This window comes from Zootoca vivipara, chromosome 9 (assembly GCF_963506605.1).
Source record: "Zootoca vivipara chromosome 9, rZooViv1.1, whole genome shotgun sequence".
Lineage (NCBI taxonomy): Eukaryota > Metazoa > Chordata > Lepidosauria > Squamata > Lacertidae > Zootoca > Zootoca vivipara.
The window spans coordinates 801447-873535 of NC_083284.1; positions in this window are offsets into that span (position 1 = coordinate 801447).

A 72089-nucleotide genomic window follows, 5' to 3' on the forward strand; every position below is an offset into this window, starting at 1 on the left:
GTAAAGGCCATACAGTTTTATTAAGTTTATATGAACTACTATAAAAATCAGAGATAGTTGGTGAAGAAAAAGGTATAAGGGCACGAAAGATAGAAGTTGTTATAGTGACTCTACCTTTATCTTGTTTCTTCTCGCTCTTGGAGTCTTCTCCTCCCAGTACTTCCTCCAAAAAATTCTGGTCGTCTCCACCAATCTAAAAGTTATTCTCCTCTCTTTATGTGTAAAGGTAAGTCCTTCAGGAAATTCCCACTTAAACAAAATGTTATTCTTTTTCAGCGCTGTCGTTAAGAAGTTATAACTGTCTCTCTTCTTCAATCACCTAGTCGGGAGCTGCCTCACAATCTCAATTACTTTGCCCTCGATACACAAGGGGTCAGTTCTGCTCTTTAATAGGATTTTTTCTCTGAGTAGCCTCGAGTTCAGAAATACTAAACAGTCTCCTGGTCCCTTTTTGTTTCTTGACTTGTTCACCCTGATCCTAAATATTTTTTCAATATCCAAAGATAATTAAACCTCCTCGAATCCTAAGCAGTCCGCCAATTCTTTCAATAATTTCGTTGACATTTCTTTCTCCTGGTTATTATTTATTTATTTATTTATTTATTTATTTATAGCCCGCCCATCAGGCTGGGTTTCCCCCGCCACTCTGGGCGGCTTCCAACAAATAGCAAAATACTTTAAAATATCACAGATTAAAAACTTCCCTAAACAGGGCTGCCTTTAGGTGTTTTCTAAATGTCAGGTAGTTGTTTATCTCCTTGACCTCCGATAGGAGGGCGTTCCACAGGGCAGGTGCCACTACCGAGAAGACCCTCTGCCTGGTTCCCTGTAGCTTTGCTTCTCGCAGTGAGGGAACTGCCAGAAGGCCCTCGGCGCTGGACCTCAGTGTCCGGGCTGAACAATGGGAGTGGAGACACTCCTTCAGGTATATAGGACCGAGGCCGTTTAGGGCTTTAAAGGTCAGCACCAACACTTTGAATTGTGCTCAGAAACGTACAGGGAGCCAATGTAGGTCTCTTAGGACCGGCGTTATGTGGTCTCGGTGGCTGCTCCCAGTCACCAGTCTTGCTGCCACATTCTGGATTAGTTGTAGTTTCCGAGTCACCTTCAAAGGTAGCCCCATGGAGAGCGCATTGTAGTAGACAAACGGGAGATAACTAGAGCATGCACCACTTTGGCGAGACAGTCTGCAGGCAGGTAGGGTCTCAGCCTGTGTACCAGATGGAGCTGGTAGACAGGTGCCCTGGACACAGAATTGACCTGCGCCTCCATGGACAGCTGGGAGTCCAAAATGACTCCCAGACTGCACGCCTGGTCCTTCAAGGGCGCAGTTATCCCATTCAGGACCAGGAAGTCCTCCACACTCGCCCGCCCCCTGTCCCCCCAAAACAGTATTTCTGTCCTGTCAGGATTCAACCTCAATCTGTTAGCCACCATTCATCCTCCAATCGCTGGTACTCAGGATCCCCACCCGAGCTCAAGAAAACTCAACGCCTCATGTTCCCCGTCGGTTTTCTCAGCATAGCTGCCAAGTACCCTGTTTTCCCTGGGAAACCCCCGTATTTTCTTACCGTTTCCTGCAGGTGTCCCGAATGGCAAGATACCCCGTATTCCCCCGGATTACGGAGCTCCTGCCGGTGGCCATGTTCTTCTGGCGCTGCACCGGCACCAGAAGTCGCTTCTATGCACTTCCAGACATGCGTAGAAGCGACTTCTGATGCCGCTGTGCCGATTTCCAAAATGTCCGCAGTGCCAGAAGTCGCTGGCACTGTGGACATTTTGGAAATGGGCACGGCGGCATCGGAAGTTGCTTCTAGAAGCGACTTCTGGTGCCGCAGCGCTGCTGATCCCGGATTTTTCAATCCGGAACTTGGCACCTATGTTTCTCCGGCATCTTGCCTGCCTTGAGTTGCCAGGAGCACAATCCCTCACTCATACACCGAGTGCACTGCTCCGGAGGTCCTCAATAGTCTTCAATATTGTTTATGTTCTCTTTGCCGGCTCAATACAGTTCTGAATGATACTTTACAAATGGCTTTCTTATTTCTTTCGGATTATCTAAAACTTTCCCTTCTATATTTCATTTATTTATTAAGTTCATGTCTTGATTTTTCTTTAGCTGCCATACCAGCAGGTTGCCTGGCTGGCTGGCTGGCTGGCAAAAAAAAAAATCTGCCATAGCATTTTAATCTTCCATTCAATTTCTTTATTTACCAACATCAGGAAGATGTCAAAGAGAAAAACAGCTACCAGATTTTTAGAAGACATCTGAAGACAGCCCTGTTTAGGGAGGCTTTTAATGTTTAATAGATTATTTTATTTCATTTTTCTGTTGGAAGCCACCCAGAGTGGCTGGGGAAACCCAGCCAGATGGGCGGGGTATAAATTAATAATAATAATAATAATAATAATAATAATAATAATAATAATATACAGATATCATAATGAACCCATTTCTTCCACAAAGAAGATTGCCCCAAATTTGGTTTACCCCATAAAATAAATATACAGAGAACATATGGATCAAACCCATAACTGTTGTTTGCAAATGTACTGAAGTCCTATAAACTAGATATCCAGGAGCTTAGAGAAGAATAGAATGCAAATGAGAATGCTATAGCATCTAAAAAAATCTAAATACCTTTGAATCCATATGAAACATCTTTTTGGTTTAAGATGGAGATTGATCCAGTAAAAGAAAAAGAAAGACATTTAAGTTATATTGGACTCAACTATGTCTTTATGGGAAATGATTGTCTAATATTTACCAATATTTTAATTGTTTAATGTTGGAAATGCCTCATTGAGACATATTTTTGGCCAGAAGTTGTTGTCCATTTCACCTTTGTACCGATGAAATCCTTGACACTTGTATTTTTTAAAATCATTTATATTAAATTTCCCATTTTAACAATCCAATCAAATTACATGAAATATTCCACATTATACATATACATCTCAAATAATCCAAATATTGTGCCAAATTATAATTTTGGGGGGATTTCCCATGGTTCGGAACTTTGGAGGGGTCTAATCAACATCATAGTCCTACTGCATTTCAAATCTTCTGGTAATTCTTATTTCTCTTTCTGTTGTTATCCTTCCTTCATTCACAGCCTCTGAGTTATTCCCACAAGCGAGTTAAAACAAGCAATAATATGTTTCCATGTGGATTTTATGTCCATGGTTCCCTTAAATTAGTTTGCAGTATTTCATCACATGCTGGTATTCTGCCAAATCATTCCAAATGTATTTTTATAACAAGCAGATGCTACTGCCGGCTGACGCAATCTTCACACAGTTCCGATGAATTCAAATCTAAGCGTCCGCTCAGTAATTTTCCAAACTTGTTGCATCAATCATAGTCTTTCCGGGGGGCGGGGTGTTGCCAAATCAGACTGGAAGTACAAATATTAAAGCATATTAAGGGCTCACTGCCCCCCCCAATAACTATTTAATTTCTGCAACTCGGTTGGGTTCCAACATGGCGGATTTCCAATTTTCAACTGCACCACTGCTGATAAAGATGCTGGGAGCCCATCCAAGGTTTCTGTCTGATGTCAATAAAATAGGGAAACCTTTTATCCTCTTCCAAGCAAATCACAAATCAAAGTCTTAATTATATTGTATTTTCATTTCCACACAGGTTATGCTTTTAAAACCATATTATATCAACGGATACTAAAAATTCCAAACTTTTGATTATCACTTGCTATAAATGTTGTGAACGGTTCTTCAAGGAGGGTTTTGTTAGGTAAATAGTAAGGCACAATAATAAAGAAAGTCCCCCCCCTTCCGTTCCGTTCGACATACCATTCTGGCTCTGATGTAATCTTTCCTCAATTGTCTTTTATCTCCTCGGTGGCTGGGCTTTTTAGCAAAGTAATGCCTCCCTCCTCATCCAAAGCATGTCCAAAACTTAGATCTAATTTTTCATCTTAAGTAATGGAACTTGACGCACTCAAGGGGATAGCGTCTAGGGGATAGCGTCTAGGAGAGCCGGCTATCTTGGGGGCTTTCCATCCAGTGCCCCCCAGCCCCTCCTTCCTTCCTGGGAGCAGGTTGATGGGCACCTGCGGATGAGACTGCATCTTCCCTTCTCTGGGAAGATTTTGGGAGGCTGCTTACTCCCACAACAGCCTGAGAAAGTCCAGAAATGATGGAGCATCCAGAAAGTATTCAGCAACAGCAAAACAAACTGATGGTCTGTATACTGCCCAGTCATCTGGGATGAGGTTTCTCATAAAATAGAGGAATGCATGGGAAAGGGAAGTTGATGGAGAGACAGGCAGGAAGTGGAACCAGTCGTGTTGTGCCAGGAAGGAGTGCAGAGAAAAGCCCAAACAGCTCTTTGGGTGCCAGAGGTCCACTAAGCCCCGCAGAAATGCCAGAATTCAGCCCACTCTTTGCTGCTGGCTGTGGTGTTCCTTTACTGTGTGCAGCCAGGAATGGCTCTACCATTAGGCAGAATGAGGCAGTTGCCTCAGGTAGGTGCTGGGGTGGGTAGGGATGTGTAGACCACACAAGCTGCACTGCACCTTCTCACTTAGTCTGCTGCCCCATCAGCAGCATCGAAATCAGCCAATGGCCAGTCCAGCCCAGCTTCTGTATGTGGAATTATGTGTTTGGAGGGAGCATTTTGCCGTTTGCCTAGTGGGCAGAAAGTCCTTTAGTATCAAAGGCTACTGTATCCTGATCCAGACATTCCCCCCTTGCTGCCTCCACCTGCTTACCCACCCAGATTACCAGCCCTTGAACAGTTGACTGTCTCTGGCTGATGGCTGCCACAGCATAGGGAAACCCCTTTTCCTGGAGTGGCAATAGCATGTTGGCTTGTTGCTGTTTAGTCGTTTAGTCATGTCCGACTCTTTGGGACCCCATGGACCAGAGCACGCCAGGCACTCCTGTCTTCCACTGCCTCCCACAGTTTGGTCAATCTCTTGTTGGTAGCTTCGAGAACACTGTTGGCTACTGATGGCTAAATCAGAATTTTCTTTCTTCAAGCATCTCCTTTTCAGAACTTGGTTGCCTTCTTAACATCTCCAAAGGGAGAAAGATTTATCGTACTTGAGATTTTCATCTTTACTGCCCTGACACTGCTGATTTTCCTTCTATGTAAGTACATAATTAGCATACTTTGCAACTAATGTCACAGGCTTTCCTTCGAGGCCAATAGCATTTCCAAAAAGAGATGGCAGGATCCACCTTCCATTTACCCCTTTCATCTCTCTTTGATATCAGGGAGGGAGTTAATGGCAATGGCACTGTTTTGTTCTCCCTAATAAGTGAGTTCCAGCACTTGGAACAGAAGCACAGGCTAACACAAGTCCTTGGGACTCCCTGGGCAATTCCCTTTCCCAGCTTGCAATTCTCTCCTCCTTTCCAAACTAATCCCCATTTGCTGTGGGAGAGCCCCCATTCCTGATCCTCGCCACCCTGCCCTCTGCTAGGGCTCCAGTCCGTTGAAGGAAAGTGCTTGGGGGACACAGGCTGCAGAGGATAAGGCCATGGCCAAAGTGGCATAACTGCCAAGTTTTCCCTTTTCTCACGAGGAAGCCTATTCAGCATAAGGGAATTTCCCTTAAAAAAAAGGGATAACTTGGCAGCTATGCAAAGTGGGTGGGTCCACAGGCTACCTAACTATTGAGATATATGCAGGGCTTTTTTCAGCCGAAATTCATCAGGACTCTGTTCTGGCCCCTATCAGGTGGGCGCCAGTGCCATTGTAAGAGAACAAGGGAGGCATTCATGCTGAGTTCCAGCACCTCCTTTTCTAGAATAATAGCACTGGATAGATGACCTATTTGCCTAGCTAATTCGTTCTTAAAGGGCACTCCAAGGTAATCAAAGCTCAGGGGAGGGAACAAAATGATCCCAGAATTTGCATATTTTAAGCATACGGTAGGGCATGAGGCAGCTTGGCAAATGCAAGTCTGTAGGACAAAGAGGACAGTTGTATCTGGACACCCAAAAATTTACAGCTCTCTAAGGAAGGCCAAAAATGAAGGCCACCTGATGACAGAAGCAACAGGCCAAATGGAAACAGGGCAGCCAAAGTCAAGGCAAATATAAGGCCTGAGAGCAGGAAATATTAATAGTCATGTTTTTGTTGATTTGAATTTTTTTATTCACCCTTCTCCCTAAGGTCATGGGACATGTTACAAGTCAACATTTAAAATTCATTATTAACAGCAGTTTGAAACCAAGTATCCCCTCCCCCGGGTCATCAGACTAGTGTGCTAGAACACAATTTATTCATTTCTTTTCTACCTACCTCCTTCTTAGATCAGAAGGAAATGAAAAAAAGAGAAGAGTTTCAAAAGGGAGTAGATATGATTCGAAAAACTGTTGTTGGAATGGATCCAAGCTATAAGGACAAGGATGGTAAGCATTTTATATAGAAATCTTTACTTTTGCTAGAACATGTTTAATTTAAACAGACTTCAATTCCTGTAATTCAATTTGGGATTCATATTGAGTGAGCTGAATGAATGAATGAATGAAACTCATCACCCAGCAGAGTTTAGCATCTTTCCATTGCTCAGCAGACGATTCTCACATCTCCCCACTAGAAATGCTGTCCTCCCCCATCACACTGTAATTCACAATGCTTGTGCTAGTGCAAGATTCTAGCACTAGCACAAGGGAATGTTGGCCCCACTTCTCCCTGCATGCCATCACCAAAGCTGCTCTTCAGGGTGGGGGGAAACTTAGAATCATAGAGTTGGAAGAGACCACAAGGGCCATCCAGTTCAACCCCCTGCCAAGCAGGAAACACCATCAAAGCATTCTTGACATATGGCTGTCACCTTCCAGTATATCTGAAGGAGCGTCTCCACCTCCATCGCTCTGCCCGGACACTGAGGTCCGGCACCGAGGGCCTTCTGGCGGTTCCCTCATTGCGAGAATCCAAGTTCCAGGGAACTAGACAGAGGACCTTCTCCGTAGTGGTGCCCGCCCTGTGGAACGCCCTCCCATCAGATGTCAAAGAGAAAAACAGCTACCAGACTTTTAGAAGACATCTGAAGGCAGCCCTGTTTCGGGAGGCTTTTAATGTTTAATAGATCACTGTGTTTTATTGTTCTATTGGAAGCGGGGTATAAATACATTATTATTATTATTATTATTATTATTATTATTATTATTATTATTATTATTATTATTCCATGTTTCCGTCTCATTGGTATTGCCTGAAGTTGTGCTTTTAATATCTCCCTTTTAACAAACTCCCAACCATCATGAACAACCTTCTATTTTAGTATTAGTCCATGTGATTTCACCCAGCGTTTCCCTAAGTTTTCTGAAGTCAGCTTTCTTAAAGTCTAAGATTTGAGTCTTAGTATGCTTGGTTGCTCCTTTCCGCTGAATAATAAACTCCAGAAGAGCATGATCACTCCCACCTAATGATCCTGCCACTTTTATCCCACTAACCAGGTCATCACTATTGGTTAGGACCAGATCTAAACTGGCTGATCCTCATGTTGCTTCTTCCACTTTTTGGACAATGAAATTGTCTGCAAGGCCAGTGAGGAATCTGTTTGACCTTATGCTCTTGGCTGAGTTTGACATCCAACAAATATCAGGATAGTTGAAATCCCCCATTACTACTATCTCACCTCCTTTTGAATGCCTGTTCATCTGTTCCAGGAAGGCTTCATCTGTGTCCTTAGTTTGGCTTGGGGATCTATAGTAAACTCCCACAATTAGTCGTGTTGGTCTGAGTCAAAGCAAAATAAAAAAATTCCTTCAGTAGCACCTTAAATACCAACTAAGGTTTTATTTCGGTATGAGCTTTCGTGTGCATGCACACTTCTTCAGATACACTGAAACAGAAGAGCCAGACCCTTATGTATATTCAGAGGGTGGTGGGGGTGGGTTGGAAGGGGTGATGGGCTAATAGGAGTGGTAAACCTGTTGATGGCTGTTAACGACTGCTGATGACTGCAATTGGTCCTGCGGGGACCTTGCTTTTTTATAATTTACTGCAGGTAAGCCATCAGAGCCGGGTGTTTTCCTTAATTTAGCTTTTTTTATTGCTTGAGTAACTTCGAATATTGAGATCCGAGCATTCAATGCCTTAGCTTGTTCCATATTATTTTTCCCTAAATTATTTTGATCCAGATAGTCTTTAATTTATTCTGGTGTTTATTTTCCTTCTCTGTATAATTATTGGTAAAAGTCCAGGAAGATTTTTTTCAATTTCTTTTGGATTGCTTGTAATATTATCTCCAATTTTCATTTTATTAAGGATTCTTTCATTTTGTCGTTTTTTCAATTGCCAGGCAAGTCGTTTGCCCGGTTTATTGGCATGTTCAAAATTCTTTTGTCTCGCCAGTTTTAATTTCCACTGTATCTCCTCGTTTAGAATGATTGAACATTGTGATTGAAGTAGTTTAATGTTTTGGTTGATTTTTTCATTTTCTGGTTTTTTATAGAGTTCATTTTCATTCTTCCTGATCTCTTACCAATTTTTTGTTTCTTTTGCTAGAATTGCATTTTGTTTTATTAAAAAACCCTCTTATGACTGCCTTTGCGGCATCCCATACAGTTGTAATAGGTGTTCCTTTAGTGTTAGGTTAGAGCCGATAAGTGATGAGGCTCAGCTGTCGGACTTGGCTGATAGCCCGGAACTGGAAGGGAGGCTTGTTTTGACAAGGGCTGTGGAACTGGCTGGGAGGGTTGAGCAAATGGCAGAAATACATCAAACCTCAAAAGAGAGTTTGTCCAAGTCTGTTCCTAGGTCTTTAAGGTTACAGGAACGCAGGAGGGGAGGATTGCAGGATAAGAGGAAATTGCAATTACAGAGAGGCAGAGGGCGTTGTTCGAGTGTAGGGTTAAAAGGAGATGGAATCACGCTAGAGAGCTAGATGAGTCATCATCCAATTAACTAGTGACCTTGAGAGCAGGAAGCTGCAGTCTTACTTGTGGTTCATAGAATCATAGAATCGTAGAGTTGGAAGAGACCACAAGGCCCATCCAGTCCAACCCCCTACCAAGCAGGAAACACCATCAAAGCATTCTTGACATATGCCTGTCAAGCCTCTGCTTAAAGGCCTCCAAATAAGGAGACTCCACCACACTCCTTGGCAGCAAATTCCACTGCCGAACAGCTCTTACTGTCAGGAAGTTCTTCCTAATGTTGAGGTGGAATCTTCTTTCTTGTAGCTTGAATCCATTGCTCCGTGTCCGCTTCTCTGGAGCAGCAGAAAACAACCTTTCACCCTCTTCCATATGACATCCTTTTATATATTTGAACATGGCTATCATATCACCCCTTAACCTTCTATTCTCCAGGCTAAACATACCCAGCTCCCTAAGTTGTTCCTCATAAGGCATCGTTTCCAGGCCTTTGACCATTTTGGTTGCCCTCTTCTGGACACGTTCCAGCTTGTCAGTATCCTTCTTGAACTGTGGTGCCCAGAACTGGACACAGTACTCCAGGTGAGGTCTGACCAGAGCAGAATACAGTGGTACTATTACTTCCCTAGATCTAGATGCTATACTCCTATTGATGCAGCCCAGAATTGCATTGGCTTTTTTAGCTGCTGCATCACACTGCTGACTCATGTCAAGTCTGTGGTCTACCAAGACTCCTAGATCCTTTTCACATGTACTGCTCTCAAGCCAGGTGTCACCCATCCTGTATTTGTGCCTTTCATTTTTTTTGCCCAAGTGTAGTACCTTACATTTCTCCTTGTTAAAATTCATCTTGTTTGCTTTGGCCCAGTTGTCTAATCTGTTAAGGTCATTTTGAAGTATGATCCTGTTCTCTGGGGTGTTAGCCACCGCTCCCAATTTGGTGTCGTCTGCAAACTTGCTCAGGATGCTCACAGACTGTTTGCTTAATGATCTGCTCTAGAATCTTTCCTGGTATTGATGTCAGGCTGACCGGGCAGTAATTGTTTGGGTCCTCTCTTTTCCCCTTTTTGAAAATAGGGACAACATTTGCCCTCCTCCAGTCTGCTGGAATTTCGCCCGTTCTCCAGGAATTTTCAAAAATTATTGCCAGTGGTTCTGAAATCACCTCTGCCAGTTCTTTTAATACTCTTGGATGTAGTTCATCTGGCTGGAGACTTGAATACATCTAAACTAGCCAAGTATTCTTGTACTACCTCCTTACTTATTATGGGCTGTGTTTCCCCTGCTGAATCATCTGCTCCATATTTTTCAGGTTGGGCATTGTTGTTGTTGTTGTTGTTTTTTGGAGAAGACTGAGGCAACGAAGGCATTGAGGAGTCCTGCCCTTTCACTGTCCCCTGTTTGCATTTCACCATCTTCTCCTCTAAGTGACCCCACTGTTTCCTTGTTCTTCCTTTTGCTACGGACATACCCATAAAAGCCCTTTTTGTTGCTTTTAACCTCTCTGGCGAGCCTGAGTTCATTCTGTGCTTTAGCTTTTCTGACTTTGTCCCTACATGTGCTGGCTATATGTTTGAATTCCTCTCTGGTGATTTCCCCCCTTTTCCATTTTTTGTACATACCCCTTTTAAATTTTAACTCAGTTAAAAGTTCTTAAGATAGCCACCCTGGCTTCTTTAGGCACCTTCCATGTTTCCGTCTCATTGGTATTGCCTGAAGTTGTGCTTTTAATATCTCCCTTTTAACAAACTCCCAACCATCATGAACTCCCTTCCCTTTTAGTATTTCTGTCCATGGGATCTCACCCAGCGTTTCCCTAAGTTTTCTGAAGTCGGCTTTCTTAAAGTCTAGGATTTGAGTCTTACTATGCTTGGTTGTTCCTTTCCGCTGAACAATAAACTCCAGAACAGCATGATCACTCCCACCTAATGATCCTGCCACTTCTACCCCACTAACCAGGTCATCACTATTGGTTAGGACCAGATCTAAAATGGCTGATCCTCTTGTTGCTTCTCCCACTTTCCGGACAATGAAATTGTCTGCAAGGCCAGTGAGGAATCTGTTTGACCATATGCTCTTGGCTGAGTTTGACATCCAACAAATATCAGGATAGTTGAAATCCTCAATTACTACTATCTCACCTCCTTTTGAATGCCTGGTCATCTGTTCCAGGAAGGCTTCATCTGTGTCCTCAGTTTGGCTTGGGGATCTATAGTAAACTCCCACAATGAGATCACTGTTATTTTTCTCTCCCTTGATTTTGACCTAGATACTCTCAACTTGGCTTTGAAGTTTTAAATCCTGGATCTCTTCACAGGTATACACATCCCTGACATATAACGCTACTACTCCTCCTTTCCTGTTTGGTCTATTTCTCTGAAATAGATTGTATCCCTCTTTTTCTACATTCCAATCATGAGACTCATCCCACCAGGTTTCAGTGATGCCTATTATGTCGTATTTAGTTTGCTGTACCAAGAGCTCAAGTTCATCTTGTTTATTTCCCATGCTCTGTGCATTAGTATACAGACATTGAAGACCATTGATCATTCCCCCATGTCTCTTATTTAAGGATATTTTCCTCCCACCACTATGTCTGCGTGCTGTTTGCTCCATTTGGTCCTTGACATTTGGATAAACATCTTCAGCACTTGACAGACTCCTACCTTCAGGACCACTGTCTCCCTCCCCCACATAAGTCAGTTTAAAGCCCTCCTGATGAGGTTTTTGAGTTTCATAGCAAAGACATTCCTCCCAACCTTTGTGAGGTGCTTGCCTTTGTTTTCTATTTGGAATAAATCTCACTATTCACAAACAGACTGTGTGCCTGTCATTGCTGTTGCTTACAGCATGAGTCATCTAACTTGCTGCTGAAGAGGAAGCACGTAGATTTAAGCAAGAATGGAAGAAAAGGGGGAGCAGCAACCGGCTGAGGATTTATCAATTGGCCCAACAGCAACAGCAATGGAGATGAAGGTGGAAGATAATACTCAAGCTCTCTGGGCAGAGAACCAAGAGTTGAAGGCAAGATTAGCACGGCTGGAAGGAGTGACCTCAGAACAAGCAAGACAACTCTCTGCCTTATCTGGCAGGCAAGTGGCAAAGAATTTAGTTCCCCTTCCCCCAAGTTTTAGTGGGAGCAGTGCAGAGTACGATTCCTTTCAGGCTTCCTGTTTGTATTATTTAAGGCTGAAGGGAGAAGAATACAGAGATGATGATGCCAGAGTGGCCCTGGTGGTGGGGCTTTTGGAAGGGAAGGCGCGGCAGTGTATTGTCCCTTACCTAATGTCTAATGACCGAGTGCTCACCAACTTATCAGCCTTCTTGAAGCTTCTGGATAGCATGTTCAGGAATCCGGCACAAGAGGCAGAGTGGGAACAGGAGTTCTTGAGCCTTAAGCAAGGAAAGGGAACTGTAGCACAGTTCTGGTCCTCTTTTTGTGAGACTTGCTAGACAACTGGGCTGGGAAGGAAAGGCCTTGGTTGGATTGTTTAAGGCAGGACTCAGTGAAGAGATTCGGGTGGAGTTGGCAAAAAATCCTAGGGTGAATACCTTGGAAGAGGTAGCACAAGTCACCTTGCAACTAGACCTGAGGTTCCAATCGCTGGACAGGTTGCGTAGGGGCCAAGGAAGGTCAGAGAGCCGCAGGACATTTGTGCCCTTAGAGCCTCCGGATTCACAAAGGGTGGAGGAAGAAGTACCCATGCAATGTAGTTCTATCAGAAGGGGTACAGCACCTAGTATTACACACACTGAGAGAGAGAGAGAGAGAGAGAGAGAGAGAGAGAGAGAGAAGATGGAGAGAGCAGTTGTGTTTTAACTGAGACTCCCCCAATCACATGGCTCGTCAGTGTGCGGTGGGAAGAAACTGAGGTGTGCTGTCTGGCACAAATGTAACAACACCTGGAGAGGGCAGAGTGGAGCAGTCGGGAAACGAGATGACCCAGCCCGTTCTGGAGGCCTCAGGTTGGGAGGACAGAGACCTGAAGGGCTTCCACCTGGACTGATCTTACCAGTAATTACAGCATTCGCAACGCTACGACTCCCAGATGGAAGGGGTGAGCGTGTGGAAGTTCTTATTGATTCTGGAGCCTCGACTGATTTTATAGACGTGGACTTGGTGAGCAGGTTGGGAATAGAGACACAATAATTGGAAAAACCTTTAGAAGTTAGAACTATTAATAGTAGAGTGTTGCTGTCTGGCTGTGTGTCAGAGGCCACAATGCCAATTGGTCTAGAGCTGCCGGGACACCAAGAGGTAATTGCATTCCATATCACCAGGTTGAACTCCTACCCCATGGTTTTGGGGATGAGCTGGCTATCCCGTCATGATCCGATGATCTCCTGGGGCCAGAGATCGATGACCTTTTCATTGGTGTATTGCCGACTACATTGTTTGGGAATCAGGGCGGAGAGGAATGGTGAGGCCAATGGTACACCAGACTGTGGTCCTCTCACTGGGGAAGAGAGACAAATACCCCCGAAATATAAGTCTTGTAGAGACGTATTCTGCGAGAAGGAGGCAGATCGGTTACCACCGCATCACCAGTACGATTGCAAAATAGATCTGGTGCCAGGGGCCGAGATACCCGCCAGCCATATCTACTCAATGTCAGAAGCGGAGTTGGCAGAATTGAGGGAGTTCCTGCGAAAAAATTTGGAACGGGGTTTCATACGGCCTACCAAGACTCCGGGAGGAGCTCCAATTTTCTTTGTGGATAAGAAGAACACTTCTGAGAAAAGACTTGTAGTCGATTACAGGAAGATCAACCAGCGCATGATTCCCAGTCGTTACCCATTGCCACGAATTGGGGATTTACTGGAAAGATTACAGTCAGCTAAATTTTTTACAAAACTGGACTTGAGGGGGGCATATAATTTGATATGAGTAAGAGAGGGAGATGAATGGAAGACGGCCTTTAACACCAGGTACGGCACATTTGAATATCTTGTCATGCCGTTTGGACTACAGTCGGGCACGGCCACCTTTCAGGCATTAATTACGTGCTGTCCGACCTGTTGGATCGTTCTGTCCTCGCTTATTTAGACGAGCTATTAATCTACTCGGAGAGTCTGGAAGAACACGTACAACACGTGAAGGAAGTGTTAGAGCGTCTAAGAGAACATCGGTTGTACGCTAAGTTGGAGAAATGCCACTTTCACGTAACGGAAGTGGAGTTCTTAGGCTATAGAATCACCCCAGAGGGGGTGCACATGGATCCAGCAAAGGCACAGGCAGTAGTGTCATGGCAAAGACCCAAGACACGAAAGGATGTACAAAGCTTCTTGGGGTTTGCCAATTACTATTGGAAGTTTATACCAAGGTACTCAGGACTTACAGCACCGATAACAGATTGTTGAAAAGGCAAAAAGGCGTTTAAATGGACTGAGGAAGCCCAGAGGGCTTTTGAGAGGCTTAAGAACTTGTTTGTGGAGGAAAGGTACTTGGTTCACCCGGACCCGTACAAGCCGATGGTCGTGGAAACAGATGCATCGGACAAAGCGATTGGGGCGGTGCTTCTCCAGGAAGATGACAAAGGGGAACTGAGACCATGCGCCTTTCACTCAAGGAAATTAAACTCATCAGAACAAAATTATACTATATGGGAGAGAGAGTTGTTGGCAATAAAGGATGCTCTACAAACATGGTGGCATTTCTTGGAGGAGGTGCAGCATCAGGTGGAGGTACGCACTGATCATAAAAACCTGGAGTACTGGCAGACGGCTCGTCACTTGAACCAATGACAGATTAGGTGGGCGCAATTCTTCGCCAGGTTCAATTTCTGGATAAAGTATGTGTCTAGTGCTCAGAACCAGCGGGCGGATGCATTGTCCCGAAAACCGGAGTATTCCGGAATGGAGACTGGGTCAGAACGGAGATTGATCCTGAGCCCTGAACAACTGCAGCTAGCAACAATAACGGCACTAGAACGGTTGGACTTTCTGCAACAAACGCAGAAGGATGGGTTCGCTCGAGAGAAGAGGAAGGCAATACGAAAGGGGGAAGTCCAGGTGAAGGAGTTTACTGAGAGAGGAGGGCTGTTGTACAAGGGGGAAGCTTTCTATGTGCCAGAGGGAGAGCTTCGTGTGAGGGTGCTGAGACAATGCCATGACAGTCCAACAGCAGGACATTTTGGGCAGTGGAAGACGGAACGTCTTGTATCAAGGGATTTTTGGTGGCCATTGATGCAGGAGGAGGTCAAGGAGTATGTCCGGGCATGTGAAGTGTGCAAACGGGCCAAAAGACCTTGCGAAACACCAGCCAGCCTACTTCAACCCCTGCCCACACCACAAGCGCCGTGGGATGGCATTGCTATGGACTTTATCACTGATTTGCCCGAGTCGCAGAAACAGACAGTGGTTTGAGTGGTAGTAGATCTGTTCTCCAAGATGGCGCATTTTGTTCCTTGCAAGAAATTACCGTCGGCACAGAAGACCACTCAACTCTTCATAGAACATGTGTTCAAATTGCATGGATTGCCACATAATATTGTGTCAGATAGGGGAACGCAGTTTACCTCCCAGTTTTGGAGGCGACTGATGCAATTGCTGAAGGTGGAGGTGTGCCTCTCTTCGGCTCGGCACCCTCAGACAAACGGGGAGGCCGAACGGACGAATGCGACGTTGCAACAGTACCTACATTGTTACGTGAATTATCAACAGGATGACTGGGTTGGGAAACTAGCGTTGGCTGAGTTCGCTTATAATAATGCAGTGCACGCTTCTACACAGCAGACGCCATTTTTTGCCTGCCATGGGCGACATCCACGGATGTTTCCGGGTCAGGTGGACAGTCTGGCAGTGCCTGCAGCTGAACAGTTCGCAGAAGAAATGGAAGCGCTGCACAGTATTCTGCGAGAACATCTAGAAAAGGCGAAGGCTCAGTATAAGGCAGAAGCTGATAAACACCGGCAAGTGGGCAAGGAGATACAGGTAGGGGACAAAGTTTGGCTATCCACTAAAGCAGCGTTTCTCAACCGGTGTTCCGCGGCACACTACTGTGCCGCGAGATGCTGGCTGGTGTGCCGTGACGAGAAGGGTGATTTGCATTGTCACGTCGCTGACCCGCCGGAAAGGAAGCCGGCCGGGTCACGACGCGAGGCGAGCGCCCGCGTTGTGACCCGGCCGGCTTCCTTTCCGGTGGGTTAGTGGTGCATAGTGGCGGCCGCCAGGCACGTGACAATGCAAATCGCCCTTCTCGTCGCCGCACGTCAGTAAGTGTACAAGTCGGCATCCAGCCGGAGGAGGGGGAGGAGGAGGCAGGTGGGGAAGGCTGCGCAGGGCTTCCCTTCGCCGGGCCAGAGCGGTGGAGGCTGCCTGGGGCGGCTGGGAGGGAGGCGGCGGCAGCTGCGCGCCCGTGTCTGCCCGCCTGGGGTCTGTGCGTGCCGTTTAACGTGTCCCCGCTCGCTCCGCAGGCTCTGCGCCTGGTGGGTCCGCCTGGCTACCGTGCAGCAGTTCTTCAGTGGCATGCTTTACGTCTCCCCTCCAAACTAAACTAAATATAGGGCGGCACAGAGTTGGTGTACCGCGGGATTTTTTTTCATAGAACAAGTGTGCCGTGGCCCAAAAAAGGTTGAGAAACACTGCACTAAAGATTGGCCGAGCAAGGGACGTTGTAGGAAGTTACTGCCACAACGGGTAGGGCTATTCGAAGTGTTGGAACAAATTAATCCTGTTTCATATAAGTTACACTTACCGGCTTCAATGAAGATGTATCCAGTGTTCCATCGGTCACTCCTATCGCCAGTAACGCCAAGACACCGGTATCAGAAGAGGAAGGAGCCACCACCCTTGCCCATCTGGGTGGAGGGTGAACCGGAATATGAAGTGGTTGAGCTATTGACTCTCATAGAAGGGGCAGGGGGGGTACAGTATTTGGTGGCTTGGAAAGGCCAGAGGAGAACTCGTGGGTGAATGCGAGTGATATACATGCATCCAGGCTGCAGAGAGAGTTTCCCCATAGGTACCCTAATAAACCCAAACCCCAGGGTTGGGTAGAGGAGCAGGCAGAACAGGCAGACTGGGAAGCTGAAATGAATGGTGCATCTGAAGAGGAGGAAGAAGTAGAATAGCCGCAACCGGGTTGCAGTCATTGGGGAAGTGAAGAGGGAGAATGGTGGGAGGTATCTCATAACGCCCCAGGTAAGGAAGTGCGGAGGCGGGAGGAAGGAGAAGAGGCCCCTAGATTATGTTAGGTTAGAGCCGATAAGTGATGAGGCTCAGCTGTCGGACTTGGCTGATAGCCCGGAACTGGAAGGGAGGCTTGTTTTGACAAGGGCTGTGGAACTGGCTGGGAGGGTTGAGCAAATGGCAGAAATACATCAAACCTCAAAAGAGAGTTTGTCCAAGTCTGTTCCTAGGTCTTTAAGGTTACAGGAACGCAGGAGGGGAGAGTTACAGGATAAGAGGAAATCGCAGTTACAGAGAGAGAGGCAGAGGGTGTTGTTCGAGCGTAGGGTTAAAAGGAGATGGAATCACACTAGAGAGCTAGATGAGTCATCATCCGATTAACTAGTGGCCTTGAGAGCAGGAAGCTGCAGTCTTACTTGTGGTTGCTTGCCTTTGTTTTCTATTTGGAATAAATCTCTCTATTCACAAACAGACTGTGTGCCTGTCATTGCTGTTGCTTACATCTAGATTAAATTCAAAAAACTCTTGGAGGATCTGTTTTGCTTTATCCACTATCTCTTTATCATATAGTTGTTGTTGTTTAGTCGTTTAGTCGTGTCCGACTCTTTGTGACCCCATGGACCATAGCACGCCAGGCACTCCTGTCTTGCACTGCCTCCCGCAGTTTGGTCAAACTCATGTTCGTAGCTTCGAGAACACTGTCCAACCATCTTGTCCTCTGTCGTCCCCTTCTCCTAGTGCCCTCAATCTTTCCCAACATCAGGGTCTTTTCCAAGGATTCTTCTCTTCTCATGAGGTGGCCAAAGTATTGGAGCCTCAGCTTCACGATCTGTCCTTCCAGTGAGCACTCAGGGCTGATTTCCTTAAGAATGGATAGGTTTGATCTTCTTGCAGTCCATGGGACTCTCAAGAGTCTCCTCCAGCACCATAATTCAAAAGCATCAATTCTTCGGCGATCAGCCTTCTTTATGGTCCAGCTTTCACTTCCATACATCACTACTGGGAAAACCATAGCTTTAACTATACGGACCTTTGTCGGCAAGGTGATGTCTCTGCTTTTTAAGATGCTGTCTAGGTTTGTCATTGCTTTTCTCCCAAGAAGCAGGCGTCTTTTAATTTCGTGACTGCTGTCACCATCTGCAGTGATCAAGGAGCCCAAGAAAGTAAAATCTCTCTCTGCCTCCATTTCTTCCCCTTCTATTTGCCATGAGGTGATGGGACCAGTGGCCATGATCTTGGTTTTTTTGATGTTGAGCTTCAGACCATATTTTGCGCTCTCCTCTTTCACCCTCATTAAAAGGTTCTTTAATTCCTCCTCGCTTTCTGCCATCAAGGTTGTGTCATCTGCATATCTGAGGTTGTTGATATTTCTTCCGGCAATCTTAATTCCGGCTTGGATTCATCTAGTCCAGCCTTTCGCATGATGAATTCTGCATATAAGTTAAATAAGCAGGGAGACAATATACAACCTTGTCATACTCCTTTCCCAATTTTGAACCAATCAGTTGTGTCAGAGGGCCTGGTATGGCTACTCTAGAGTGACGACTCCAGCATGGTCTTTTAAGGCTTTTATTAAGTGCTGATTATTTACAGTGTTCAGAGCAGTAAAAATGCATCCTTAAGGTGAGGTGTCAGAACTCACGAATGGCGATTGGCGCGTTTTCTTCCAGCACCACAGCTTTGGCAGACCCAACCTCTTCCCCCTACGTTTGCGTCGCAATTCGGGAGTTGGGGGGATTGGCCTCCCCCCCGTGCGTCCAACTTCCTGTCCCACCTGCGGCCTGGGCTCCACAACCTTGCCTGAGCCTCGGACACCACTTCCTGACTCTCCGCTGGAGGCAGAGCTCTCCTTACTCTCTCCAGCGCTTGGGGATGGGCTGGAACTTAAGATGGGAGGGACTTCCCTGTATCCCTTGTCCCTCACATCCACCCCCCTCCCAGGCTCCTCTCCCCCCCTTCCTAGTGGCTCTCTGCTTGCTGGGGACGAGTGAAACCCCAAGAAGTCTGTGGCATCCGACCCTGTGGGTATAAAAATTTCCCCCCAATCCTGCGATCTTTCTCCTTCCCCCTGAGAAGACGGGAATCCCAAGAAGTCAGTGGCGTCAGAGCTGGTGGGAGTAAAAATGTTCTGCCAGTCCTCTCCTGCCTCTGACGTCGTCGACCTCGGTGAAACCCACACCTCTTCTTCCGTGTCCTCAAATTCCGCTTCCCATCTCCATGGAGAGCTGCTGCCTGCTATCCCTTCCTCCTGCCCCTCCCCCTCTCCCTCCCTTTCCATGTGCCAGGGCTTGGGCCTGTGGGTGAACAGGGCGTGGAACTCTTCCACTAAAAATTCCTCAGGTACTTCCGTGGCCGGTATCCACTCATTGCGGGACGGCGGAGTGTCCTCCCATGCTATCAGGTACTCCAGCCCTCTCACCCCTCTCCTTGAGTCTAAAATCTCAGTTGTCTCATTGAGCTGTCGGGCGTCTCCCGTCAAATGCTCTATGATAAAGGAGACTCTGTGCGCGTCATCTGGGAATTCTGCTGCATGCAATTCCAGCGCATAATTTATTTCTGTCTCGAATCCTAGGTACTCCCTCGGGTCGCCGCTGAACTTGGTGACTAGGATCTGTCCCCTTCTCACTTGGACTAGCTGCGGCTGGGGCGCCCCCCCACCTCTAGCGGCTTTCTCCTCTTCCAACTTTTTCTGCAGGTCCAATACCATCACCCTTAGCTGTTTCTCAGTCTCCTCTTTTGTCCTCACCTGGTCCACCAGCTTGTTCAGCTCCTCCTGCGCCCCTCGCGCTTCCTCCTGAGCGGCATGCAATTGCTGCTGTGCGTGCGCTGTGAGGTTCTGCAGCTCCTGCTTCGCTGCTTCGGCCTCCAGCCTCCAATGCTCAGCCTCTTGAGCGCTCATCGCTGCCCTCCAAAGTAGCCAAAAAAGGATTCGGGAGTTGCTGTCAGAGGGCCTGGTATGGCTACTCTAGAGTGACGACTCCAGCATGGTCTTTTAAGGCTTTTATTAAGTGCTGATTATTTACAGTGTTCAGAGCAGTAAAAATGCATCCTTAAGGTGAGGTGTCAGAACTCCCGAATGGTGATTGGCGCGTTTTCTTCCAGCACCACAGCTTTGGCAGACCCAACCTCTTCCCCCTACGTTTGCGTCGCAATTCGGGAGTTGGGGGGATTGGCCTCCCCCCCGTGCGTCCAACTTCCTGTCCCACCTGCGGCCTGGGCTCCACAACCTTGCCTGAGCCTCGGACACCACTTCCTGACTCTCCGCTGGAGGCAGAGCTCTCCTTACTCTCTCCAGCGCTTGGGGATGGGCTGGAACTTAAGATGGGAGGGACTTCCCTGTATCCCTTGTCCCTCACAAGTTGTTCCATATCCAGTTCTAACTGTAGCTTCTTGTCCCACATAGAGATTTCTCAGGAGACAGATGAGGTGATCAGGCACTCCCATTTCTTTAAGAACTTGCCATAGTTTGCTGTGGTTGACACAGTCAAAGGCTTTTGCATAGTCAATGAAGCAGAAGTAGACGTTTTTCTGGAACTCTCTAGCTTTCTCCACAATACAGCGCATGTTTGCTATTTGGTCTCTGGTTCCTCTGCCCTTTCGAAATCCAGCTTGCACTTCTGGGAGTTCTCGGTCCACATACTGCCTAAGCCTGCCTTGCAGAATTTTAAGCATAACCTTGCTAGCGTGTGAAATGAGCGCAATTGTGCGGTAGTTGGAGCATTCTTTGGCACTGCCCTTCTTTGGAATTGGGATGTAGACTGATCTTCTCCAATCCTCTGGCCATTGCTGAGTTTTCCAAACTTGCTGGCATATTGGGTGTAGCACCTTATCATATAGTAAAGACTCATTTACTCTCATCTTCTTAGTTTGATCTCTTCCTTCTTTAACCAAATAAAAACGGGATTATGATCTGATGGGGCCTTGGCTTGAATTTCGGCTTTTTGTATTCTTAGGGTTAACTCTTTGGAGACCCAAATGGCATCAATTCTGCCCACGGTCTTATTGGGCTCTGAAAAATGAGTGTATTCTCTTTTTTGTCGGATGTTTTGTTCTCCAGGCCTCATTTAAATTTAACGTTTCCATCATTTGATTGAAGACTACTGGTAATTTAGACTGTTTAGAATCATTGTTATTTTTTTTGTGTGTTCTGTCTATTTCTGCTGATGTAACCCCATTTAAATCTCCTAGTAGTACTATCTTCTCTCCCACATATCCTAATAATTCCTTTTCCAGTGCTTGATAAAATTCTTTTATTTGGCGAATAAATTCCTATTATTACTATCTTTTCTCCCTGAGTTGTTATTTCTATGATGACTATCCTCCCCTCGGAGTCCTTAAACAACAGTTTAGGTTCCAGGTTTTTTTTTAGCATAGATTACTACTCTTCTTTTTTGGTTTTATCTGCTGTTATAAATTCCTGTCCTAATTTCTTGTTTAGAAGCACTCTTGTGTGTTTTTGTGTCACGTGGGTTTCTTGGAGACAGATCACGTCAATTTTTTGTTTGATTAGCTCATGTTCCACCTTATTTCTATTTATCTTATCATTTAATCCATTTACGTTCCAAGTCAAGAATTTTAGATTCATTTTTTAAAAAATTATATTTTCTGTCACTTTAATGAAAAACTAGCAAGAAAATTAAAAGTAAAGAAAAAAAGTAAAGGACCCAAGAAAAAATGGATATTATATCATTTGTGATCACTGGTTATGTTCACTAGAACACACTATGTATTTGTCCTGTTCAGTTCACTTCTCTAACCTTTTTCCGCCTCTATTGGATTATCAGAGTCCTCCGCTCCTCCGCTTAACCTTCTTACTGTCCCTAATTGCTTCGAATATTTCCTCCAATATTTTGCTGCATGTTCTGGCACTACAAACTTTTGCCTTTTTCCTTTAAAGAAGAATGAAAAACCCTCTGGAAATTCCCATCGATGAGTTATTGCTTTTCCTCTAAGAGCTTCCACATACAGTTTAAATTTATCTCATTTTTTCTAAAATCTGGTCAGTATAATCTTGTGTATTATTATATCCTTTTCGTCAATTTTTAGCTTTTTCCTATTGCTTGTTTGTAAAACTTTGTCTCTAATGTCCATAGATTTGAAAGTTTTCAGGCAGTTCCCCGGCCAGTTATTTACCCTTGCCACATTGGATCTAACTCCAAATATCCTTTCTACTTGCTGTTCCATTTCCTGTTCATCTATTTCCAACCATTTTGCTAATTCTAAAGTTACTTTCTTTCCTATTTGTTCATCTGGTTCCTCAGGTATTGCTCTAAATCTTAGAGTTTTCGCCCTTCTATGCATTTCAATCATCGAGATTGTTTCCAACACAGCCTCATGGGTTTCTTTCATTTCGGCCATTTCTTTTTTAACTTTCTCTCCCTCTCTTTTCAGTTTCTTATTATAATTTTGGAGTTTCCTCACTGCCTCTTCTAAACCTATTGCTTTACCCTTTAGTTATTGTACTGTTTTTGTAAGTTCCAGATTTTTCTTCATCAACTCATTCATCTTTCCCGTTAGTTCAGCTACTGTTTTTGCATTTCCATCTATTTTCTCTCCCAAATTATCAAACTTTTCATTCATGTCTTTTTTCATCTCTACAAAATCTCTTTTGAGACTCAATATTAATTCCTTCACATCCATGTTAGCATCGTTGTCTACAACTGAGCTTCTTCTACTTTGATTATTGGCGCTCAAAGCTGTTGCTGTGGTGAGCGTTTTCTTACTTGTCATGGTTCTGTACTTTCACACTGATCTATATATGATATACGATACTTAATTAGAAGGTAGAAATCTTTTTCTTGAAAGACCGATTTTCAAAGTAACTTGCTTCCTCTGGTCAAATATAAAACCACTGTACAGTTCTTACATCTGGATAGCCAAGGAGAATCTCCGGTAAACAATACTGACTAACGCATAAACAAATAGGGTATAAATAAGATAAGGTAAAATAGAAATGAAAGGAAAGGAAACGGAAAAAGAAGGAAACAGTCTAAAAGCAAGAAGAGGGAAAAAGGGGGGGGAAGGAAGGAAGGAAGGAAGGAAGGAAGGAGCGGTGGGTAAACAGGATACAAGATTCAAAAAAAGAAAAGAAGATTGAAAAAGTGGTAATGAGGGTAATACAGTCCTGCAATATGCTACAAGCTGTGATTGGAGCTCTAATAAAGTCAGTATCTGCTAGTCCTCTGTTCTCCACCAGAGTTTTTCTCAATGCCGTCTACAGTTCAGTTCCCAGCAAGGCTATGACTCAGCAAAGCTGTCGAGGTTAGCGTTCTTTTATTGCCAGAGTCCAAATTGGTGTCCTTTTGATTCTTTTTTAACTTCTATTTTATTTGTTTAGTTAGCTACTCCCCACCCCCCAATCTTCTCATCAATGTTTCTCTCCTGAAGTTTTCAGTCCTTGGCAATGTCTCTCTTTCTTTTTCTTCCTTCTTAATTGCCAGAGACTGCACACTTATTCACTTTGCAAGCATCTCTGTTCTGTGTTTAACGTTATGCTTTGGAGCAGGGGTTGGAATTACAGCAACCCCTTTTCTCCCATCACAGTCTCTTAATACTTTCCATTCCAACAAAAAGCGGTCAATTTGTTACAGTGGGGTAACCCTAATGGAACAACATTAACCCCAAAAGAGAAGATAGCTGAACCAACAGACTTGAACTTCGAATTATTAGATTTGAGCTCTGAAAAATATAAGGAAGAGGAGGAGGAGGAGGAGGAGGAGGAGGAGGAGGAGGAGGAGGAGGAGGAGGAGGAGGAGAGGGAAATTACTGTTCTGTCGGTGGGAGGAGGGAACAGGATTTGTGCTTGATTCAAAAGTCCCTTTAAAAAGAACCAACATGGAATGCTGCCTGTCCAGTGAGAGGGGGGGGGGCAGGATGCATGTTGGGGACAGAAGGTGAAGAGTATAAAAAAGGAAAGAGGAATTAATTGGGCAAGTAAAAATGGAAGGAATAGGAGCAAAGTTAAAGAGTTGGGAAAGCAACAGCTGAAGAAGAGGGCTGAGCAAGGGTTGGATTGGGTCAGAGTAGGAGTGGGGTGAAGGTGGTTTATTTAAGATTTCTTGGGATGGATAAAGATGATCTGAATCTGGAATATTCTAAGGAGCTAGCGGAAATTTCTGGAGACACTGATTCCAAGGGAGGGGGGATTGAATTAGTTTTAAATGTGGGATTATAAATAGAAGATATAGAAATTGATTGTATGAATTTTTTTTGAGTAGGGAATATTGGCTTTGGAGTAAAATAAAAGTTAAGAGAATTAGAATGTTATTAAAATCAGGGTTTAGGAGCAAATTGGGTATAGTTTAGTAATAGATTGAGTTTAAGTGAGAAGGATTTATGTAGTGATAAATGTTTAAGAAATAATGTTTAAGAAATAAGGTATGGTGTTAGAATTAAGAGATTTTGAGATAGTATTGATATATATGAAAACTGCATGATTTAGTTATAAAAAATGAACTCAAGGAGGGAGATGCGAGGAAGTCTACAATGTTAAGAAATAAGATTTGATATTGGATTTCCCCCCTTCTTTCCCCCCTTCCATTTCCCTTTTATTTATTTTTATCTTTTTGATTGTTGATTTTATTTTTGAATGTTGTTTAAAATGAAAGAAAATTATTTGATTTTTTTTGTTAAACTGGGGATTTGCATGTAGCACTGTATCTGCCTGTGTTTGCTTTCCCCTGGGATATTATTTCCTCTTTGTTCTTACGCCCTGTATCTTGTCGGAAAGCAGTTAGTCTCCGAGCTCTTAAATGCAGTAAATAAGTAAACTGTTCCACGTACAGCCAAAATAACATTATGTATTCTTTCCATTCTTGACTCTTGTTTCGTTTGGTATTTTAAACTAGGCACTTCAGGAGTGACTTCCTTCTTCTACATTAATCATCTCCCCGACCGTTCTTAATTAAACACATCTATTTCTATGCTTCCCGGTTTAACTTAAAAATGCCAACTGTTTCAAATCTTTTAGACTTCCAAATACTCGCTGCAGCTCAAATCATATCAGAGGAACTGCGGTTTCGTACCAACAGAAATGACCAACTGCAAAAGGAAATTGGTAAGATACCCTATGATGCTGAAGAATTGCATTGCAGTGGGAACCTGTCCTGAGTCTGCACCAGCTGAATGCACTCTGAAGCCAGAGCAGAGTGCTGCCCTCCTTTGCATCCGGCCACCCTAGGGAAACAGAGATATTCAATTCAACTTTCCTGATCTGCTGAATTGATTTAGCTTCTATGGTGAGGAAAGAAAAGACTTTGCTATAACAGGGACAATAAAAACAGGTCAGCTGAAAGACCTGTCCTTATTATATTCACCCATGAGAGAGAGATTCTTGAATAGCACTCCCGGGGCAACTTCTGCCAACTTGGTCAGAGAGACTGCTGGGTGATTGGTGCAACAGCAGAATCTCACTCCTGTTTCACAAGCCCATGATCAAAAAGAAGCCCGCAAGCCCACTCACATAGTGAACTGGCTCATTGGCATGTGGGTTAGAATACCTGTGGACAATAGCAACCCACTCTCTACCAGTGGGCCTGATCTGGTGCCACAGCAAGTACCCAGACCGCCAAAGCTAGGTCACAATAGGGTCCTCCATTTATCTGCACAGGTCTCTAAGGTGGGTTCTCCTTCACTGGAAACACTTCCTAAATAGGTATTGCATTTTAGGTGGGTTCCCACGAAGCAAGGACCTCTATTGAGCTAACAGAACTTGACAACATGGGCAAAGCAAATGCTTACAGACATTTCTGAAGGCTTAGGCCACTCCCACTCTCATCGTGCTTGTTTGCCTAAACTCCCAAGCTGAGAACCAATGGCAATAGCCCAAATCCTGAGATGTCCTGTGATTGGATATCATGTATCAAATCAGAACCCAGGGGCTCAGAATCCTTAGTGCAGACTCAAGCTCAAGCAACGAAAGACCACTGAATTACTGTGTTTCTCCGAAAATAAGACACTGTCTTATATTTATTTTTCATCAAAAAAGCACACTATGGCTTATTTTCAGGGGATGTCTTGTTTTTTTAATTAAGTACTAGTGTAATTCAGTCCGTTAAGTAAATGGGCGCTAGAACATCCTGGGGTTTGGAGAAGCGCTTGCGCAGCGCTTCTCTGAACCCCGGGACCTGTCCTTGCTGTCGGCGGCAGGGGGACAGGAACGAAGGAGAAGAAAGGGCTGCTTTCTCTTCCTTCGTTCCTCTCCCCCAGCCGCCGACAGGAAGGAGACATCCTGGGATCTGTCCTTTCTGTCTGCGGTGAGGGGAGAGGAACGAACGGAGAAAAAGCAGCCCTTTCTCTCCATTCGTTCCTCTCCCCCACACCGCCACACAGGTGCCGGGGTTGCCGGCTCTGCCAGGCGATCCTCCGCTTCTCCCTCCCCCGCCTGACAGCGCGATTCGGCCTCTTTCTGTGGCGGCAGCGCATGGGGGGGCCGACTGGCCCCTCCCACGGCCGCCGCTTCGTCAGGGCGCTCCACTGAGCCCAGCTGGCCAGTGGGCACCCAGGATAAGGCCGCGATTCGGCCTCTTTCTGCGGCAAAGGAAGAAGCCTCCTCCTCGTGCAGTGAGGCGCTTGTCCGGCCGGGAGCGGCGGTTGGCAGAGGGGTGGGGGGGAGCACACACGCGAGTGTGCGTTCCAAGTCTCTGTGGCCAATCCCTGTGTCCGTGGGGCACATGCGCAGTAGCGCAAAAGGATGTCATATGGAGGAGGGAGAAAGTTTGTTTTCTGCTGCTCCAGAGAAGCGGACACGGAGCAATGGATTCAAACTTCAAGAAAGAAGATTCCACCTAAACATTAGGAAGAACTTCCTGACAGTAAGAGCTGTTCGGCAGTGGAATTTGCTACCAAGGAGTGTGGTGGAGTTTCCTTCTTTGGAGGTGTTTAAGCAGAGGCTTGACAGGCATATGTCAGGAATGCTTTGATGGTGTTTCCTGCTTGGCAGGGGGTTGGACTGGATGGCCCTTGTGGTCTCTTCCAACTCTATGATTCTATTATTCTAAACCCAGGGACACAGGGAATACTGGACGCAGAGACACTTGCACATTATATAGGATGGTACAGTTTAACCTACAAGGTTAAACTGCCTATCACTATGGCTTATTTTCGGGGTATGGCTCATATTCCTTGAATGCTTAAAAATCCTGCTATGGCTTATTTTATGGCTACGTCTTATTTTCGGAGAAACAGGGTACATAACACCCCTCCCTCTTAGGCACGAAACCGCATCCATGTCAACACACATAGCCATCAAAGTGGAGAGGGCAGTGCCTCACCCTCTGGGAGTGCTGAAGTTCCTTGCCTTGGGTCCTTGGGGATGCTGATGGAGCTGCAGCTGGTGTTGTGGGTGTCACTGGTGTCATTGACTCTGCGCTGTCTGGTGGTGCAGTGTTGGGGCCCCATTCCTCAGCCCTACCCTGGGCCACAGGGTTCTCCCCAGGTGCATCACTCTGTGAGCCAAGCTGATCATTCGCCTTGTCCCTGTGTTCTGGTGTGGTAGCAGTGGCTGGAGCTGGGGCATCAGCCATGTAGTGGCGCCGGGTTTGGTCCACATGCTGGCAGTGGACCAACTGAACATCCGTTGTGGCATCCTTGTAGAAGACTGGCCCAGTCACTCTCGTACCTACGGGACCGCTTCTCCTGGTATGCCCTGCGGAGGACCTTAAGGTTCACAAACAACAATATTCTGGAGATCCCGAGCCATAAGGTGACTAGATTGGCCTCAACTTGGGCCAGGGCCTTTTCAGTATTGGCCCCAACTTGGTGGTACACTCTTTCACAGGAGACCAGGGCCCTGCGGGATTTGTTATCTTTCCGCAGGGCCTGCAAGACAGAGCTGTTCCGCCTGGCCTTTGGGTTGGATTCAGTCTGACCCCTGTGCTTCCCTCCCTCATGGTTTGGATTTATGGACTACTTAAAATGAGGCTGCATTTTAAATTTTAATATTGTATTTTAATCTGTATTTTAATTAATTGTTTTCTTTTTTTATGTCTTATTGTAATTTTATTGGTGTTAGCCACCCTGAGCCCGGTCTTGACTGGGGAGGGCCGGGTATAAATAATAATAATAATAATAATAATAATAATAATAATAATAATAATAAATTAATTAATTAATTAACAGCGGTGGAGAGCAATGCAGGGCAACTCCCATAGTTCTGGGTGTAGACAGGGTCCTCAGGGGTGAAGGACTTGGGTGCCGCTGGAGCCTCCCGGCCAAGAGGTCAATCAGATGCAATATTGGGGTTCAGCCAATTCAGGAGTAATTCCAGCTTTCGATTCATGAGGAGCTCTGCTAGGCTTCAACCTGTGGCAATGCAGGGTTTGATGTGCTGCTGCTGCAGGAAACCCACTAGTCACTTGTTCCAGTCCCCATGGGCAATCCAGGTGAGGGATTCCTTGGTGGTCCTCACCATTCTCTAAGCCCGTCAATTCGTTGATGGTTGAAATGGTGCTGCTGTGATATCCTGGATTTGCTGTGATATCCTGGATTAGGTTGTTGGCCATGAACTTTTGGAACTCGGCAGACATGAACTGTACTCCATGATCACACATGATGCTGTCTGGCAGGCCGTGTATGGTGAAGAAAGACCCACAGCAGGGCCCAGATGACGATCCTGGAGGTCATTGCTAAGACTGGCACCACCTCAAGCCACTTTGACAAGGAGTCCATAATGATCAAGAATGTCTGGCCTTGGCCCGAACCAGCAAAATTAATATGGAGTCTTGACCATGGTGTGCCTGTCATCTCCTACCTTTGTATTGGGGCCTGAGGCATGGCTGGTCAGGACTCTTGTCTGGTCTGGCAGTGCTGGGCCCACTCTTCCACTGCTGCATCACTGCCTGGCCACCAGATGTAGCTACTGCCAGAGCTTTCATATGGACAATGCCTGGGTGACTCACATGGGGAGCCTCCAGAACTCTGGTCCACTGCTTAGCAGGGATCGTCACCTGGTTTCCCCACAGAAGGAATCCCTTGTGATTGACAGCTTATGTTACCGGGAGACAAGTGGGGATAATTCTGCATCAAGGCGACTCTCCGGCCACCCCTTCCACATCCAGTTGAGGACACGGGAGATGGTGCAATGGTTCACCAAGTGTGTGGCGACATTGGTGGCATGGAGCAGCGGCTGGGGCAGAGTCTCCAGCAGCATCACACAGTGGGCTGGGGATGGATTAGCGCGAATGTCTGGTAATGGCAGGTAGCTTAGGGCATCTGTGTGGCCCAGGTTAAGTACGGACTTCCGGAACCAATTACACTCATACCTCGGGTTAAGTACGCTTCAGGTTCAGTACTCTGCGGACCCGTCTGGAACAGATTAGTCCACTTTCCATTACTTTCAATGGGAAAGTACGCTTCAGGTTAAGTACAGACTTCCGGAACCAGTTGTGTTTGTAAACCGACGCACCACTGTATGAAGTATCATTGTTGTCGTCGTAGTCATCATCATCATCATCATTATTCAGTTGTTCCACAGCTCGGCCAAAGCTCGGCAGGAGCACCACCCACTTTCAGATCAGCGGGAAAATCCCCCAGACACATTTGGAGGCCCACTGGATCCATTCTGCCAGCTCAGGCAGGGAGACTGCTGGGCAGCAAAGTGCGTGGTAAACAAGCAGGATTCCTCATCTGTCCCAGTTGCCCAATGCCAGCAACACACACTATAGATTCCCTCCACAGCTGAGCAGAGAGCCTGAAGAGAGAAAGAGAATTTTGATAAACCACAGCTACTCCCCCCCCCTCAACCTTCAAGTCTGCCCTGATGCTGCCCTGAGTATCCAGGTGGAAACAAGTAGGTGAGGTTCTTGACTGCACTCCCCATGGGTGTACCCAGGATCAAAGCTAGGGGGCACACCAGCCACGCCCCCAGCCACCCGATTGGCTAGCTGGCAATGATGTGGCCAGAATCCCCCCAGGAGGCATGGTCAACATCCACACCCAGCAGAGGGGGCCGTTGGCAAGGCAGCACACGGAGCCACCCACGCTTGCACTCCTGCCTTGCCCACTCCTTTAATGGCAGCGGTGACTAAAACAAAGCAGCAGCAGCGAAGCTGCCTCTGTTGAAGGAAACCTGGACCTGTACCTGGGCTAATTTCGGCCCACACTCCTTCAACTCACAGCGAGCACAGCACAGAAAGTGGTGCCCCACATTGCTCCACGGTACTTCATTTGCATGTATGAGCCGAAGTTAGCCCAGGTCCAGGTTTTTTTCAATGGAGGCAGCTTCGCTGCCGCTGCTGCCGTTTCACTTCAGCCAAGCAGGCTGAGGCGTAGCACAGCAGACAGTGTCCCCGCCTGTCCTCTCCAGCTGCCCTGCTTCTAGGGGGGGGCAGCTGCCCCCCCATGCTGGGTACGCCCATGGCACTCCCTGTTCCAGCTATGCCCACCCAGGCATTTACCGCAGCATCAGCATGGGTTGAAGAGTTAATGTTGTTCTTTTTTAAAATATTTCTGAGCTTCCTAGATGAATATATGTTATGTGCCCAGAGAAATGAACTTAACAAAAATATTTGAAATCACAGACATACAAGGTGGTTCCCCTTAAATTCCCTATCTTGTTTTCTTTTTCTCTTCTTTATCTATACCTGGCTGGCTCAAAGACATCATTTCTAAAAACGCGGAAGCTGGTTGGTATTTAAATAAACAGGAAAGTGCGTACTATTGGTTTTCTGAGGAGGTACAATCATGGTTGAATTCCCAAAAAGCGTGTGAGAAGGAAGGCGCCAAGCTCATTTCTATTGAAACATTTCCAGAACAGGTGAGCATCAAAGGCAAGTATAGAAAAGGTAGGGGATCTCCTTGAGTCAAAGGGCTCCTATTAAGAAGGTCCTATCCACCTGTAGGCAGGCAATACAGCATCTCCATCAGTCAAACCAAGGGGTGGGTGGGGCAGGGACCATCTGCTACCATCTGGAACTCAATAAGGTTTCTTGGAGCTGCTGAGCTCCAATAGAATGAAGCTGGCAGTCAGGAGGGAGGTCTTGAAGGAGGAGAAGGAGGAGATACATGAGAGTCATCTATCCCCTGGATTGCCTGTCAATTCTTCCTCTGCTCTTTGAGATGTACTGGGTGCTTAGAAAAAAGGCTTCCCTCACCACCCTAACCCTAACCTGGCATGAGGGTATCATGGAGACGACTCTAGAGGAGCTTGCAAGGTATATCCCTCTCCCAGCCCCATAGCCCAGGTAGAGGGGCTACAGGGGTGGTACAGGGCACAGACATGGGTGAGACCCCATCGTCATGCCATCAAGTATATCACAACCAGACTGATCCCAGTAGCTCTGGAACCAACAAACAAGCATAGATACAGAAATTGGAGTATTTGCCACACAGGGTCACTGTCCTGCTAGATGGTTCCAAGACCGACTGTTCTATGGCACAGTCATTTACAGTATCTGGAAATGTGAACTCTGTGTCATGACTGGAACACATATCCAGCCAGTCTCGGTGAGGGCAGGCGAAGTTACCCTTCACTACAATATTTCCTCTTTGGGGTGCTTCCTGGATTCCATCATCAGCAACATCTTGGGTCAGGGGGACAATAGCACATCCTCAGTACAAAATTATTCTTGGTTCTTGATGCAACCATACTTGGAATACTATGCATAGTTTGGATCACGTCTTCCTTCAAAAATATGGATTTTGCCTTCAAAGGTGACACCTGCGTCTTTTGAAATGTGTTTGTTTTATGCCTGTTGAATGTTTGTAAAGGGCTATAGTAGCTCAGAGAAAGGGACATGGTCTAGAAAGGCTTTGAAAGAAGTGCCTTGCTCCTCATTCCTACTGAAGATTTTCTGTTTTTTCTTTCTCCCCACTGCTACCCTAGAGATATGTGGCACATCAAGTAAATAACAAAATGAAGCCTTTTTGGCTTGGACTCTATAAAGACAAGGAAGACAAATGGAATTGGTTGTCAGGTTCAAAGGTTGGCGAGAAGGGGTAAGTTTTTGAAGAAACATTTGTTAATGGCATGCATTCCAAAAAGTTGCAGATGTTGTTTACATGATCCTTTCCCTCTCCAAATATATTTTGCCCTGCATTTTTCTCTATTACCAAAGATCTACATATGTACTCCTCCACATCATTATGCAGATGAGTGCCTGCTTCTTCTCACAAGGTTGGAGCGGCAGGAAGGCGACTCTTTTTGCTTGTCTAACCTAGTGAATGCAGTGATTCAGAAGAGGATGAAGCCATACCATACTTTTAAATGGTTTCTGCTGATTAACTCAGCTTCCAAAGGAGTTGCAGGAACCTAAAACTGAGCAACACTCTCTTTAGGAAAATATTTCTACAGTGATCTGCTAAACAATCTGAATAACCAGCAATCTGAAACCTAAAATAATAGGAGCAGGTGAAGTGTGTGAGAGGGTAGATGAATCTCACTCTCTTGGATACAAATTTGAATACATGGCAATTTGACACATAGACACATAGACATTTAGAGTTGGATGAGACCCCAAGAGTCATCTGAGCCAACCTTCTACAAAGCAGCAATCACAACTGAAGAATCCATGGCATATCCCTAATGCTGTCAGCTGGCAGTTTAAGACAGATCATGGTTGCCTTTAAGTATCTAACAACTTTTTTCAACCCGTGTTGATGCATTGATAACGTCAGAGAAGATCTCACTCATCCACAGCTTGGTAGTAGAACAGCGAGCTGGTCTGGCATTGATTGCCAAGACTGGATTAACAGGTATTGAGTAAACTTTACAAACGGGTCGTGGGGTTGTATAATACTAGCTGGGAACTTAAACCCTGTATGCCAGTGGTTCCCAGTTAGCTAAGTACTGCAGACCCCTTGTTTTTCAAAAGCCAAGCCATGGGCCACCCTACCTTTGAACATATGGATATCTCTGTGGCGGTTTTTGTTATGTGAATGGTGCCATGGAGCCCCTGGGTGGGTGGTCCGTGGACCACCATTTGGGAATCTCTAGTGTAGCATTTACTCACGAGTAAGAGGAGAATGGGGTGAATAAAGAAAGACAAAGACAGAGACTTTTACCAGCAAAGCTCTCAGGGAGGAAAAAAGAGAAAAGTGTGGACGCTTCTCCTTCCCTGCAGGCTCTTTTTATTAACATCCAAAGGTGGCATTCCCACAATTCAATTCCTCCAATCACATTTGAGCCAGCACCTCACCACACAGTCCTCATGCAGTTCTCATGCGCTTTTCACCTGAGCTAGGATGTTTCTGTATATTGTCATTGCTATCCTCATGCATGCGGTGGGTGATGGATGTGAGATGAGGTGGATAAAGGTGGATGCAAATATAAGGAGGTTTTAATTTTCTCAGAACAATCACTCCTGTGCTAACTCTACTATGAGAGAGTAAGGATCTCTCTTTCAACACTCTCGCTCCAACACCCACAATGATACAGAGGAGATCTGAGGAGGATGTGGGTGCATATGGAAAGGAGAGAGGGGCAGTTCTGTTGCAGAAATGGCAATCCTGGCAATAGCATAGGTACTGCATTGGATACTGCCCAAACTAAATTGACTGAATGTTCTTGTGTGCACCACTGAGACTTCCAAAGTGACACTATCACTTTTTTGTTGTTTCCTATGAGAAATCACTTCATGTGAAAAGAAAATAGACAGTCTTGACCCACAGATCTACATTGGGCCCCCAGTACGTTTCCGAGCACAATTCAAAGTGTTGGTGCTGACCTTTAAAGCCCTAAATGGCCTCGGTCCAGTATACCTGAAGGAGCGTCTCCACCTCCATCATTCTGCCCAGACACTGAGGTCCAGCACCAAGGGCCTTCTGGCGGTTCCCTCGTTGCGAGAAGCCAAGTTGCAGGGAACTAGGCAGAGGGCCTTCTCGGTGGTGGCGCCTGCCCTGTGGAACGCCCTCCCAACAGATGTCAAAAAGGAAAACAACTACCAGACTTTTAGAAGACATCTGAAGGCCTGTTCAGGGAGGCTTTTAATGTTTAATAGATTATTGTGTTTTATTTTTCTGTTGGAAGCCGCCCAGAGTGGCTGGGGAGACCCGGCCAGATGGGCGGGGTATAAATAATAAAATTATTATTATTATTATTATTATTATTATTATTATTATTATTATTATCATCATCATCATAGCGGTAGACTTGTAATATGGGGAACCGGGTTCGCGTCTCCGCTCCTCCACATGCAGCTGCTGGGTGACCTTGGGCTAATCACACTTCTCTGAAGTCTCTCAGCCCCACTCACCTCACAGAGTGTTTGTTGTGCGGGAGGAAGGGAAAGGAGAATGTTAGCCGCGTTGAGACTCCATTGTTGTTGTTGTTTAGTCGTTTAGGCGTGTCCGACTTCCCCGTCCCTCCTTTCTGAGTTCATTTTAAACGCAGCTTCTGCAGTTTTCCCAATTTGCATATTTCTCTTATTGTTGTTGTTTAGTCGTTTAGTCGTGTCCGACTCTTCGTGACCCCATGGACCATAGCACGCCAGGCACTCCTGTCTTCCACTGCCTCCTGCAGTTCGGTCAAACTCATGTTCGTAGCTTTGAGAACACTGTCCAGCCATCTTGTCCTCTGTCGTCCCCTTCTCCTAGTGCCCTCAATCTTTCCCAACATCAGGGTCTTTTCCAAGGATTCTACTCTTCTCATGAGGTGGCCAAAGTATTAGAGCCTCAGCTTCAGGATCTGTCCTTCCAGTGAGCACTCAGGGCTGATTTCCTTCAGAATTGATAGGTTTGATCTTCTTGCAGTCCATGGGACTCTAAAGAGTCTCCTCCAGCACCATAATTAGGGTAGTGATAAAGCGGGATATCAAATCCAAACTCTTATTTTTCTTCTTACATGGTTAGAATTTAAAACATGGGGAGAAAAATGCATCACAATTGTGAGTGGATGTTAAGAGAGAAAGAGCTGAACATCTTTTCAATGATAGAAGGCATGGGGAGCATGTGAAGAAGTAGACATCCAATTTTGATTTATCAGTGCTGCGTCTCTTTTCTTTTCAGGTACTGGAAAGATGATGAGCCAAAGAATGCCACAAATCACGACTGTGGTGCAATTACCTTTAGTCGCCATTTGAAAAAATGCTGGGTAGCATTAGACTGTGAGCACCTGTCGCCGTATATTTGCAAGAAGGAGCCGAATTATGCTTGGATCTAAGAAGACACTTGATGATCAAAACTGGATCTCATGATCACTACACAAAAACACTACCCACCCCACTGTTTTAATGCACAATCCACACTCTGCCATTTAGATTATGGGACTCTCGGGCATCTGCCCTCAAAAACACCGTGAAAAGACCTTATTCTGCAAGCTCAAATGTAGATGACTACAAAAATAAAGAATGGAAGGGTCCAGTCATAGCCTCTTTTCTGTTCAATGTATTTATTTGCAATGCATACCAATATTTGTTTCCTTACTCTGTGTGTTTGATGCCCGGTTGCCCCTTCTGATCTCCATGGTCGCTACCTTACAAGGCACAGAAGGATAACCATGCATGCCAGGCAAGGAGAATGGGGGCCACCCGGCGCCTGGTGTCCCCTTCTAGCAGACTCATCACAAACACAACTTTGGCTTCACCACTGGGAAATTCCAGCACCTTTGCTCTCATATAGAGCTAATCATTGGGCAACAAACACATTCAACGGCTCTCGATTTCTTCAGGGCTTGGCAGGGGGCAAGACTGGTGCCCACACCAGTGTGGGCACAGCACTGGCAGCATGTGCTGCTGCTTTCATGGCATTCATGGTGGCAGGGGTGCCAACTTGAATAAAATATTGGGGGTGGAGCAGTTAAGCTCTCCCCTGCATAATCGATCACAAGACAGTGACACATCATTTGTATGGCAATACCCATCAACTTGGGGGAGGTGGCCCCCTAAAATATTTTTGGGGCCTCTACCCCTAGGAGTAAGATCATGGCCACTGGTCCTATCACCTCCTGGCAAATAGAAGGGGAAGACATGGAGGCAGTGAGAGATTTCACTTTCTTGGGTTCAATGATCACTGCAGATGGTGACAGCAGTCACGAAATTAAAAGACGCCTGCTTCTTGGGAGAAAAGCAATGACAAACCTAGACAGCATCTTAAAAAGCAGAGACATCACTTTGCCAACAAAGGTCCGTATAGTTAAAGCTATGGTTTTCCCAGTAGTGATGTATGGAAGTGAGAGCTGGACCATAAAGAAAGCTGATCGCCTCAAAATTGAAGTTTTTCAATTATGGTGCTGGAGGAGACTCTTGAGAGTCCCATGGACTGCAAGAAGATCAAACCTATCCATTCTGAAGGAAATCAGCCCTGAGTGCTCACTGGAAGGACAGATCCTGAAGCTGAGGCTCCAATACTTTGGCCACCTCATGAGAAGAGAAGACTCTGGAAAAGACCCTGGTGTTGGGAAAGATCACAAGAGAAGGGGATGACAGAGGATGAGATGGTTGGACAGTGTTCTCGAAGCTATGAACATGAGTCTGACCAAACTGCGGGAGGCAGTGGAAGACAGGAGTGCCTGGCGTGGTCTGGTCCATGGGGTCACGAAGAGTCGGACACAACTAAACAACTAAACAACAATCCCTAGGAGTTGGCTCCTATGCACTGTGGCCGTCAACTGAGTTAAGTAACCAATTAGACTCCGCTGTTCTGAATCACACCTTCAGAAGATGTGAATAGCTTGCTCTGTGTTGAGGACTAGCACCCCAGGAGTCTAGCCGGGGACCTCTCCTGCCACGTCTTGCATGATTGATGGCTGGAAATGGTTGTGGTTGCTTCAATCTGTCCTGCATACCCAACTAAGGAGAACTGATACTTTAATCATTTATTGACAAAAGGATATCATCTTGGTGGTATATAAGACACTTATGTCTTGTGCCATGGATCCTTGTTCATAACTCTGAAAGAGGAGGTTGTGGAGGTGTTTCATGAGGGAAGAACTGAAGCTGGCTTTCAGAACTTCTGTTAGGATTCCATCCTGTCATGTGGCTTTACCACATGCTTGAGACTTAGAATAATAGAAACATAGGATTGTAGAGTTGGAAGGGCCTCAGAGGGTCATCTAGTCCAACCCTCGGCAATGCAGGAATCTCAAACTGAAGCCTCCATGACAGATTGCCATCTAACCTCATTTTAAAAAGCTCCATTAAAAGAGTTCACAACCTCCTGGGGGCCAGAAGAATCTTCCTCTGTTGAACTGCTCCTATTGTCAGAAAGATGTTTAGTTGGAATCTCCTTTCTTGTAACTTGAAACCATGGGTCTGGACTTCCGGGTGCCATGGGAATGGCGGACGGAGCGCAAGCCTGATCATTCCGACAGACTCAATCTTTGTGAGGGTGTAGGGGAAGCGCTAAGGCAATGTGCACCCCTAAAAAAAACTAAAGGGATCTCTTTAGGCTCTTCAGGGTCCTGCAACCTGAAATGTGAGCTCTCTCTCACTCCCCTGGTGTGGTGTAGTGGTTAAGAGCAGTGGACTTGTAATCTGGTGAACTGGGTTCGATTCCCTGCTCTTCCACATGCAGCTGCTGGGTGACCTTGGGCTAGTCACACTTCTCTGAAGTCTCTTAGCCTCACTCACCTCACAGGATGTTTGTTGTGGGGGAGGAGGGGAAAGGAGATTATTAGCCACTTTGAGACTCCTTAGGGTAGTAATAAAGCAGGATATCAAATCCAAACTACTCTTCTTCTTCTTCTTCTTCTTCTTCTTCTTCTTCTTCTTCTTCTTCTTTGAAAGGAGCTTGGGGGGCCGGCATGATTGAGTTGCCGAGTAAGTGCTCCAACACAACGCAACAAAGAAAAGCCTAAAGCTCCTGCTGACAGCGTTTACTTTTCCAAAAAACTGCAAAGCTGAAGAAATTATTTGAACTAATTTGGATTGATCTGGCGATCTGATGAGATGTTAAAAAGGAAGCCCATCCCCTAACAAGGTGGATTCAGATTCAGTACCACCAACTAAATGAGGCATTCGAAGCAGGTAAAAAAGGGGGGGGCTTTGCAAGTGAAATTTCAATATTAGATAATGAATTATTACAAAATAAGAGAAAGGTTATTTCTAAAATGTATGGAATTTTATTGGAATGGGAGGTCAAGGATGAACAAGTAAAAGAGGTAATGATGAAATAGGCTATGGATATAGGGAAACGTATTCAATTATCGCCATGGGAACAATTATGGAAGGAGAGTTGGAGATTCACGGCTGGCAAGACGATAAAGGAAAACTTGTTAAAGATGTTTTACAGATGGTATTTAACACCGAGCAAAATATTCAAAATTTATAAAACATAAAAAATGTGTTGGAGGTGCAACCATATATGCAGTGGACCTGTGACAAAATTATGGGCTTCTTGGATATGTTATATGAAAAGAAAATATGTAAACAAACTTTTATTTTAAAAAAAAACCAGATTTTTTTTATTGGGTATACAGTCATACCTCGATTTAAGTACACTTCAGTTTGAGTACTTTCAGTTTAAGTACTCCACGGACCCATCTGGAACGGATTCATCCACTTTCCATTACTTTCAATGGGAAAGTTCGCTTCAGGTTAAGTACACTTCAGGTTAAGTACGGATTTACAGAACCAACTACACTCATACTTCGGGTTAAGTACGCTTCAGGTTGAGTACTCTGCGGACCTGTCTGGAATGGATTCATCCACTTTCCATTACTTTCAATGGGAAAGTTTGCTTCAGGTTAAGTACGCTTCATGTTAAGTACAGACTTCGGGAACCAATTGTGTACTTTAACCGAGGTACCACTGTACTAGATTCAGATATTGCTAGGGAAAACAAGAAAATATTCCTTTATTCAGCAAGTGGCAGCAAGAACCTCAATTGCAAAAAACTGGAAAAATGGGACAGCACCAACAAAAAAAAGAAGGCAAGAAAAATTATTTGATTACATTGAATTGGCTAGAATGACAGATGCAATTAGGGGTCAGTCTAAAGAAACTTCCCCCAAAATAATGAGAAAAATACGACTTCCGGTTTGGCGCCATTAGCCGTCGGCGGGGGATTCCTCGGTCTCCGAGGACTCCAGCGACCCAGAGGAGGGGGGGAGTCACGAGGGCACCGCGACCCCCCGGAGAACCCCTGGATTGAGCTTTCCGGGAGCGGAGAACCCAGCTGAGCCCCGCAGAGTCCCGTTCGCTGCCCGGAAAGTGCCTTTTTGAGGTGCGCTGAGAGCAGGCTGAGCGGGACGGAGCCTTGGGAGATCGCTATCTCTGGGACGCAAAACCCCGCGCCGGCAGCGAATTGAGCGCTAAATACCTCCAAATGAAGGACTTGTAAGTAAATTTATTTTTGGAACAACAAATTTGAAAAAGATCTGGTCCTGGGAGAGGGAATCTAAAAATGAAACGGAGGTCGTTCCCCCCCCCCCACCGAGAAAATACAAGCAGTGCCAGAACCCGCAGCCAATTGCTGGAATGGGACTTTAAAACTCTCTAAAAATTAAGTTGGACCCCTTCCCTGTGGGGCAGAGCCAAGGGAAGGCGATTGAGGTTTGTGGATCTCTGCAAAAGACTTTTTATATTTGGAACGAGCCCTCCAAAACCTGAGGGCAAGAGCCTGGGAACAAAGACCAGCCGCCATTGTGTCGTCACCGACAAAGAAGTTATTTATCAAAAGAACTCTCAAACTTTTAAACTAGAAGGGGAAACAACAGTAGGAAAAAGAGAAGTTGGATTATAGATCAAATAAAGGACAAAATATTAAACAAAAGGATTGACGTTAATATTGCATTGCTTTCTAGATTTAACAATGCTTGCTCTCCAGTGAAATTTGAGAACACAAAGAAACTTGATAGACAAAACAATGAGTCTCCAACTGGACTATAACTGTATGCAACATCTGCTAGATTTAGTTCAAGAACTGGGCAAGGAAGTACAGGAATATAACAGAATGACACAAAGTCTCAAAGAAGTGGTACAATTGTTTCCCCCAAAGGATACTTTAGAACTACAAGATGGGAATGAAGACGAGCTGCAAACCACGGAACCTGAGCAACTTGTGGGAGAAGCTGTAAAGGACATTGAATCTACACAGAAGACTTCAGCTCAAGAAAAGATTCAGGTCACTGGTCTCTCAGTGGGAGAGGGTGACCAGAACCTGATCAAGGTCAACCAGATAGGGACTGTAGACTGGTACAAGATCAGACTTGGGGGAGACAAGAAGAAGAATGTTGGGAAAGGGATTTGGAGACAGAGACTGGAACAGCAGAAGGAGAAGGGGAGAGAGTGAGGAGGCATGGTGTAGGCAAGAGACGGAGTGGGGTGAACAAAGAAAGGAACTTTAAATAGGGGATGGATAACTGGTATGAAATATGGAATGTTACAAAGAACTGGCCAATGTTTGCAGGGAATTGCCAATCAGGGGAAGGAGGGGGGTGTTAAAAAGTAGGATGAATTAATTTAAAGGTGATATTTTTATAGATAAGCAATTGGGAATATTTTTCAGAGAAATTAGAGGCTAAGGGGTTTTTGTAGAAGGAGTATATTTCTTATTTTTCTCTTTCCTTTTCCTTTTTTTATATAGAGAAATAAGCAGGAGGGGATGTTAATTAATTATGTAATTGTTTAGACTCTGAGAAATCTCTATGTGGGACAAGAAGCTACAGTTAGAACTGGATATGGAACAACTGATTGGTTCAAAATTGGGAAAGGAGTACGACAAGGTTGTACATTGTCTCCCTGCTTATTTAACTTATATGCAGAATTCATCATGCGAAAGGCTGGACTAGATGAAACCCAAGACGGAATTAAGATTGCCGGAAGAAATATCAACAACCTCAGATATGCAGATGACACAACCTTGATGGCAGAAAGCGAGGAGGAATTAAAGAAGCTTTTAATGAGGGTGAAAGAGGAGAGCGCAAAATATGGTCTGAAGCTCAACATCAAAAAAAACCAAGATCATGGCCACTGGTCCCATCACCTCCTGGCAAATAGAAGGGGAAGAAATGGAGGCAGTGAGAGATTTTACTTTCTTGGGCTCCTTGATCACTGCAGATGGTGACAGCAGTCACGAAATTAAAAGACGCCTGCTTCTTGGGAGAAAAGCAATGACAAACCTAGACAGCATCTTAAAAAGCAGAGACATCACCTTGCCGACAAAGGTCCGTATAGTTAAAGCTATGGTTTTCCCAGTAGTGATGTATGGAAGTGAGAGCTGGACCATAAAGAAGGCTGATCGCCGAAGAATTGATGCTTTTGAATTATGGTGCTGGAGGAGACTCTTGAGAGTCCCATGGACTGCTAGAAGATCAAACCTATCCATTCTGAAGGAAATCAGCCCTGAGTGCTCCCTGGAAGGACAGATCCTGAAGCTGAGGCTCCAATACTTTGGCCACCTCATGAGAAGAGTAGAATCCTTGGAAAAGACCCTGATGTTGGGAAAGATTGAGGGCACTAGGAGAAGGGGACGACAGAGGACAAGATGGCTGGACAGTGTTCTCAAAGCTACGAACATGAGTTTGACCGAACTGCAGGAGGCAGTGGAAGACAGGAGTGCCTGGCGTGCTATGGTCCATGGGGTCACGAAGAGTCGGACACGACTAAACGACTAAACAGCAACAATAAGAGAAATATGCAAATTGGGAAAACTGCAGAAGCTGCGTTTAAAATGAACTCAGAAAGGAGGGACGGGGAAGTCGACGTTATGTTAAGGAATAATAGATAAGATTGAATATTTTTGGGCTTTGTCTTTTTGGGTTTTTTATTTTTTTTGTTGGTTGTTTTTCCTTTTCCTTTTTCTTCTTTTTTGTGCCTTTGCTCTTTTTGTCTTTTTTCCCTTGATCAATTGTTTATGAATATCAATTTACGATAAATGTTTAAATTGAAAATCTTTAATAAAAATCATTTTAAAAAAAGAATGAGAAAAATACAAAGATTACCTTAAAAAGCAGTGCCCTCAAATTAATACCTGAACTTGTTTTGATTAACTTTTGCAAAACAAATTATGGTGTAAAAGCTTAAAACAGAAAGAAAAGGGGGGGCAAAGTGAGAAGGAAACAATTTACTCAATATGAAAGCATAACCACGTTGAGGATGAAGGAAGTCAACTAGAAGAAAAGAAGAACTGAAATATGGTTTCATGTTCATTGTTCATTTTGTATTGGTTTTTGTATTTTCTTTTTACGTTTTCCTCCCCCTCTCCCCCTTTTATTAGTCTTATGTGTGTTTGTTTAGGGAAGTTTTTAATGACTGGTGTTTTAATGTATTTTAAATCTTTTATTGGAAGCCATCCAGAGTGGCTGGGGAAACACAGCCAGATGGGCAGGGTAGAAATATTATTATTATTATTATTATTATTATTATTATTATTATTATTTGTGTTGCAAAATAAAATAAATATGATGAAAAGGAAAAGGAAGCCCATCCGAACCGTGGATTATTTTACTCTGCACGGGAATATTCTACAAATGTCTATTTGACGTTTACTTTAACTTTTTTCTTGCTTTCTTGCTTATGACTGCTTATGACTAAATATCAAAGAATTAAATTCCTAAGAAAACTTCGATAGAAGATTTGATTTTGACTTTAACTTTGACCTTATTTCATATAACACTGGGCGGGGCCTCACAGGCATCTTAAGGACTGCCTCCACTGCTGCTGCCCAGGACTTCCCTGCTGAGGTCCCGAAGGCCCCGTTCCTGCCACTTGGGACCCTGAAATACAGGGTGCAGGGAAACTACAGTTCAGCCAGGTGTCAAAGGCAAGGTCAGAACTGCTGAAAACCTTAATAAAACTTGAACTCGTGTTAAAACAGGTTGCAGATGTGCTGGGAAAAACTACAGGTCAGCCTGGTGCCAAAAGCAAGCAAGGTGATATTAGAAAGCACACACACTTCACTTGCCCCCACCTTCCCAGGTCGAAAGCCTGGGAAGCAAGGCCACAAGCAGTGGGAAGAGAACAAAATATGATACAATTCATACTGCTAGCCAGAGTACAAAGGGATTACACACAGAGACTCTAAGGATGCCACCTCCATTTACTCCCAGAAGGGAGGGGAGGGTGGATGGAGAAGAGAAGGGAGGGTGTCTGTGCGAAAGAAGGGGGGAGGTGCTACCCTACACCCCCTCTCTGCACACACACACACACACACACACACAGAGGAAAAACCTCTATTTTGTTAAAAGTAAGGCCTACCACCCTTCCCACAGCCCTTTTCCTCGGGAGGAAGGGGGGCATAAAAATACAAAGAGGGTACGAGGAGGTATACACAGATGTTTCTACCTCCACACGGTGGGAGAAAACTTATAGAAAAGCGAAAGATAATAAGCCAAATGGAAACCAGTTATCGAAGCAGGAGCAAGAGAAAAGGAGCGAAAAGAAGACGAGGGGGGAAGAGGGGGAGGAAAGGAAAAAAGGGCCCTGCTCCCAAAGGCAGAGAAGGTCGCAAGAATCAGGTACCTCACTCCCAAAGGCAGAGAAGGTCGCAAGAATCAGGGGCCTCACTCCCAAAGGCAGAGAAGGTTGCAATAATCAGGTACCTCACTCCCAAAGGCAGAGAAGGTTGCAAGAATCAGGGGCCTCACTCTTTCCACCTCTTTATTTCTGATTTCCACTCCGATTTTAAATTTTAAAAAACTGGATTGTGATCCGATAATATTTTTGGTAGTATTTTAATTTCCTGTATTCTCCTCACTACCTCTTTTGATAGCCAGATTGCATCTATTCTACTTGCAACATTTTTGGAGTTGGAGAAGAAAGTATAATCTCTTTTGTGTTCATTTTTATATCTCCAGGCATCTATCATATCCAGGTTTTTGACCATTTTAAAGAATGTTTGCGGTAATTTCCCCTTTTTTTCTTTTTCTCCTTTCCCAGCCTTATCTATTTTTGGGTCACATATTCCATTTAAATCCCCCATCAACACCATTTTTCTTCCACATATTCCAGCAATTTAGTTTCCATTTTTTTTAAAAAAAACTCAGGTTTTTTTTTCCCATTTGGTGCATACACACCTATAATTTATATCATTTCTCCTTGATATTTTATTTTAAGTATAACGATTCTCCCCTCTGAGTCGGTATATAGTAGCTGCGGTTCTAAACATGATCTAACATATATCACCACCACCCTCTTTTTCTTTTCATCAGCTGCAATAAATTCCATTCCTAGTTTTGGATCTATTAATAATCTTTTATGGTCTTTTTTAATGTGGGTTTCTTGCAAACTAATGATATCTGACTTGTTTTTAAGCAGAACATGTTTTATTCTATTTCTTTTTTTCTTATTATTTAAACCATTAACATTCCATGAAATTACTTTCAAATTCATTTTATTTATTTCAAAGTATCCTGCCTTATATTTAATTTCTCTCTCCCCCCCCCTTTAAAATAAAAGTGATTCAGAGTTAGGTTTCCTTTTAGTCCCTTGTCCCTTTAGTCACTTTCTGAATCGTTGTCTTGGCGTGTCTCTCTCAGGTTGGTTTCCTTTTCTACCTGGTTCTTTTCTCCTCCCAGTTGCGATTTGTACCTTCTGTAGAAGAGATCTGCGTCCTCCGGAGTTTTGAACCTCCTTTTCTTTCCTTTAAATGTAAAAGTTAGTGCTTATTGGAGTGGCCTGGAAGCCGTCGGTGAGTTGGATTTATGAGCTGTGGCGTATTTGGAATCTGAGAGATAATAGCAGCCTAATTAGAGCCTCGGAACGCAGAGGGCAGCAAAAAGGCGAGGAAAGCCATAAATCAGCTATAAGAGATTGTGCATAATGTGAACCGTCTGTTCCTCGCCAAAAAGCTGTACTCTTGCGATCGAAGGACAGTTTAGAAGAAGATGGAATACGATCTGAGGCGTTCAAGATGGCGCTGGCTTGTGTCGGACTGTTGACGCAGCAAGAAAGGCACTCCAGATCAAGAGAGATTTATGGGGAGGTTGGACTGGATAAAAAAACCCACACAGGAAGAATGGATATGTGTTAAATCTTGTTTGATGCCTATCTCAGAAGCTGCGACAAAAGACAAGAGAGAGAAGAAAACATCTGGAGGGACTGTTGGAAAAAATTGGGACTATTGTGGATTACAGCAAGATTTTGATCTCAGGATTAGGATGGCAGTGCGAACAGTTATCTAGAATCCCCAGACACTGAAGCATGGGAAGCCTAATTTTTTTTATGATTTGGCATAATATTTGGCTTAATTGATATGTATGTGTATAATTGGATATAATTTAAATAATTGAATTGTGTTTTAATTGGAAAATTTAATAAAAAGTATTTTTTTTAAAAAAAATGTAAAAGTTAGGCCTTCCGGGTATTCCCACTTATAAAAAATTGATTTTGCGCTTAATGCCTTTGTTAGGAAATGATATTTCTCCCTCTTTCTTAATATGCGGGGTGGCACCTCTTTAATTACAATAATATTATCTCCCTCTATTTTAAGTCTGTCCTTTCTCCTCTTTTGCAACATTTTATTTTTCAGTTTGTTTGTATGGAATGTAATTAACCAATCTCCTGGCCAATTATTCTCTTTTGCCTATTTAGAATTTACTCTGAATAGCGACCCCACATCATCTTTTACTTCCTCTTCTCCCACCTCTATCCAGGCTGCTACCTCTTTTATAATTCTTTCTTGTTGATTACCCTCTGTTAGCTCTGGGACACCCCTCAGTCTCAATGTCTTTTCCTTGGCCTGCATCTGTAACATCACCATCGCATCCCATGTTGCCTCCTGTCTTATTTTAAACTCTTCTGTCTCTTTTTTGGCCCTCTCCCACTCTTTTTTTACAGTCTTTAATTTCCTTAAATGATTTTTTAACTGTTTATTCCATAACTTGCATATTATTTTTATTGTCCTGTGTTGCCTTTATTATATCTTTCTTTTCCTCACCTAGGTCTTTAACTTGTGTCTGCAACTCTGTTATTGATTTTGAGTTTTCTTCTACCTTTCCCTCATTTTGTCTAATTTTTCATCTATTCCTTTCATTTTGCTATTCACCTCCTCTTTTAGTTCATAGAATTCTTTCTGCATTTCCATAATGTCCCCTTTTAGACTCAAAATCAAGTCCTTCACATCCATTTCCCCATCTAATACCAAATTTCTTCTCCCTTGTTGACTAGCTGCTGCACCCTGCATCAATTTCTTTGTTGATGTCATTTGGTCCTCTTGCAATTCTTACTCCATCCACCATTGTCTCTGTTCTCCTCTTTTGTCAGTCCTTCTCCTCCTCTACTTATTTTCTCCTGCTATTCCTCTTTAGGCATCTGGTGTCACTGTTTATAACTCCTTCCCCTTTTAGTTACAGTGACTTTCTTTATATTTTCTCAGTCCTTTCTTCTTTATTTGCTTCCTTCTTGTTAGTCTCAGCAATCAGCAATCCCAACCCTTCTTCGTTCCACGCTGCTCCATCTTTGTTACAGGTAATGCTTTATATTCTCTCTCCCCCTTTGAAAACCTAGCTCCTTTTTTAAAATGTCTCTGCCGTCTCTGCTTTAGCTTGGGAACGATCTTTTTCCAACCTCCCCAGTCCTCTCTTTACCTTTGCCACCCCTTCTCTTTATTTCTCTGGGAGGTTTTGGGGCCCCTCTTTCTTTCTTTTCCCTCCTCACTCTCAGATTACGAGTGGTGTAATCAATTCCCCTTCGCAGCAATCTCTTTTATCCTCTTTTTTATAGCTGAACCTTTTAGATTCTTGTGCTGGGTTGTCCTACAGACGGAATAATTTCCTCTTCTCTTCCTTTTCCCCAGTAGTTAATTTGCTTTCTTTTTGCTCTGGCACTGAAAGTGTCTTAGTCTTAGTATTTCATAATGTTTCCCAGTGCCAGGAAAACTTATTGGGTTAAAATATAATGGAAATTTTACTGCTTTGGCGCCGTTTTGGGCTTCAGGGCTTCATGTTGAGAGATGTTAGTTCCCTTGCATCTGGGTCTCTCTGCTCTCCTGCTGTTGAGCTGAAGAACGCTAAGAGTCCCGTCCAACGTCGCTGGAAATCTTTCGAGTTAGGGTCACCCCCCAACTCTTTTAGGGGTTGCGCAGCCCTCGCTATCCCCTGAAAGACCTCTCCAACACTCATTTCGCCACAGAGCTCGTGCGAAACACGGCCGTCACGGAGGCGGTAAATCCGAAAGTCTCTATTATAATAAATTGTTGTTGTTGTTGTTGTTGTTGTTGTTGTTGTTGTTGTTGTTGTTGTTTATACCCCCCACCCACCCACCCATCTGGCTAGGTTTCCCCTGCCACTCTGGGCAGCTTCCAGCAAAATATAAAAACATAATAAAAGTCAAGTGTTAAAAACTTCGCAATACAGTTACGTAGTTCTTAATCTCCTTGACACCTGGTAGAAGGGCGTTCCCCAGGAAAGGTGCTACTGTCAATAAGGCCTTCTGCCTGGTTCACTGCAACCTTGCAGTGAGAGAGCCACCAGAGCACGCCAGGCACTCCGTCTTCCACTGCCTCCCGCAGTTTGGTCAGACTCATGTTCATAGCTTCGAGAACACTGTCCAACCATCTCATCCTCTGTCATCCCCTTCTCTTGTGATCTTTCCCAACACCAGGGTCTTTTCCAGAGTCTTCTCTTCTCATGAGGTGGCCAAAGTATTGGAGCCTCAGCTTCAGGATCTGTCCTTCCAGTGAGCACTCAGGGCTGATTTCCTTCAGAATGGATAGGTTTGATCTTCTTGCAGTCCATGGGACTCTCAAGAGTCTCCTCCAGCACCATAATTGAAAAACATCAATTTTGTGGCGATCAGCTTTCTTTATGGTCCAGCTCTCACTTCCATACATCTCTACTGGGAAAACCATAGCTTTAACTATACGGACCTTTGTCGACAAGGTGATGTCTCTGCTTTTTAAGATGCTGTCTAGGTTTGTCATTGTTTTTCTCCCAAGAAGCAGGCGTCTTTTAATTTCGTGACTGCTGTCACTGTCTGCAGTGATCCTGGAGCCCAAGAAAGTAAAATCTCTCACTGCCTCCATTTCTTCCCTTTCTATTTGCCAGGAGGCCACTTCCACTGGCCTTGTTATTAGCAGTGCTTTCTAAGGCCCATTTGACTTCACTCTCCAGGATGTCTGGCTGAAAGTCAGCAACCACACTACCTGAGGTGTACGAGACCTCCATATCTTTCTGGTATTATTCCTCTGTGTATTCTTGCCACCTCTTCTTGATGTCTTCTGCTTCTGTTAGGTCCTTTCCGCTTTCGTCCTTTATTATGGTAGTCTTTGCACGAAATGTTCCTTTCATATCTCCAATTTTATTGATCAGATCTCTGGTTTTTCCCAGTCTATTGTTTTCCTCTGCATTGCTCGTTTAAGAAGGCCCTCTTTTCTTTCCTTGCTATTCTTTGAAAATCTGCATTCAATTTCCTGTATCTTTCATTATCTCCCTCGCATTTTGCTTGCCTTCTCTCCCCCGCTATTTGTAAGTCCTCATTGGACAGCAACTTTGCTTTCTTGCATTTCCTTTTCTTTTTTTATAATATTTTTATTAGTATTTTCACAAAAATAACAACAACATATAGAAAAAAGAATAAGAAGAAAGATACATAAAATAGAAAAAAAGAAAAAGAAAAGCATATACAGTAACAATTCTCATATCATCTCACATGGTATAATGGGACCTCCTCGGGCTTCCCTCCCTGTGGTTCTTTAACACATTTATAGTTAGCAAATTCTAAATCATTTTCATCACCTTAAAAAGGTAAAGGTAAAGAGACTCCTGACCATTAGGTCCAGTCGTGACCGACTCTGGGGTTGCGCGCTCATCTCGCATTATTGGCCGAGGGAGCCGGCGTATAGTTTCCAGGTCATGTTGCTAGCATGACAAAGCTGCTTCTGGCAAACCAGAGCAGCACATGGAAACGCCGTTTACCTTCCCGCTGTAGCGGTTCCTATTTATCTACTTGCATTTTGACGTGCTTTTGAACTGCTAGGTTGGCAGTTTCATCACCTTACCAAGCCTTATTTTCTGCCTTTCATATCACATATTCCTAAATTCCACAGTTTATTTACAACTTAATTTCTGTCTAAAATATTACTTTAGCATATTTTTAAAAATACAATTTAAATTCTTTCCATTCTTCTTCAATCGCTTCCTCTCCCTGGTTGCGGATTCTTCCGGTCATCTCAGCCAATTCCATAAACTCCATCATCTTCATCTGCCAGTCGTCAATCGTTGGTAATGTTTGTAGTTTCCAGTTCATGGCAATCAAAAGTCTCGCTGCTGTCGTAGCATACAAAAAAAATGATACATTTTTCTTTGGGATCTCCTTCCCTACAATGCCCACTAGAAATGCTTCTGGTTTCTTAATGAATGTGTTTTTCAACACTTTCTTGAGTTCATTATAAATCTTATTCCAGAAGTCATTCACTAGTGGACATGTCCACCACATGTGGTAGAATGAACCTACTTCTTTCTTACATCTCCAACATTTGTTATCATGGTTGTGATATATCTTTGCTAGTTTTACTGGTGTAAGATACCATCTATACATCATCTTCATTAAATTTTCCTTTAGTAAACTACACGCAGTAAACTTAATATTCTCCTGCCACAATTTTTCCCATTCCTCAATCATGATATTATGACCAACATCCTTTGCCCACAAAATCATAACATTCTTTGTTTGTTCGTCTTTCGTATGCCACTCAAGCAACAATTTATACATTCTGGAAAGTATTTTCGTCTTAGGTTCTAGCAATTCTGTTTCCAACTTTGACCTCTCTGTTTGAAAACCAAATAATCTATCCATTTTGAAAACTTCATTTATCTGATGGTATTGGAGCCAATCATCTAATTTACATTTCAAATCCTCATATGTTTTTTACTTAAATTGGTCTCCTTCTTCAATCAACAAATCTCTATATTTCGACCAACTGGTTTCCATGTTTACTCTTTTATGCACCTTGGCCTCCAATGGTGATATCCATTTAGGTGTTTTTCTTTCTAACAGATCTTTATACCTGGACCAAACACTATACAATGATTTTCTGAATATATGAGTTTTGAAGCCTCTGTGGGCCTTTACTTTATCATACCATAGATATGCATGCCAACCATAAACATTATCGTGGCCTTCTAAATCCAAAATGTCTGTATTTTCCAACAAAAACCAATCCTTCATCCAGCAAAAGGTAGCTGCTTCATAATAAATCTTTAAGTCCGACAGGGAAAAGCCTCCTCTTTGTTTATCATCAGTAAGTATCTTATATTTAATTCTTGGCTTTTCCCCTTGCCATATAAATTTCGATAAAGCCTTTTGCCATTCTTTAAAACAATCCAACTTCTCAATTAATGGCAACGATTGAAATAAAAACAACATCTTTGGCAATACATTCATTTTCACTGTAGCTATACGGCCCAACAAAGACAATTTCAAGTTAGTCCAGGTTTCTAAGTCATTCTTAACTTCATTCCACATTTTAACATAATTATCCTTAATTCTTTGACGTCATATTTACACCAAGGTACTTTACTTTCTTAACAAAATATAAACCAGTAGCTTCTTGTAATTTTTCTCTTTCCTTACTATCCAAATTTTTATCTAATACTATGGTTTTTGATTTATTCCATTTAAAACCTGCTACCTTTCCAAATTCTTGAATTACTTCCAGAGCCCTTGGAACACTGGACTCTGGATCTTGTAATGTCAAAACAAGATCATCTGCAAAGGCTTTAAGTTTATATTGTTTCTTCCCTACAGTCACACCTTTTATTTCCTCATCCTTTCTGATCCTGTCGAGTAAAACTTCCAGAACCGATATAAAAAGCAAGGGGGAGAGGGGACACCCTTGTCTTGTACCTTTTTCGATTCTAATATCTTCTGAGACCATGTTATTAACAATTATCTTTGCTTTTTGCTCTCAATAGATCACATTTACTCCATTCAAAAAAAAATTGGCCCACCTCCATTTTTTCTAAGTTCCTTTTTAAAAATATCCAAGAAATATTGTCAAAGGCCTTCTCTGCATCAATAAACATCAACACAGCTTTTTTGTTTATTTTCTGTTCCAACATCTCCAGAATGTCCACCACATTCCTAATATTGTCCTTCATCTGTCTTCCTGGCAAAAAGCCAGCTTGATATTGGTGTATAAAATCTCTTAAGGCCTTTTTCAATCTGGAAGCCAAAATGCTAGCAAATGTTTTATAATCCACATTCAATAAGGAGATTGGGCGGTAGTTCTTAACTTGCGTTCTATCCGTATCCAGTTTTGGTATCAGCGTAATATAGGCTTCTTTCCAAGACTCGAGGGCCTCTCCTCCTTTCAATATATCATTACATAGGTCTTTCAGCGGTTGAGTTAGCCAGTCCTTCATTGTTCTATAATATGTAGCTGTCAGTCCAACCGGTCCTGGAGTTTTACCCAATTGCATTTGTTGTATTGCCTGTTCCACTTCGTATGTTGAAATTTGTTGCGAAAGTAGGGACTTCATATCTTCTGGGATTTTGTGCTGACCATATTTGTCCAGGAATCGCTCCGCTTCATCTTTATCCTGTCTTTCTTGCTTGTACAATTGTTTAAAGTATTTTTGAAAACATTTTCTAATCTCTGTCGGGTGCTCCAGATGTTTTCTTTCTTGCACAAGATTTGTGATGGTATTTAGCTTCTGCCTTTTTTTTCAATTGCCATGCCAGTAATTTCCCACATTTATTTGCAGTTTCGAACGATTTTTGTTTCATCCATTTTATTTTGGATTCAATTTATTGATTCAGCAATTGTGAAAATTGGATTTGCAATGCCTTAATCTCTTTCTGTACCTGTAAATTCTTAGGATTAGATCTTAATTTCTTTTCCTTTTCTTTCATTTGATTCAAGATATTTTCTTTCCTTGCATTGTATTCTTTTTTCCTGATTGCATTTTGTTGAATCAAAAATCCTCTCATTACAGCTTTGCTGGCATCCCATACTACTTTTTTACCGACCGTTGTTCTCAAATTAATCTCGAAATAGTCTTTTAATGTTTTTTGGGTCTTCTCCAAAATTTTCTCATTTCTTAATAAAGCATCATTCATTCTCCATCTGTAGGTACCCTGTAGAGATGTTTTTAAATCCAATAGTACCGCATTGTGGTCGGAGCACGTTCTTGGACATATTTCCACATTGTTTATCCTCAGCCCCAACTCTCTTGTAATCCAGATATAGTCAAGACGACTCCACGATTGTTTAGCATTTGAGAAAAAAGTTTGGTCGGTTTTTTCAACCTCCAAGTGTCAGATCAGATCAAAATTCTCAGTCAGTTTGAAGAAAGACTTTGGCAGCCTTCCTTCTTTGGTGCATTTTTGTCTTTGTGATCCATTAGTGTTGAGACCACTCCATTCAAGTCTCCCAACAAGCATAATTTATAATCCAAATAGTCCAAGAGTTTCTCATGCAGCTTTTTGAAGAAATCCGATTTTCCTTCGTTTGGTGCATAAATTCCCAGAATTAAAAAAATTTCGCCTTGCGATGTTATTTCAATTGCAACATATCTTCCCTCCTCATCTTTAAATATTAATTTAGGGTTTAATCTCTCTTTTGCATAAATCACTACTCCTCACTTCTTGACTTCATCTGATGAGATTAATTCTTCTCCCAATTTTTTGTTTTGTAAAATTCTTCGATGAGCTCTTGTGACATGTGTCTCCTGTAAACATATTATGTCCAGTCTTTGTTTTGCCAGAATATGATACACCTGATTCCTTTTCTGTTTTGAGTTCAATCCATTCAAGTTCCAAGAAAGAATCCTCAGCGACATCTTAGGTTGCAGCAGCTGCACCTTCTAGATAAGAATCGGAGTCCAACTCAATTGGATCGTTTAGTTGTCCTGGAGTTGAGGTTAGAAGTCCTGGTCGTAACAGCTCTCTCTCGTGTTTCTGGAGAAACTCTTTCTTCTGGTCCACTGACTTGATTTTATATTTCTTCTGTCGAAATCGGAAATTTAGGCCTTCCGGAAATTCCCACTTTAAGTTGATTCCTTTCCTTTTCAGGATGGCTGCCAAATCAGAGTATTGGGATCTCAGGTCCAGAAAGAATTTAGGCAAGTCTTTGAAAAGGATGATCTGTGTTTCTTGAACTTTCAAAGTTTTCTCGTAATGTAGACTCAAAATTCTGTCTCTTTGTTCTTTGGTTTGGAATGTTATCATACAATCACTGACAATTTTTTTGTCTTTCTTTGATCTTGCACCAAACCTAAATGCTTTTAAAATTTGCGATTCCAATTCTTCCTTTAGGAGATTCCAAGCTTTTGCAAATTCTTCAATTATTATGGCTTTCAGATCATCTTTTTCTATAAGAGGAAATGCTCTGATCCTGAGATTTGTCTCTCTCTGTTTCATCTGTAGAAAGGCAAGCGCAACCTGCGTCTGGTAGGCTTGCTTCTCCAAGTCAGGGACCCTTCCTTCTTCCAGTTGTACCACTCTTTGTTCAACTCCAGTCACTTGTAGTTTAACCTGTGAAATGTCTTTGGAGATAGCTCCTAATTCTTCCCTAAGTTGTCTCACTTCTTGTGTGGTGCGCTGCTGTTCTTGAGTGTTGCATTCCAATCCTCCCCTTAATGCTGGTAGTGTTGCTAACGCATTTAACACTTGTTCCTCAAACGTGGAGGGAAAAGAGGATTTTTTCTTTGTTTTTCCAGCAGGGGGCTCTGGACCTGACATATTTCCAGTTCAGTAATAGAGCAAAAAGCTGTCTCACAGTCTGTAGTCCAGATGTCCTTTTATCAAAAGAAACAATTGTAAACAGACAGCCTTTCAATTGTTAAGCCAGGCTTTCAAGGTCACCGTTATCTTGAATTTCCCAGCCTGAGCCAGCTATTAACACAGTCACAATGAGCCAGTCTAAGCAGTGAAATTGAAACAGTTTTTACGAGGAAAATAGTGTAGCATAAGTTTCCTTACTTTTTAAGGGTAGAAAGTTGCAGATTTCCCTTTAAAAGTCCTTTATTCCTTTGACAGGAAGGCTGCAGGCAGATCAAAGCCTGTCAAAGGGTGAACAGAAGTTCATTAGCTGATTGTTCTATGACGTCACAAAGGGTGTCTGGCTGAAGCGAACGGAGCCCCGCTCCCAGGCTTACCGAAGAGATCTTTCTGTATTTTTAAAGCTTGAATCTGCAGGGTTATGTTAGAGACCCTGCTCTCTTTTATATTGTAACAAGAAGTCCAAGAAATAAAGGATACAAAGTCTCTTTTTAAACAGTTCACTGGGGAGGCTTGTCTTTGCTTTCCGCTCTGCCGCAGGGGGGGGGGAGAACCCGACCTCCATTTTAAAAGTTCTCCCGATGGCCAAATTGGTTAGAAATTGTTCCAAATTTCAGGCTTTACTCACTGTGACCAAATCCAGGTTTTCAGATGATTTTTAGAAGAAAGTTGAACGCTGTTCCACCGTCAGAAATCGGAGCTGCTCCATTGAAGGGAAGCGCTGTGCCTGCCATGTACGTGCCTTCCACCTTCCCCGCTCTCGCGCCCTTATTAGGGCTCTTCGGGGGGGGGAAGGAGGTCTAAAAAGGACAGCTGCCAGGTCGCCAAGGCTTCAGGTCGCTCTACCTGAAGTTTTGGGGGGCTGCGCGCTCTGCAGACCCCCCCAGAACCCTTCAAGAATCGGGAGAAAATCTCTCCCGCTGCCGCCGGTGCTCGCGTTCAACCCGGAAGTCGCATTTCTTTTTCATTGGGATGGTTTTCGTTGCTGCCTTCTGTATAATGTTACGAGCCTCCATCCATAGTTCTTCAGGCACTCTGTCCACCAAATCTAAATCCTTAAACCTGTTCCTCACTTCCACTGTGTATTCATACGGGACTTGATTTAGATTGTATCTTACTGACCCAGTGGTTTTTTCCACTTTCTTCAGTTTAAGCTGGAATTTTGCTATAAGAAGCTGATGATCTGAGCCAAAGTCAGCTCCAGGACTTGTTTTGGCTGACTGTATAGAGCTTCTCTATCTTTGGCTGCTGGGAAAATAATCAATCTGATTTCGATGCTGCCCATCTGGTGATGTCCATGTGTAGAATCGTCTCTTGTGTTGTTGGAAAAGAGTTTCTGATGACCATTTTTAGAATATTTTAGAATATTTTATTTCAAGTCGTAGTTAGGTGTGAAGTTTGAGTCACGTTTCCATAAGTTCTCCCATTTTTGTATTGGGATTGATTTTCCCAGATCTTGGCCCCACTTAATCATATAATCTTTGGTCATCTCCTTTTCTGTCTTCCATTGTAAAATAATTTGATACAAATTTTTAATATATTTATCTTGGTTTACCAATAAAATCTCTTCCAATTTTGATATTTTATTTTCAAATCCTATTTTTTTATCTAATTGCAGTCTTTGGTTTATTTGAAAACATTGTAACCAAGAGGTCAAATAGTTTTTAAATTCCGAATAATCCTTTAACTTTAATGTTCCTTCTCTTTCTTCCAATAATACTTTATAAGTGGGCCAAGTATTTTCCATGTTTGTTCTCCTAACTGCGACTAGTTCTAGTGGCGAGACCCACCAAGGGATCTTAGGCTCAAAATATCTTTTATACTTTTGCCATACTAAGTATAGGGATTAAGTTGAACATAAAAATATTCCTATTACTTATCTTATATTTCATTAAGTAAAAATGCCACCCAAATGGCAACCCTTGGCCTTCCAAATCCAGGAGGTCCGAGTTCTTAAGCTCTATCCAGTCTTTGATCCAAGTGATGGCCGCAGCGTCATGATAGGTTTCGAGGTCCGGTAGGCCGAAGCCTCCCCTGTTTCTGTGATCAATCATAATTGTATATTTTACCCTCGGTCTTTTCCCGTTCCAAATGAACCTTACCACATCTTTTCTCCATTCTTTAAAAATTTTTTCTTTTCCTAAAATTGGAAGGTTTTGAAAAAAATAATTCATTTTAGAGATCACACACATTTTGATCAGTGAGATTCGTCCCATAATTGATAATTTCAATTTACTCCATACATCAAAATTTTTCTTTATTTTTTTCCAAATTTCTTTGTAATTTTCTTGCACCAAATCTATCCCTTTGATTGTTGTGTGGATGCCTAGATATTTTAATCTTTTATCAATTTTTAGGCCTGTTTTTTCTCCAAGTTCCTGCATCTATTTTCCAAATTTTTCACCAACATTTTGGTTTTCTCATAATTTATTTTCAAACCTGCTAGCTTCCCATATTCCTTAATTTTTTCTATTGCAGCAGGGATACTTTGAATTGGATCTTCGGTGGTTATTATAATATCATCTGCGAAAGCCTTTACTTTAAACTTTTCCCCCCAATTACTATTCCTTTAATATTCCTTTAATATTTTCTTCCTCTCTTAAATTTTTAAATAAGATTTCCAATGTTAATATAAAGAGGATAGGCGACAAAGGGCAACCTTGTCTGGTGCCTCTCTCTATATTTATTTTCTTAGTTGGTCTTCCATTTATTAAAATACTGGCTTTCTGAGTCTTATATATTGCTTTTATTGCACCTTCTAGATATTCTCCCATTTTTAATTTTCCTATTGTTTTTATCATAAACCTCCAGGAAATTCTATCAAAAGCCTTCTCCGCGTCAATGGCCAAGAGGGCTGCTCCTTTATCTCTCCGATTCTCAAGGCATTCCAGGATGTTCACTATATTTCTAATATTATCTTTGGCAAATCTTCCTTTTACAAATCCGGCCTGATCTTTGTGTCTTCCAATATAGTATTTAATCTATTAGCTGTGATTTTGGTAAAGATTTTATAATCACTATTTAATAGTGAGATTGGTCTGTAATTGTCTGGCAAATCCATCTCTGTTTTTGATTTTGGTATTAGTATAATTTGAGCTTCTGTCCATGTTTTGGGGGTAATTCCTTTTATCAGTATATTATTCATTAGGTCTTTAAGTGGGGCTAGCAAGGTTTCTTGAAATATTTTATAATATTCTATTGGGAATCCGTCCGGTCCCGGGGCTTTTCCTTTTTTCATAGATTTTATTGCCTCTCCTATTTCGAGGAGTGTTATTTCTCTATTCAAAGATCTTATTTTTTCCAATGGGATTTGCGGCAACTGGTATTTTTTTAAAAAAAACTCATCAATTTCTTGATCATTTATCTCTTCTTTTTTATATAATGATTCAAAAAATTTCTGAAATACTTTCATAATCTCTTCTGATTTATCAAAAAATTTATCTCCCGATTTGATCCTATTTATTATTCTTTCAGTTCTCCTTTTTTTGATTTGCCAGATCAATAATTTATTCGGCTTATTTGCCCATTCAAAATTCCTATACTTCCATATTTGTAATTGTCTTTCGAGCTCCTGATCAATTATTCTTTCAAATTCTGATCTTAAAATTTTCAATTCTTGTTCTGTCCGCTTATCGTATTTCATATATAATATTTTTTCCTTTCTCTTAATTTCTTGCAAAAGGTTTTCTTTTTTTGACCTTTCGGATTTCCTCAATATTGCGCTCTGCTGGATAAAATACCCCCGCATAAACGCCTTCCCCGCATCCCAAACTGTAGATAATTCTACCTCACCATTATTATTCAGATCAAGGAATTCCTTAAACTTCTTATTTGCTTCTTTTGTTATTTTTGGGTCTTTTAACATAAATACATTTAACCTCCAATTATTTACTTTTTTTCCTTCTTTTAAAATCATGGTCACTGGGTTGTCATCTGATATGGTTTGGGGGCCAATTTCTACCTTTTGTACTCTTAATGCTAATTCTTTTGATATCCATATCATATCTATTCTACTAGCTGTCTGGTGGCGGGCTGATGTGTGAGTAAATTCTTTTTTTATGGGGTTCTTATGCCTCCATGCGTCCAATAGGTTATAATTTCTTGTCAATTCAATAAATTTTTTAGGTAATTTCGTTACTCTTTTCCTTCCTTTGTTCCCATTCTTATCAAATTCTGGATCAATAATCCCGTTCATATCTCCCATTATTATATATTTGCCATCAATTTGGTTCATTAATTGAACTTCCAGTTTTTCTAGGAAGGCTGTCTTGCTCCCATTAGGGGCATATAGACCCACCCAAACCCATTTCTCACCTTCGATTGTTGTTTTCACTATCACTATTCTCCCTTCCTTATCTGTCCATAAAAGCTCTGGATTCCATTTTTCCTTGATGTAAAGCACTACTCCTCTTTTTTTCCTTGCATCTGCCGCAACGAATTCCTTCCCCAATTTCTCATTTTTTAATACCCTCACATGTTTTTTATTTATGTGTCTCTTGAATACATATTACATCGAAATTTTGTTTTTTTAATAGATGTCCCACCCTGTTCTGTTTCTTTTTGTTGTTCAAACCATTTAAATTCCATGATATAATTTTCAGATTCATATTTACTTTATTGGAATTTTCCTGTAGAATTTATTTCTAAAAAAGAAAAAGAAAGAAAGAAATAGTTCTGACCAAAAAATGAAAAAAAAAACAGTAAAAAGAAGAATGGAAAGGAAATAAAGGGAGAAAAAAGAAGAAGAAAAAAAGCAGAGAAAGAAAGACTCAAAGGAACTAATATTCAATTAACTATGCTAAGCAGTTACAAGAAAAAACAAAGCTAAATTATTTCTTTCGCAGTGATCTTTGGGGAAATAAGAGAAGAAGAGAAAAAGGGAAGAGAGCTGCATGGAAAAGTAAACAAAATAGGAGGCCCAAACTGCTCCTGTGTCTGTTTGATCAAAGTTGGTATAGCTGATGCATATATTTACAATTAGTTATATCGAACCAACTATCTTTCATTCTTCTGTTTCTCCCTCCTCTCCTTCCTCCTCCAATGTCCAAATCAGAGTATGAAGCTTATCAGTGTCCAAATCAGAGTTTGTGCAGATCTATCATTCTATCTAAGTATGCAGTAGGGATGCAGGTGGCGCTGTGGGTTAAACCACAGAGCCTAGGGCTTGCTGATCAGAAGGTCGGCGGTTCGAATGCCCGCGATGGGGTGAGCTCCCGTTGCTCGGTCCCAGCTCCTGCCAACCTAGCAGTTCGAAAGCACGTCAAAGTGCAAGTAGATAAATAGGGACCGCTACAGCAGGAAGGTAAATGGCGTTTCCGTGTGCTGCTCTGGTTTGCCAGAAGCGGCTTTGTCATGCTGGCCACATGACCTGGAAGCTGTACGCTAGCTCCCTCGGCCAATAATGCGAGATGAGCGCGCAACCCCAGAGTCGGTCACGACTGGACCTAATGGTCAGGGGTCCCTTTACCTTTATCGTTTTATCCAAGTACAGTTCTCTATGAGTTTCCTTGTGTTGAAGGTCAGTTGCATGCAGGGCTTTTTTTTGCATCTGGAACTAACTGGAACTCAGTTCTGACACCTCTCAGGTGGACACCAATATAAAGGAGCAAGGGAAGTGTTTGTGGTCAGTGGCAAAGCTGCATGCTCCGCTACCGGGGGTGGAGAGCAGGCGGGGACATGGCTGGCACCCTCTGTGGGGAGGGGGTGCACCCAGGGGGCATGGTGTGTATCCTGGGGGTGTGGTATGCCGCCCCTGAGGGCTTGGCGCCATAGCTGCCAAGTCTCCCGTATTCCTCGGGAAACCCCTGTTTTTACAGCTGTCCCCAGCCGAAAAAACGGATTTTTTTTGTTTTTCCCCGGTTTATTCTGGGCGGAGCATGCTCAGAAGCGACTTTTGATGCTGCTTTGCCCAGTTCCAAAATGGCCGCAGCGCGACTTCTGGTGCGGTGGCCATTTTGGAACAGGGCAGAGCAGCATCAAAAGTAGCTTCTGAGCATGCTCCACCCAATTCCAAAATGGCGGCAGCTTCCGGTCTGCTACTTCCGGCCTGCTACTTCCGGTCCAGTCCCTTATTTCTCAGGCCGGAACTTAGCAGCTATGCTTGGCGCGCATTCTGGGGGTGTGACACACTGCCTGTGGGGGCGTGACACCTGACACGCAGGGGGTGTCCAGGGCGGCACTGAGATGGCATCCGACCGGAATAGTGGTGCAGGGGGTGGCCCGCTCCCTCCACACTCCCATTCCTCCGCCAGTGGTTCCAGCACCCTTTTTTCTGGAAAGATAGCAGTGGTGGCATGTACGTTTTGATGATGATACATTCAATAAATGTAGACCAGAAATGTTGAAATTTGACTGCTTCTTCTCCTTTAACTTTTCAAATGGAGATTTACAATAATGGAGATTTACACTTTCCTGGTACAAGTGTTCTGATAGGCAGCTTTTCAATATTACTAGCAGTAAGGAGTAAAGATCTGAAATCAACATTTTCCTGGGTTTAAGCTTTATGTGGAATGCTGATTGGATATGATGAGCAGCCAATCAGGAAATGGTATAGCTGAAATGGGAGGAGTTCTGGAATGCCTGACATCACAAGGGAGGTGGTTCATAGCCAGTGGAAGGATGAAACACCCTGAAGAAGAAATTAGAGAAAAGATTGTTCCGTGACAACACCAAGGTATCCAAACAGGAAGAGGTCTGATGGGTGGAACACTTTCCTTACAAGCTATGATATTTGCAGGGTCTCATTCCAGGGCCAAAAGGTCACTAAGCGGCTAAATGATAAGGAGCTTTTATAAACTACAAATGGTTTTTCTGAGTGGTGGTGCAATCTAGGACTGTGTACAGGTGCTGTCTTGCCAGCGTCCCCTACTGGCTGTTTGGCCAATAACAACCACCAGGCAAGCAAGAGGTTCTTTGGATTCCACTGGACGGAGCACTGACAGACTCTTAGGTAGAGACAAACTTTTATTAATTGGTAAACATTAGCAAAGAAATTGACCAGCAACATAGAGTCTAATATAAAGCCAACAGCAAGTGGAATAAACTGCAAAGCTAGCAATATAACCAATAAGCAAAAGATCTTAGGCAACAACAACAACAACAACAACAACAACAACAACAACAACATAGATAGGATAGGTTCAGTTCTTCATGTCTCTCCAGCCGATGAAGATCTGGAAGGCTTTTCTGGGAAACTTCAGACTGGCCGGCGGTCGTTCTCTTCTCACTATGGAATGGAGCATAGAACAATCTCCCTGTCTCCTTCAGTTGCAGGCCCTTATATAGATCATAGAGTAGGTCTCATAGCAAGCTGGCAACAGACGTAATTCATGATGTAATTCCATTCCCATCCTTTGATCTGGCCTGGGAGTTGACACATGTGGGCATGAGCCTTCATTTGCATTCTTGATCTCTGTGGTTCGGTCAAAGTAAGCTTTCACAGACAACGGGTTCCACCTTTCTTCCCCCATTCAGCCAGGTGCCTGATAGCTGGCCAAGCCACGAAGTTGCTTTCACTTCTTCTCAAACAGCCATGTTCCTTATATTAAAGCTCTAGCTACATTGCAAACCAGGAGCACCACATTCTGTTTTATTCCCTGGCAATACAGGTGCCCTGCTCTGATTCATGGGCCCAGTTTGCAAATCCAGATCTAGATCATGATCCAGAAAATATAGGTCTTTGGGAAACTAGCATATCAAGGGCTGCTAGCTCAGATGGCTTCGAAACGGAATTAGATAACAGCCCTCTTCTTCCTTCCTTCCTTCCTTCCTTCCTTCCTTCCTTCCTTCCTTCCTTCCTTCCTTCCTTCCTTCCTTCCTTTCTGCCACAGCATCAGATGTCAGGCTGGGTCTTTGAAAAAAGAAAACAAAATAGCACACTTGGAGAGCCTGTGTAACAGCTTCCCCTCTACTTCTTTTCCACGTCCAACTCATGGTCTCCAAAGTCTTGTTAGATTCAGTTGGATTTATATGCATGCAACTGAGACCAGTTCTAGTACTTCATCTTTTCTGATGATCAGGAGGTAGTTATACAATTAAATCAAGGATGGGGAGCATGTGGCCCTCCAGATGTTATTGATCTACAACCCCCGTCATCCCCAACCATTGACCATGATGCCTGTGATGGAGGGAGTTGGCACCCAGGAACATCTGAAGACCTCATAGATAACAATAATACTGTAATAGTAATTTATTATTTATACCCTGCCCATCTGGCTGGGTTTGCCCATCTGGCGGGGTTTACCCAGCCACTCTGGGCAGCTGCCAATGGATTAAAAACAGAATAAAACGTCACACATTAAAAACTTCCCTAACAGATCCCATGTTATCTATTAAATGGTGAACACCTTACTGGAACCTTGTAAACTAGATGTCCAGAAGTTTAGAGAGGAATAGGATGCAAAATAAGAATGTGCTATATTACTTTAAAAAATATATGAAATGCTTTGGAACCCATATGGAACATCTCTTAACTGAGATTGATCCAGCAAAAGGAAGAAAGAGACATTTCAGTTAAATTGGACTCAACAATGTCTTTACGGGAAACGATGGTCTAATACTGACAGACGCCACTGACTACCTAATATGCTCCTAGTCTTATACTCCATTTGTTTTTCTCTGTTTCTAGATTGTTGTTTCACATAAAATACTGATAAGATGGGGAATCCAGCGCCTGCAAAGCCTGCAGCACCGGCGGAAGCACCAACAGAAGCACCAGCGGAGGCAGAAACACCAGCAACTATAACTGATGGTCTGTATACAGCAAGTCATATGGGATGAAGTTTCTCATAAAGGAGAGGAATGCACAGGAAATGCAAAGCTTCTGTCTGCTTCTTTTCCAGGTCCAACTCCAGAGTCTTTTTTTTTTAGTCTTTTTTTTTGTAAATTTATTTATTTGGTTTTTCAACTTAAAATTTTACAATGTCCACCACAAAAAATGAAAGGCACAAATACAGGAAGGGTGACACCTGGCTTGAGAGCAGTACATGTGAAAAGGATCTAAAAGTCTTGGTAGACCACAAACTTGACATGAGTCAACAGCGTGATGCAGCAGCTAAAAAAGCCAATACAATTCTGGGCTGCATCAATAGGAGTATAGCATCTAGATCTAGGAAAGTAATAGTACCATTGTATTCTGCTCTGGTCAGACCTCACCTGGAGTACTGTGTCCAGTTCTGGGCACCACAGTTCAAGAAGGATACTGACAAGTTGGAACGTGTCCAGAAGAGGGCAACCAAAATGGTCAAAGGCCTGGAAACGATGCCTTATGAGGAACAGCTTAGGGAGCTGGGTATGTTTAGCCTGGAGAAGGGAAGGTTAAGGGGTGATATGACAGCCATGTTCAAATATATGAAAGGATGTCATATGGAGGAGGGAGAAATATTGTTTTCTGCTGCTCCAGAGAAGCGGACACGGAGCAATGGATTCAAACTTAAAGAAAGAACATTCCACCTAAACATTAGGAAGAACTTCCTGACCGTAAGAGCTGTTCGGCAGTGGAATTTGCTGCCAAGGAGTGTGGTGGAGTCTCCTTCTTTGGAGGTCTTTAAGCAGAGGCTTGACAGGCATATGTCAAGAATGCTTTGATGGTGTTTCCTGCTTGGCAGGGGGTTGGACTGGATGGCCCTTGTGGTCTCTTCCAACTCTATGATTCTATGATTTGATAAAAGGTGCCTTCTTTTTCCTTTCATTTCCAACATATATTTGACCCTGTCTTATACATTTTTGCTAATTGACTGGGATCTTGATCCCACTTTATCATTGTTAAAGTGTATACATTGCTGTATACAGACCATGACTTCCTCCTCCATAAGATCCCAATATAATAATAACATATATTTTTGATAATAATTTGTTATTGTTCTGTATCACCAAATTATTGAATTTAGATTCCTCTTTCATAAAACCTCTCTTTTGATCTGCTTTAAATACACTTGTGAGTTGTATATATCTCCATCTATCCATTTGGAATTCCTTCAATTCTTCATAATACTTTAAACTATATTTTCCCTGTTTTTTTCAACTAATTGTTTATACGTAGGCCAATTTGGATCCATATTTAATTTTTTAACACTAAAAGCTTCCACTGGTGAGATCCACCTTGGAGTTTGTGGTTCTAAAGCTAATCTGTATCTGCTCCAAACATTATATAATGCCCCTCTCACTATATGGTTTGTAAATTCTCTATTAATCTTAACTTTAACATAATTTAAAGAAGCATGCCAACCAAATCGAATATTGAAACCTCCAATCCAACATACTATTTTTTACTAATCTGATCCAATCTCGAATCCAAATCAAGCATTCCGCTTCATAATATAATTTAAAATTTGGTAACGCCAATCCACCTCTATCTTTTCTTTCTGTCATCAATTTATATTTTATTCGGGGTCTTTTACCCTGCCAAACAAAATTGGTTATATCTTTTTTCCATGATTCAAAGCGTTTTTCCTTATTTATTATCGGTATTGTTTGGAACAAATACAGTGACTTCGGTAATACATTCATTTTTATTATGGCTACTCTCCCCCAGAGTGACCATTTTAATCTTTTCCATGATTCTAATTTTTTTCTTATTTCACTCCACAATTTTTCATAATTATTTTTAAATAAATATATATGTTCTTCATTGTTAGATTTATACCTAAATATTTGGCCTTTTTTACTACCTGTAGCTCAACCTGATTTTGTAATTTTTTTTGTTCTTGTTCCTGCAAATTTTTTACCATTAATTTTGTTTTTTTCATATTCATTTTAAATCCTGACACCTTACCAAGATTATTTATTACTTCTATTGCTTTCTTAATACTAATTTGGGGTTCTTCTGTAGCTAAAAGGATGTCATCTGCAAAAGCCATGATCTTATAAACCTCTCTTCCCAGTGTAATTCCTTTAATTCCTTTTTCTTCTCTTAATTCTGTTAATAATATTTTTAGAGATAAAATAAAGAGTAAAGGTGAGAGGGGACAACCTTGTCTGGTGCCCCTTTCTATTGAAAATCTTTCCGTTTGATCATTGTTTATTATCAGATAAGCATATTGATTCTCATAAATCGCCTTTAAAGCTCCACAATAATTTTCACCTATTGGTATTAATTCTAAGATTTTCTGTAAAAAAAAAGTCTCGATAGGTAATCAAATGCTTTTTCGGTATCAATTAACATGAATGCCACTCCTTTGCTTGGTCTTAATTCTAAATATTCCAACAAATCTATTACTGTCCTCATATTTGATTTTATATGTCTATTTGGCAGAAATCCTGCCTGATCATGATGTAAGGTGTCTTTTAATATTAATTTCAATCTGTTTGCTAGAATTCACGCAAATAATTTATAATCATTATTGAGTAATGATATAGGTCTATAGTTATTTACCATTTCTCTCTCTGTTCCCTGTTTGTGTATTAATATAATATTGGCCTCTTGTCATGAGTTGGGGATTTTACCTTCCAATATCATTTTATTCATTAAATTCTTAATTGGTACTATTATAGATTCCTCTAATTTTTTATAGTGTATTGCAGGGAGGCTGTCTGGACCTGGTGCTTTTCCTGATTTCACCTTAATTATTTCCTGATGAATTTCCATTACTGTTATTGGTGCATTTAATTGTTTCTTATTATCTTCACTTAGTTTGGGGATTTTTTTCTTTTGTAAATAATTCATTATTTTTTGCTCTGTTTCTTCTCCTCTGCCATACAATTTAGTGGAATACTTTACAAATCCTTTTATTATTAAATTATTTTTTCCTCCGTATCTAATATTTTCCCTTCATATATAACCTTATTTATTTGTCTCTCCTGTTTTTTCTTAATCATCCACGCTAAAAGTTTACCTGGTCTATTGCCTAATTCGAATGATTTTTGTTTTATACATTTTATTCTATTTTCCATCTCTTCACACAATATTGTTGATAGATGAGCTTGTAATATTTTAATTTTTTGGTTCGCTTGTGCATCCTTGGGTGATTTAGCCAATAATTTTTCATTATCTGCAATCTCTTGTTTTATCTTATTTAATTTAGCTTCTCTACTTCTTTTTTGTATTATATTTTGCTGAATATAAAAACCCCGTATATATGCCTTTCCCGTGCCCCACATTATTCTCAGATCTGTTTCTTGTGTCATGTTTAGTTCAAAATATTCTTTCATCAATTTATTTGCCTTTTCTACTATTTTATCATCATTTAGTAACCTCTCATTTAATCTCCATCCCTGATTTCTCTTTTTTCCTTCTCTCATCTCTAACATCATCGAGTTGTGATCAGATATCGATTTTGTCATTATTTCCACTTTCTTTATTTTTGTCATTATTTGATACCCATATTTCATCTATCCTGCTTGCCGATTTATTGGCATCTGAATAAAATGTGTATTGTCTTGTTAACTCATTTTTCTCCCTCCAAATATGTTTTAGATTCAAGTCTTCTATCAGTTGAAAAAATGATGTAGGTAATCTCCCTGTTTTCATTTTTTTTAATCCTTTCTGATCTATCCCATTCTCTTGATAACACCTCATTCATGTCTCCCATTACAATCATATCCATTATTATATTCTGTTAATTTCTTTTGCAATTTTTTAAAAAATAATGTTGTCTGATTTCCATTTGGTGCATATATCCCTATTAGGAGCAAATTCTTCTTATCTTTATTCATCTGAATGCCTAATATTCTTCCTTCATCATCTTTGAATATCATCTTTATCAATGACTTGGATGATGGGCTTGAGGGCATCTTTAGCAAGTTTGCAGACGACACCAAATTGGGAGGGGTGGCTAACACCCCAGAGGACAGAATCACACTTCAAAATGACCTTAACAGATTAGACAAATGGGCCAAAGCAAACAAGATGAATTTTAACAAGGAGAAATGCAAAGTACTACACTTGGGCAAAAAAAAAATACAGGATGGGAGACACCTGGCTTGAGAGCAGTACATGCGAAAAGGATCTAGGAGTCTGGTAGACCACAAACTTGACATGAGTCAACAGTGTGATGCAGCAGCTAAAAAAGCCAATGCAATTCTGGGCTGCATCAATAGGAGTATAGCATCTAGATCAAGGGAAGTAATACTACCACTGTACTCTGCTCTGGTCAGACCTCACCTGGAGTACTATGTCCAGTTCTGGGTACCAGACAAGCTGGAACGTGTCCAGAAGAGGGCAACCAAAATGGTCAGAGGCCTGGAAACGATGTCTTATGAGGAACGGCTTAGGGAGCTGGGTATGTTTAGCCTGGAGAAGAGAAGGTTAAGGGGTGATATGATAGCCATGTTGAAATATATAAAAGGATGTCATATAGAGGAGGGAGAAAGGTTGTTTTCTGCTGCTCCAAAGAAGCGGACACGGAGGAATGGATTCAAACTACAAGAAAGAAGATTCCACCTAAACACTAGGAAGAACTTCCTGACAGTAAGAGCTGTTCGGCAGTGGAATTTGCTACCAAGGAGTGTGGTGGAGTCTCCTTCTTTGGAGGTCTTTAAGCAGAGGCTTGACAGGCATATTTCAAGAATGCTTTGATGGCGTTTCCTGCTTGGCAGAGGTCTTTAAGCAGACGCTTGACAGGCATATGTCAAGAATGCTTTGATGGCATTTCCTGCTTGACAGGGGGGTTGGACTGGATGGCCCTTGTGGTCTCTTCCAACTCTATGATTCTATGATTCTATGAATAATACTTTAGCTTCCGGCTTTGGATTTATATATATAACTATTCCTCTCTTTTTTTTTTTTACTTTATCTGCTGCGATAAATTCTTCCCCCAATCTTTTATTTAGCAACACTCTCTCATGTTTGTTCGCTATATGTGTCTCCTGCAAACAGATCACATCCCATTTATTCTTTCTCAATATATGCTCAACCTTATTTCTATTTTTCATACAATTTAAACCATTTATATTCCATGAAATTATGTTTAGGTTCATCAACTTTATTTTCTAACTTTTGAGTTAAAAGCGTAATGATTTTGGACAAAATTGGCAGCCTTTATGTCTTCTATTCATCTGGTTCTTAGGTGTCTCCTGTTAAGTTCTCACATCTGATTGCTTCTTCTTCTCTCTCTTGGTTCCCCTCACCTCCCAGTTTCTTTTTATAAGTCCTTCTAAATTTTTCCATTTCATCAATTGATCTTAAGTTTCTTCTATCCTTAAATGTAAATGATAGCCCTTCCGGAATCAGCCATTTAAACATGATTCCTTTAGCTTTCAAAACGTCTGTCAAAACCTTATACTTGTTTCTTTTCTTCAGAATCCTTTTTGGGACTTCCTTGTAGATTAACACGTTGTGTCCATCTATTGTCAGTTGTCTTTTTTGGAGTATCTTGTCCTCCAATAGTCTTGAATTTAGATATACCAGGCAGTCACCTGGCTTCATGATGTCTTTATCTTGAATTTATGGGGCGCTTCTAAATCTCACAATTAATTCCCTTTGATACATTTCTAGGGTGGCTAGCTAGTCCAATATATCTTCTTGTGCCTTTTTGATCTCATTTATTTCCGTATTTGTTGCATCCTGATTTTTTCTTAGATCCTTATTTTCACCTTGCAATTTTTTTGTAGTATATTTCAACGTATCTTTTTGTTTGCCTACTTTTGTTTTTAATTCTGAGACTGCTTTTTCAGTTCTCATATTTTTTATTGTTAGATCTTTTAGTTGTCCTGACAGTTCCCATATTATTTTAGAATTGTGTTCGATTTTAAGTCCCAAATCATCTAACTTGTTGTTGATCGATTTATCCATATTTACAATTAGCTCTTTGATATCTGCCAGTGGGTCTACATCGACCATTGATTGGCTTCGCGCCATTGCTGTTGGGATTGTCCTTTTTTGTTACCTCCCATAACAATTTCACTATATACACACTGAGTCAGGCTGGGGATGGGGGATATACAAGGATTAAATCAATAACATTTCATTATTTATAATATCATTGTAAATTTACCAGCAATTGTTTCTGAGCACAATTTATAGAATACCCTTAGGTACTGACTATGTGTCCCTCCAATTCAAAACTTTCAAAATTTTAAGATATTTCACTTATTGTTTATCATATGATGTATCACAGAGAGGATAGAGAAGGGATGACGTTTCAATTATATTGGACTCAACAACGTCTTTACAGGAAAGGACAGTCTAGTACTGATGCCACTTTCTACCTAATGTGCTCATAATCTTATTCTCCATTGTTGTTGTTGTTGTTGTTGTTGTTGTCTTATTCTATCTTGTTGTTTCACAGACAAAACTGATAAGATGGGGAAGCCAGTGCCCGCAAAGGCCGCAAAGGCCGCAAAGGCCGCAAAGGCCGCAAAGGCTGCAGCTCCAGCAGAAGCACCAGCGGAGGCACAACCACCTATAACTGATGGTCTGTATACTGAACAGTCATATGGGATGAGGTTTCTCATAAAGTAGAGGAATGCACAGGAAATTCACCGCTTCCATCGGCTTATTTTCCAGGTCCAACTCATTGTCTCCAAAGTCTTTTTGTTTTTTTTGTAAATTTATTGATTTGGTTTTTCAAATCAAATGTTTACAATACACATGTTAACATACCATATAAAAGCAAGATTCCAGGGAATCTCCTGGCCTCCCCTCCTCCCCTTTGTGGGTCCGATTGTTAGTCATTTCCTCCTGCATCTTCCGTTCATTTTTGCCATTTTGGCATAATCCACCAACTTGATCTGCCATTCTTCTCTGGTAGGGACTTTATCTTCTTTCCATCTCTGGGCCAATGACATCCGTGCAGCCGTGGTCACGTACATGGTATTTCCTGCTCCTTTGGGATTTTGGCACCTAGAATTCCTAAAAGAAAGGCTTTGGGGTTTGGGGGGGGATTTAAACCTTTCCCCCCAAATTCATTAAATTTCATTTCCCAAAATTCTTTTACTACCTTACATGTCCACCACATTTGATAAAAGGTGCCTTCTTTTTCCTTACATTTCCAACATATTTGACCCTGTTTATACATTTTTGCTAATTGACGGGGAGTTAAATACCAACAAGAAATCATTTTCATATGATTTTCTTTCAGCGTACAACATGCTGTGAATTTTAAATTCCAATTCCCTAAATTCTCCCATGCTGCAAATTGTATATTATACCCAAAAATTTTCACCCAGTGTATTATTGCTGACTTAACCTGCTCATCTTTTGTATACCATTCTAGTATTAATTTCTACGTTCTTTCAAGTAAATTTGTTTTGTTCTCCAACAGCTCTTTTTCAAATTTAGAGCTTTCATCAGAAAAGCCATTTTTTGCCCATCTTGAATATATAATTTAGTTTATGATGTTGAAATCATTCAGTTAGTAATTCTTTTATGTCCTCAAACATCTTGAATTGGAATTTTGCTTCCATTAACAGCTCTTTATACGTTCCCCAGTCATTTCTCATATTCAATTTTTTTTAAGGGTATCACTTCAAGTGGGGAGAGCAACCATGGTGTTTTTTGTTCTAGTAGATTTTTATATTTCCCCCATACCTCATAAACCGATTTTCTTACAACATGATTTCAGAAAGCTCTATGTACTTGAACCTTCTCATACCAAAGATATGCATGCCAAACATATCTACTGTCCGAACCTTCAAGGTCTAAAACATCTGTGATTTTTAATAATATTCATTCCCTTACCCAGCATAGACAGGATGCCTCAGAGTATAGTCTTAAAGCTGGTAGGGAGAATCCACCTCTGTCTTTAGAATCTATTAGCAATTTATATTTTATTCTTGGCTTCTTCCCCTGCCAGTTAAATCATAACTAGATTTATCTGGCAGGGGAAGAAGCCAAGAATATTTTTGCCACTCTTTGAAATGTCCTTCATTGCTGATCAGGCATGTTGATTGAAATAAAAATAACATTCTTGACAATACATTCATTTTGATTCCTGATATCCTTCCCTATAGCGATAAGATCATGCTTCCCTCCACATCTAAGTTTTTCTTTATTTCTCTTCAGACTCTTACATACCCTGTTTCTCCAAAAATAAGACATAGCCATAAAATAAACCGTAGCAGGATTTTTAAGCATTCAAGGAATATAAGCCGTACCCCGAAAATAAGACATAGTAATAGGCACAGCAGCAATGCAGGCCGCGGCAGCAGGAGGAAAAAAATAAGACATCACCTGAAAATAAGACATAGTGGGTTTTTTTTAGGAAAAATAAATATAAGACGGTGTCTTTTTTTTGGAGAAACACGGTAATTATCCTTAAAAATATTTATATTCTTAGCTGTTATCCATACTCCTAAATATTTAACTTTCTTCTCAATAGTCAGTTCTGTTACTCTTTGTAGGGTTTTTTTATGTTGCTCTGTCACATTTGTCACCATTACAGTGGTGCCTCGCTAGACGAATGCCCTGTAAGATGAATTTTTCGCTTAACGAATAGGTTTTGCAATCAGAGGTTGCCTCGCAAGACGACAAGGTTTTCTATGGCTGCCACTTCATCTTGCGAAGCGTGGCCATAAAAACCTCCAATCACAAAACCTAGCGAAAGGGGCATTTGTCTAACGAAAGGGGAACCAGCTGTAGCAAGGGAAGAAGGCAAAGGAAGATCAGCGTGTGTCCAGGGGGAGTCCTGTTGATGAACATCAAATGTGTCCATTTATGAAAAGGGCACTGTCCAACTTCATGTACACAGCCTTATGTTTTGTGCTCTCTTCACTGTTGACAGTTTTCAGCCTCAAAGAGGCAAGCAAATTCCTTTCTATTATGATGTCATAATGGCGGCTTGCTGATCCCTCCAGGGACCCGACTCCAGCTTTCAGGGGGACTTTCCCCAGCCCAGAATAAAGATCTTTACAGGGGTTTTGCTAGGTTCAATCCTTCTCCCCTTTACCCTGCCTTAGGGGGAAGGTTTTAGCTCCAATTTTTGATAATTGAATGCTTCCCATCAGTCTTTCCGGCTTCGGGCAAATTAACTGCGTCTCGATTCACTCAATGGGGGAGACCGACTTCCTCTTTAAGTCTCCTCCCGTATCCAATTAAAAATATTTCAAAGTCTTTTTCTTTACTTACGGTGTCCAATGTTCTCAAATCCAGCTAATTTAGAAGAATCCACCACTCCAGGCTGCTGGCACGGAGTTTCGCGTTGTGGGGGTAGCAGTTTAACTCAAGCATCCCGTCTCCACTCCGTTTGCTCTCAGCGCCCTTATTAGGGCTACCGGGGAGCGAAGGAGACCAAAAACGGTGCAGCTGAGTCGCCACGTCCTTAGAATGTTCGATCTGGGGCTCTTTTGGGGGGTCCACGTCACTCTCACGGCTCCGACCTCCCTTGTAATGCTAGGGAATCCTGGAGCTCGGGATTCTCTCGCCAGTCAGCAATGGCGGCAGACCGGAAGTCTGTCAACCTTACTCTTGGCTTCTTACCCTGCCAAATAAAATTATAAAGATCCCTTTGCCAACCTCTAAAATATTTTGTCCCAATAATTACTGGGACCATCTGGGGGGGGAGGGTGTTTTGGGGAGAATTGACATTTTTATCAAGGATATACTACCCCATAGAGACAATTTATTTCATTTATTTAAATATCCTTTGATTAACTTCCACTTCTTCACATAATTATCCTCATACAAATTGGTGT